General features: G+C 48.3%; 1 protein-coding gene across 2 annotated transcripts; it reads left to right on the top strand.

Annotated features, from left to right (window-relative positions):
* The first annotated feature begins 2,697 nt into the window (after positions 1-2,697).
* Positions 2,698-55,050, top strand: ADD2 (adducin 2). Of its 2 annotated transcripts, XM_045549812.1 has the most exons (16): positions 2,698-2,759; positions 7,202-7,315; positions 13,292-13,508; positions 15,394-15,532; positions 22,283-22,434; positions 22,879-22,959; positions 27,119-27,268; positions 28,554-28,697; positions 31,136-31,234; positions 35,117-35,293; positions 39,084-39,341; positions 40,165-40,284; positions 41,562-41,651; positions 43,604-43,751; positions 45,063-45,191; positions 53,396-55,050. In XM_045549812.1, the coding sequence occupies exons 3-16, from the start codon at positions 13,326-13,328 to the stop codon at positions 53,701-53,703; spliced, it is 2,178 nt and encodes a 725-aa protein (XP_045405768.1). In that variant the 5' UTR covers positions 2,698-2,759; positions 7,202-7,315; positions 13,292-13,325; the 3' UTR covers positions 53,704-55,050. The 2 variants fall into 2 exon arrangements, with proteins under 2 accessions (XP_045405768.1, XP_045405767.1); XM_045549811.1 differs by lacking the exons at positions 2,698-2,759; positions 43,604-43,751; positions 45,063-45,191; positions 53,396-55,050 and adding an exon at positions 3,552-3,571 and having other exon boundaries at positions 41,562-43,339.
* The last annotated feature ends 5,898 nt before the right edge of the window (positions 55,051-60,948 follow it).

Genomic DNA, 60,948 nt, shown 5'->3' with positions numbered 1-60,948 from the left:
GAGGAGTGGAAAGTCAACAACATACCTCTGATTTTTGCCATCTTGTTCCAGACACCCTGTGAAGGCCTGAGCCTCCCTGCTCAGGCTTTTGGGAACACAGAAGTTCCGGAGGCCTGCAGTTCTCCGTGTGAGCCTTTAGACCCTCCCCCCTTACTTAACCTATTCTTTCCAGTTCCCGCCATCCCCTCTTCCTGGGCCCCCGAACTTTCTTCCTCCCCCTCCCCCCAGCATGCCCAAGCCTCATCTGAGTTGTGGATTTTCACAGCTTCCCCAGTCTGGAGAAGAAAGGAATATGTTAGCTCACCCTCTAGTCTTTCTTATTTTCTCTTGTGCCCAATTAGTGGGGGGAAAAAAAAAAAACTCCAAAAAACAAAACCAACAAAACAACTTTGACCTTAATGTGCTAAAAGAGCATGCTTTTCTACTTCTTGTGATCTAGGATATGGTTTATTCTATTAGGCACAGAAGGACACATCAGCTAATGGCTGTTTCCTGGACTTCTTGTCTGGGGGTAGGCATGGGGACAAGAGTAGCCCTGCCACATGATTCAGTGGGTTACACTTCACTTTCCTATTGGAGGACAGATACTCTCAGACCGGGCCAAAACGCAGCATCAACGGTTTTCTGTTTGAACTAGATTAAGGTAAAACTTTTCAAAATGTAACTCCATTGACATTAGATACAGTCTTGCCCGAAGGGTAGACAAGATGACTGCTTAAAAGTGTCTGAGACTGGATTCCAGGATGGCCTGAGGTGGGGAATGGTGAATCAGAGCATGAGTCAGCTCTGTGAGACAGCCTTTGCGATGAGCTTTTATCTGTGTGGTCTCCAGGTTTGACTGACCCTTTGACTGAAGGCACCGAGTCTGTGAAGGCTGAGCTCAGTCCTCCTGCCCGGCCAGCGTTGTCTCTGCAGCACCAGGGCTTCCTGGGCGCCCCCCATTTTCCCCATCAGGAAAGCATGAGGTCCACGTGGACTTGTGATTAGTGGCAGAGGCATCTGATGAGTGCGTTGAAGCCCAGTGCTGGAGCCTCGAGGTTGGGAGCCCCCCGGTTGCCTTTGTGAACCTTCACTGGAGCACTGTGCCCCGGTATTGTAATGCTCTCTCCGTGACCCCCTCATCATGGGCCTTTTAAGAAGGGGGATTGTGGATCACATCCCCTGACTTCCCCAGTGGCAGCCAGGCCCATGGCAGGCATGTAGCGAAAGGACTGCTAAGATCAAGCAGGTCTCAGGGACTGGCAGCCCTCGGAGTACGTGTGCATGACCCACTGCCAGCTGTCACCATTGCAGCCTGCTGTCCTCCTGAGGGGGGCCAGCAGCATCCTCTTTACCTAAAAGCACAGCCACCTGTCAGAGTGAGTACCAGAGGTGCCTGCTCTGTCCCTTGCTCTCTAATCCCCATCTTCTGTGTTGGGAAGTTCTGAGCCATCTCAGCTCTGAGCCCCACATGCCAGAAACAAGAACAGAATTATCCTTTTAGATGCCGGCCTAGTCCTCAGGGCTTCTGCCAGGAACATAGAACCTGGGCTTTGGGCCTTGGCCGTTTGCTGGTGCTCATTCCCCACCTTCCTACCAGGCCCCTGGCATCCACTCGTCTTCATTTGGATGAGGGGAGGAAAGCAAGGTGAACTCAAAAGAGAACAGCTCTGGAACCAGATGGGTTCCAACCCAGGCTCTGCCCTTCACCAGCTCTGTGGCCTAAATCAAGTCACTCAATTTCCTGGAGCCTCAGTTTCCTCACCTGAAAAACCAGAATGCTGGGCCCTTCGCTGTGGGGCTGGGGAGAAGGGCCCAGCACAGCAACAGGCACCTACGGGGCTGCACAGCTTTTGCTGATTGAATGTCTTTCTTCAAGGTCCAACTCAGGACCTTGGTCCTCATCCATGTGGATCCACGGATTCATAAGCATCAAACACAGTCATTTCACATCATCCCAGCATTCATTGTCAGCGCCCTGTACTGTGTTGGCCTTAACAGTTGATTACATACCTGTGCATATGTGCAGATATCTATGTATATTTCATTTGCATTCATGTTTTTCATGAATATGAACATGACTGTGGGCCTCTACAAGCAGGGCCTGGTCTCATTTCTCCCAGGTATCTTCCCTTTCATGTCCAATTCCACTTCTTGCTCACTCCTGGGCACCAGTAGATACTTGACAAGTAACTGTGTTTATCTAGAAGGAGGAAATAGAAGTGATTCCAAGTCTGAGAAAATATGTTGGGCCCATCCATTCCACCACAGCCCAATTCCTGGGTAGCAGGAGAATGGAACAAATTGCCTACTAACTCTTAGGTTTGAGTCCCTTTGTCAGAAGTCTTTTAAAATTCACTGGACTTCGCTAGGAAAGTGTGCATCAGGGATGCCCAGAAATAAGCACTTCTTGGGCCTGCAGCAGTCAGAGTGTTGAAGGATTCTTCCAGCCCAGGGGGCTTCTGGAGATGGACATAGAGATATTTTACCTTCACTCACCTGCCTCCTTCTCCATTTCTTCTTTTAAACTATTTTTGACCTAAATTATCACAGCAGTTAATACCTGATGTAGAACTTTGGAAAATTCAGAAGCGTGTGAAGAGATGATGATAAGCTTCCCCCATGATCCCACCACGCAGAGGCATAAGCTTTCTCTATCTGAACGCACCAGGCAGGGTGTGGTCCAGTCCCTGTTCAACTGCCTCCACTTACTCTGCAAAGTCGCAGCCGCATGGTCATCATGCCTTCTGTCTCACTGTGGGAGTCTCATTCAGTGATCGGTGAGTTTGGGTTCTCACTTCAAGCCTAAGGCTTGGATCAAATGCTGTGCTGTCCTTGCCTGGAGCTGACCTGTGGGGCCCAGGCCTGGGGCTTTCAGGGTCTGGCGCTGCAGAGGGGACCCGTGGCCATGGCCGTGGTGAGCAGCTGGGAAATGGCAGCTCATGCCGTCTTTCCACCTTGGCCTCTGGGTGCTGAGTGATACAAACTGTCTATTCTTGTCTGCGGACCCCCCAGTGAAGTGGCAGGTGACAGCACCTACCTCCTCTCTGGGAGTATGGAGCTTAAGCAGATCTAACGAAAAGTCAGACACCTTGGGGCATCTGTTACTCCCTTTATAGACCTTTCATTCCTTTTACAGCCAGAAGGAATGATCCATAGAAATGCGATTTCATACTCCAGTGGTTACATGTACTTGGTCTTCAGTGGGACAGGGAAGAAAATGCTCCATGACAGGGAGCATGTTTTGTGATTTGCAGGCCCCAGCTGCCTCCTACCTGGGTGAAACCCGAGCAGGGTCTCTGCTGAGGAGGGGTCGGAGGTGTGAGGATGCTAACTAGAGGTGCCAAAAGGGAGCTCCGGGGTCCCCTGAGCAGACTGGAGGGTCCCAGGCGAGGGCAGGGGATGGGGTGCTCGAGAGAGGTGAGAGGCAGAGAAGGAGGCGAGGCTGGACTTTGGCAAGCTGGGGGTGTGCGGTTGCCATGAGCTGCGTGGTGTATAATATTACCTTCCTCTCTGTCTCTCCATCGTCAAGGTTGGATTTGGTAGTGTGCAAGTCAGTTGCTGGGATTCGACTCCAAAATAGACATGAAGGGTAGGAGGAGGGGCCCTGCCATTGGGTTATATACCAAAGCACACTTAGTTAAGAGGAGGCGATTTAGGCGCTAGGACCCCTGTCATGCACTGTTCCACTGACACCCACACGTCACCCTGACATGCGCAGCATCAGGGTCTGTCTCCCCGCAAAGTGCTGTGAGCTCTCCTCGGGCCTCACTCGCCTCTGGGCCACCCGGGCTGGATGGTGCTGCTTTGTTAAGCTGTCCTAAGTCCTCGCAATTCACCACTAGCTGTATTTTAGTTCAACTAACATTTATGCAGCACCTACCTGGCACCGGGGAGGATAGAGAAATGCCGAAGACGTGGGCTTTGCCTGCTAGGAGCTCCCGGCAACAGGTTGATGCTGTCAGGCTGCTGGTGGAATGGAAGAGGTGAGTAAAGTGACGTGAGAGCCCGAGGAGGCGGGTGCGGAGGCAGGCTCCGGAGGAGAGGACACCTGAGGTGAAGAGGAAAGGGTGTTCCTGGCAGAGGCCAGCACTCGTGAGGAATCTGCCTTGTGCCTCTGGTCCTGTGAATCGCCCCTGGAGGGCGGGGCGGGCACTGGGAGGTCCAGGGGACTGTGGGTGTCGGCTAAGAGTCTGGGAGGGTGGCCTACAGGCTGGGCGTCCTCAAGGAGAAGAGGCTGGGCAGACAGAGAAAGGCCCAGCCCCTGGCTGGGGGCTTCTGGGCTTGAATTTTTAACATGGAGCATGCATTTTATTTGACAGAGCAAATTCAGATTTAAACAGTTTTTTTATTGATGCATAATAGAAGTACATAGTTGCGGGGTACATGTGATTATTTAATACTTTCATATAATTTGCAAAGATCCAATTAGTACACTTGGGACATCCATCACCTTAAATATTTGTCTTTTCTTTATGCTAAGAACTATTTGAATTCTTCTCTTCTATATATTTTGAAATTTACAACAGAGTATTGTAAACTATAGTCGCCCTACTAATCTATCAAACACTACGTCTTATTTCTTCTCTCAAACTGTACATTTGTACCCCTTAAGCAACTTCTCTTCATTCTCTTCCCTCCCTTCCTGGAGGTTTAAAATTTTATATTTGGAACATGTGAAAAGAATACCTGTCATTTTTGTAATAGAGTCCAAATTTGACTAAGTTTTGGCTGGAAGAGCAGAAATTAAAAAAAAAAAAAAAAAAAAAGGTTAAGTAAGGAACACTGCCCCTGGTGACAGGGACGGGTTTTTAGCAGGGCAGTGACACGCATGGGCCAGATTTGCATTTTTAGAACAGCGACTCTGGTGACCAAATGGATGTGCAGGGCAAGAAGAGGGAGTCAAGGCTGCCTCTCTGGGCCATGGCGGGTGGGCAGGGGGTGGGAGGGGGGTTGACTGGTTGGTGGGGAGCAGGGAGGAGGGGCTGGCTGGGAGAGGGAGGCTGTGGGGCAGAGTGAGCGGGAGTGACAATCCGTTAGCAGGTTGACTTCAAGGTGGCTGCAGGACACATGGTGGGCAAAGGCCCCTGAGTGTTTTTAATGTCTGAGTTCACAGTCGGGTGGGTGGCCAAGAAGGACTAGAACTCACTGTCCTAACTCTTCCTGCCTCAGAGCCCAGCCTGACTGCACACCGAGAGCAGGGGGCAGGGGGCCCTGAGGGTGCCTCCTGTGCTTTCTGAAGCAACCAGGGGTGTCAGGCACCTGCTCTCACTACGTGGGGCACCATGGCTCTCCCTGCTCCTTGCTTCTCAGCTCTGCCTGAGGGCTGAGGGTGGCTGGAAGCTGGGGCGAGCTAGGCTGTCAAGGCACATGCTGGGAAGCTGAAGGCTGAATGGGGGGTGATGCTGGGCTTGATACCACAGCCTATGCAGGCTCAGAAGGTTCTATAGGGCTGGGGTCACCCCAAGCTCCCCCAGGGCATCAGCCCTGCCCCAGGTGCTGGGGCCCCTCTCGAGTAGCCCTGGCATCAGGCCTCTTCCTCTTCCGTTTCCCTCATTACAGCTTGCTGATCCGGTGCCGCTCCTGCCCTGCTCAGCTGGCCCCTGCAGTCAGACATTTGACAGTTTCATTGCCACAGAATAATGGTTGACAGATAATACACTTGCCTCCAATGCCTCTCAGGGCTATTTTCATTTTAATTAGGGGGTAACACCATAACCCAAGGAATGGAGCTCTAATTGTGGAATTTCACACCAGTGGGGATTGGGATGGGAATTATTTTGTTCAGTGTACACTCATCCGGGGGATAGATGTCTGCTTTCTTGCATAAAGGCCACAGGCCACTTCTAGGGGCAAAGGATTAATTCTACTAATGGACACAAAAATAGCTCAGACTCTGTAAATTAAAATCTTAGCAGGTTATGTCTACGGGGCAGCCTCAGACCTTCATGGCAGGGGCTTCTGGGGAAGGGGAGGAAGTCTGAGGGGAAAAAACTTACGTAGCTCCAGGATTGGTCCTTCGGGAGGGCAGTGGAGGTATGTCGGCAAACCCCACCTGGGGTCAGCCCTGGGAGGGAGGGCACCTGACAGAGGCAGCATCAAGTGGTGGCTGTGATCCTGTTCTTGCTAAAATTAAAACCACTGGAAGGAGGACCTCAGCTGGCACTGGACTACAGAGTGCAGAGCCCAGCTCTTGCAAGCAACTTCCAAGTCCCATCAGGACTGGGCTGGGGACCATCCAGGCCCTGAAGTGCTGAGCCCTGGGCCCCCTGGCTGGGTTGAGGAGGAGGCTGCACCTCAGTGGGTGTGCAGATGTCCTGGACTCCCACAGGCACATTGCACCTGGCCAGATGAATTCTCCTTGCCTCGCATTGGTGGGATGAATCCCCCCGAATGGCTCCACTCTGGACAGCACTGGGTGAGGGATGGAGCTGAGCTGGCCAGTGAGCCTAGAGCCATGGGCAGGTGGCAGGTGGGGGGCTGGGGGTGGTCAGGGATGCTGCCAGCCCCCCACCAGCCCCCAGCAGCTCTGGGTCTGAACGACAGGGTGTCCAAGTGAAAATAGAAAATCAGTTTTTTTGTTGTTGTCAACATTTTGGTAAGTTACCCTTTGAAGACTGTGAACCCCAGGATTTTTGGAGTAGTGACTCGCCCTTGTCGGGAAGGTATTAACAACTTTACATTCCTCCTTCAGTAGTTCTGCATGACCTGTTATCCAGGAATTAGCTGGGGGCCTTTCTCCTTGAACTCTAGCTGAAATTATCTTGAACCAACCAATTAATTCATGGCCTGTGCAAATCTAAAACTCTGCCACTTTCCTGGGGTGTGATATTCTTCAGGCTGCTTCTGCCTCTTGGGCTGCATCCAAAATTCACTCACGTCTGCATCTGTGAGTTTAGCAGCTGTTAGTGAAGTGTTCTGGGGTCTCAGGAAGGGAGACCTTTGCAGCAACTGTGATCCTCTGGGCTGGCACAGGAGTTCCACATTCTGCTCTCTCCACGGTGCAGAGCAGCCTCCTTGCTCCGAGGCCTTGCCAGCCAGCCAGCAAAGGGATTTTCCAATTCCCCTCTTTAAAAGGATCCCAACTGCCCTTTTAAAGATACATAAACATTCATTTCAAGTTCATCTTAAAGAATTGCCCAGCAGTCCTTCAGATAAATTGGGTTAACAGTCATGGTGGCACAGACAAGGCCCTGATGTTTGTCATGTTTGTGTTTTCCAGTTTCCACCTGGATGTGTGAGGCCGTGTAGATGTGGCCGACACCCTGAGAGTGGAGCAGCGGGTGCAGACAGAGCACTGACAGGGAGCCCCGGACAGGGCCGGGCCAGCCTCCTGGTGAGTAGGCAGCAGTTCTTTGTGGAGATGGTGAGAGATGCACACTTTCTAGTTGGATCCATCACATGAGGTTGAGCTTCCAGACGCTCAGGTCATTGCCATGAACTCCCTCTATCCTGCTGACTCAGGAGCTACCTAGAACCTGTAGGACCTTAGTCCACTCCCCTCCCCTACCCAGCAAGGGCAGCAGCCCCTACAGCATCCTGTGGTCACTGTGACTCCCAGCAGAGAGAAGTCACCACCTGACAAGGCAGCCTGCTCCATCTTCCCGCCCCTAAGCAGTTGGAAAATTCTCCCTCATGCCCTCAGCTATAACCTGCCTGTCTGTAACCACCACCTGGTTTCCCGCTTCTGGCCCCTGAGGTTCCAGGGAATCGGCCTAATCCTTCTTGCACGCAGCAGCCCAGCAGATGTCCAGGGTCTGTGATGGAGTGGAGAAGTGCAGGGTCTGGGGCCAGGGACAGACCTGGCTGAATCCTGACTCCACTGTTACCTGGGTGACCTTGGGCGAGTTAGTGAACCTCTCTGTGATTCAGTTTCTTTCTCTGTAAAGCTGGGATGACAATATCTCCCTCATAGAGTGGTCCCGGGAGTGAAAATAAATCATGAATAAAAGTTGCCTGGTGATGTTATGTCACCAATTCTCTGTCATCCACTGGCTATCCTACAATTCAATTCAATTCTGACAGGAACTATCTGAGTTAAAGGGCTCACAAGTTACCTACCACAAGTGAAAGAACAAGGTCACCAAAAAGACTGTCCACACTTCAGACACCAGCCACAGGCCACCGGCCATCCACACTTGTGACTGCCCTGACTATAAGTTTGGGGGTTCCCATGACCTCTCTGCTGGCTCAATAATTCATTAGAATGATTAAAAAAACTTACTGAAAGTGCTGTACTTGTTATCATAGTTTTATTATAAAGGCTCCAACTGAGGAGCATCCACATGGAGGACATGCAAAGCTCAGGGCCTAGGGTGGGGTGCACAGAGCTGTCATGCCCTCTCCTAGCACGTTAGTGTGTTCACCAACCGGGAAGCTCCCCAGGCCTCCATGGCTACAGTTTGTTTTTCTTCCCATCAAGGGGCTTCATTGGAGAAATCATTTGCCACTCGACTGAACTCAATCCCCAGCCCCTGTCCCCTCCTTGGAGGCTGGGGGTAGAGCTGAAACTACAACCTTCTGGCCATGTGCTTGGTCTTTCTGGGGTGTCCAGGCCCTCCCTTGAACCTAAGGGCCCACCAACAGTCCCCTTATTAGCATAAACTCAGGTGTGATTGAAAGAGGCTCATTATGAATAAGAAAAGACATTCCTACTGTCTTTTGGACATTTTAGAAATTCCAAAGGTTTTTGAAGCTTTGTGCCAGGAGCCAGGGACACAAACCAGATATATATATATTTTTTTTTCTATCATGCCTGACCCAGCTAACGCTGGTCTCTGATCTTCAGCATCCTGCTTAGCCTCTTTTTTGTGATCCCCAGATTGACATGTTTCCATCATCTGGTTGAAAAACTAGGTATTCTCAGTCTTTTTCTGGATGTTCTTCTTTTTGTTAATATAGCTCAAGACTGAATTAGTTTTTTGTACTAAGACACGCAAGTACAGATATTTAGTGTGTACATGTTTATAATTGTATCACAAGCCTCTCATTACTTGAATCCCTAATGCTAAGATGATTCCAGTATCTACATGACACATAATAAGAGTAAATAGTTAATAGCACTTGCTACATACTAGGCCCCGTTTTAAGTACGTCACGTACATTAACTTTGCTAATCCTCACAACCAGCTTTCAAGGAAGTTAAATTGTCATAATCCCCAGTTTATATATGGGGAAACTGAGGCACAGAGCAGTTAACTCATGAGCCCAAGGTCACAGAGCTAATAAGTGGCATAGTCAGAGATTTGAGCCCAGATAGTCCTGTTCCAGAGTCTGTGCTTTTCCCCACTAAGACCTGCTGCACAAAACTTTGATCATCTCCACGTTTGGAGAGGAGAAGGAGGGAGCACAAAAGGACACCTCTGATTCATAAAGCCGAAGGGTTTGCCCAGGCCCCTGTTGTCATGGGGATGGAGTCAAGACTTCCATATCCTGTGCCACCCCCACTGGAACACCTCTGGAGCAGCCCTCTGGGGCTGGGCTCCAAAGAGGGAAGGCAGACGCACGGGCATGGTGGTGTGGGCTCCTGTCCCTTAGGCCCAGAGCTTCTCGGTTCCTCCTGCTTCAAGGAGTGGAGAGCTGCTTCACAGCCGCCACGGACCCATTCCTGGGAAATGCCGCCACTCCATGAGAAGGGAAGAGGATCAGCCTTTTCCTGCCTGGATGGAAAGGATTTGCGCTAGGAAGGCTCAGGACCAGGCCTGTGCTGGCCAAAACCATCTCATTCCCAGAGAAGCTGAGAGTTTGGGCGGTGCTGGAGCTTGTGGGGCCCAGAGTGCTAGGGAACACAGGGAGCTCGAGTCCCCATGCTCATAGCCAGTGTACTCACTGGGGGTGGGGGGTGCTTGCTGCTCTTTTAAAAATAACATCAAAGGTTCAGGGCTTTGAAAGTGCCAAACAGAATTAATTTGCCGTGATGAGTCACTAAACAGAGAAGGGGTGGTGTTCAGTGGGGTGATGTCTCTGGAAGAATTGTGGTCTGCAGTGCTGTGTGCCTGGGAGAATCTGGGTGGGGGCCGCATGTCTGCGTGGCTCCGATGCAGTCAGTGTTTGACCTTGCCCTCCCTCCTTGCCTGCAAGGCCCGGGAATGAGGCTGGGTGGGAGCATGATGGAGGTGAAGTATTCTTAACTAACCGCATGTGCCTGGGATTGACTGGAAACCAAGGGCCAATGTCAATTGCTCCTGTGTGTTCTTTGCAGTTGTTTCTTTTTTGGCATCTGGCTCAGGGGAGAGCCCCTAGGGGAAGGCAGGAAGGTCTCTTGCTCCAGGAAACCCAGTTCCTCCATCCTTCTGCCTTTACTGTATGAATTTGTCTATCTCCATCTCAGATAAGTCGAATACTATCAGAGCTGGGAGGGACACCAGAGGTCATTCTGTTCACTCCCTCAGGTAGAGATGGACAAAGTGAGACCCAGAGAGAGGAAATGAGTTGCCCAGTCCCACGTGGCTAGCAAGTGACAGGCGCAAGATTGTAGGTCTCTGACTTCTAGTCCAGAGCTGATTCCACCAGAAACATCCCTGACAAACTCAATCATTCTTTCTCCATTTAGATGAAGGGAATGGGTCTGGATTTAAATGTTACTAAGTACAACCACAACCATTCTAGCAACGTGCCAAATCTGTTTCCAGATCTTTCTTTAGAGAATTTGTGTTTTGGCTGCCACTCCCAGTAGACTCTTCCCTCCACTCCCACCCCCATCATCATCCCCTGCTGCCAGATATCTCATCAACACACCTGGTACGGGCGTGCTGGTTGGGGAGATATGGTAAGGGCTTTCATAGGAAGATACTAATTAGTGGAAGAATTATGGTCAGAGGTCATGGTTTGGCCGCCTTGCAGAAGCTGGTCGTGGTGGCATTTGGAGCACTCCTGCTGATTGTTAAAAACTTTAGACAAATTAAATTTAACAGAGTTTAATTGAGCAAAGCATGATTAGCAAATTGGGCATTCCCCCAGAACCAGAATAGTTTCAGATGATTCTGGGTTGCCACATGGTTGAATAACATCTATGGACAGAAAAAGGAATATGACATACACATAATGGAAGTGAGGTACAGAAACAGCTGGATTGGTTAGGGTTTGGTGTTTGCCCTACATGAACAAAGGTCACCTGTAATTGGCCGAAACTCGCTGCTGTGATTGGCTGAAACTTGGCTATTTTTTACAAGAATCAGTTTACACATCAAGTTGGGTTACAGCTCACTATGTATGTAGAATCCTTTACACGGCACTTAAAATATGTAAGGAGACAGCTTTAGGCTAACATGTCCCAGGCCAAGTGTACAGTGGGAGGAGAGGCCTGGACAGCTATGGGAAGTGGCATGTGGCATAAGTGTGGGACACATGAAGCTTTGTGTCTTATTTGTCAGGCCTGTTAGAAGTGGCCAACACCTGGAATAGACTTCTTCCCTTACGTGTTACAAACTGTTCACATCCAGCCCCTGACATTTCAACCCTGCCTGCTCATTAGAGTCACCCAGGGAGCTTTTGAAAATCCTGATGTCCAGGTCACACCCAGACTAATTTTATTAGAATCTCTGGCATCAGTGGTTTTTAAAGTTCCCCAGGTGATTCTAATGTGCACCCAAGGTTGGAAACCACTGCTGTAGGCCACTGTTCAGGCCATCAGCCTACCCTTGAGAGATTCTGTCCAAGTGTTTTCCCTTGAACTTACTGTTTACCTTTCCCTAAAAGGAAGAATGCAAACAACAACAGCAAGTCATCTGGGTATTCTAGACTGACAGGCAGGACTCCCACTGTCCTCTCCAGGCTTTTCTATCTCATCACCCTCCACCCACCCCACCCAGAGAGACTCTCAAGGTGGAGGGTAGAGTTCTGAAAGAAAATGGAAAAAGAGGTCATAGGCAGCTCAGGGACAACAAGAATATGGTCTCATGGCCATCAGCAAGGCCTTCTTTGTAATGAGCTGCCAGTGGAGTGGAGGTGAAGGCTGGGCAAACAGGATTGCTGGAGCAAGGCTGATGGGAGCCAGCACTGGCCAGCTGAGGGCAAAGAGCAGGTCAGGACCTGGGAGGCAGGAAGGCTCTCCCAAAGAGTAGAAGAGCACTCCACCTTCTTGTGGAATGGGAGCCTGGAGGTAAACAAGGGAGTGGCAGGTTATGAATGAGAACCCAGGTGTCCTGATATCATTTAATGACCTTTTATTTGTATCTGTGTACATAGATTCAAAAACTATTGTTCAAAGTACATGCTTTCTTTTGCTGAGAAGGGAATTAGCAGCAAGGAGAAGGTTAAAGCCCTGTTAGGCTTCCCTGGATGTTGAAGGGGCACAACACAGACTCAAGGGCCTAGCAATGCTGACACATGACGGGGCACTGGTTTGGCCAAACTCCCACAGCTGGGAAATGAAGGCTGGAACTGCAGCCTTATTCTTCAGAAAGACTCCAATATAGCAATACAAGACATTCCTTCGTTTATCATTCATGCATTTTAAAAAGCATGCTTGAGTAGAAAAAATATGCAGCTCTCTTTGGAGAGTTTGACTCTCCAAAGGCTGCCCTGGTCCACGCCCCAGGGATCAGGTCCTAGACGCAGTATATGGGACGCTGGCAGTCTGGCAACATGGCACCCTGCAAGCAGCACTTAGTCTCTGTTTATCAGTATGTTCCTAGTGGTGTTTAGGAGAAAATAATTTTCCATTTCTAAAAGTTGCGTACTTCTTTTTAAATTTGGAATAAGAATCTGATTCGGCATTAAGATGTGATTTACAATAACAGATTCATCAGTAATTCCTTTCGAGGGGCCAAAGCAAAGTCCAAGTTGTAAAGAAAAGCATGGAGCAAAGTGTTTCCCACATTTTAGCAGTTCCTATTCTCTTTAGTAGTTCTTGTTTAGTAGTAGTGTTCTTTTATGAATTTCCCCAAAATTTTTGAGGAGGCTTACTAGACAGTTTACATTTTAGAGGAAGTATTAATTCTCAGTAAGTAGTTTTCCACGATGTAGTAGGCATCACAGAAATGCTCAAAAAGGTCTCCAGGCCATGTTTCCACTGGGGGAACCATCTACTCCGGGCCGAGTGTGACGAGTTAAAGGCTGGCCAGTTAGTTGGAGAAGGGTGCTGCACACCTGAGCAGGTCCCATGTTTTGATTTAGTTCGTCGTTGCACCCTATAGATTGGCACACCGGGCAGCTGCCGGTGTCCTGCCCTCCTCCCGGTGGTGGCTCGGCTTTCACCCTGCAGGGAACAGCCACCTCCCCTTGTGGATCCAACCGAACCCAACCCTCTGCTCTAGGAAGCGTGTACGGGGACGGGGAGCACCAACCTGCCCTCGCACCCCATTCTCTGTAGGGTTCCAGGAGCAGATTGCAAACCCACCAGGAAAATGAGTGACGAGGCGGTCCCCGAGGCTGCCTCCCCGCCGCCCCCGCAGGGGCAGCATTACTTCGACCGCTTCTCTGAGGACGACCCCGAGTACATGCGCCTCCGCAACCGCGCCGCGGACCTGCGGCAGGACTTCAACCTGATGGAGCAGAAGAAGCGCGTCACCATGATCCTGCAGAGCCCGGTGAGCGGTCGGCCCCGCCCGGCCGGGGAGGGCAGGGGCGGCGCTGACTCTTCGGGGCGAACCCGAAAGATGAACAGCTTCTCTTCCCCTTGCTCGGGTCGGTAGCGCTCGAAGCCCGCTTTAAGTGTTGGCGTCTCCCCTTGGTCACGGGTGGAGGGCAGAGCCCGGTGTGTGAGCAGGCGGTTTGGATCGGTGGTGGGAAGGCGGGACTGAGAGACAGGAGCCCCCCTCAGTTTCCTGCCCTTCCTGGGCCTCAGGTTCCAGCCTTTACCTCCCCCTCCCCAAAGCTCTCACGACGAAGAGACAGAGCCTTGTAAGCTGGGCGCCAGCAGGGGGCGCCACGTGGGAGGCTTGGGGCTCCCTTTGCGGAACCACAAAGGGAAAACGACCTGTGCGGGCAGATCAGGCCTTGACGCGCATGGGGTGGGGGTGAGGGGCCTGGAAGCCCCAGGAGGTGGGGAGAGTGGCCAATTAGTTGGAGAAAGGTGCTGCACACCTGAGCAGGTCCCATGTTTTGACTTAGTTCGTCGTCACACCCTATAGGTTGGGTATAAAAGCAGAACTGAATGGAGAAGTGCTCCACCCATATAGGATATGGGACTGGGTGGGGGAGGGAGGGCAAGGCAGGATCACCCGGGATCCCTCCAGACGGGAGGTCATTTGGTCCCTGCCTGGCATGGCCACAGAGCTCGTCCTTGAGGCATGTTGTGCCTTGAGAAGGCCAGAGCATGGGCCTAGAGGACCACTGAAGAAGGAGGGTGCTGCAGCCCTTGGGTGGGGGCAGGGAGAGCAGTGTGGAGGGAGGCAAGGGGTGTCTGGGAGCATAGAGCTTGGGGTTCTCAGGAAGCAGTGCATGATCCTAAGGGTTAGGAAGCCCAGGGACAGAGCTGGCATCTCCAGGTATTTGCCAGGATGGGCTCAGGAGGGTGGGTCCAGCTCTGCCTCAACACCTGCCCCCCCCCCCCCCGGGGAGCCAGGGCCTGTGGGTGGGCTGTGGTGACCCTGGCTGAGAGCACATGGAGTAAGGCCGAGGGGATGGGCCTGAAGTCTTGGCAGCCTTGTGCTGGCGGGCCTGGGGGAATATGGCAGGTGCTAAAAGCATTGGGGTGAGGCGCCCTGGGAAAACCCCCAGCGTGTGACTAGGATGGGCGGCAGGGAAGTAGGAAAGGGCAGAGTTAGACAGCACCACCAGGTTTTGGGGTGTCAGGCAGGGACTGGAGGAGGGCCTGCTTCCTTCTGTCCTTTTATGGGTTGGCCAACACCTAAGCAGCTCCCTGTTTCCTCCTGAGTGTTTCCCACTGCTGTCTAGGGGGCAGGATGCCTTGCTTTTGGCCTGGTGGTCTGAAAAGCCAGGCTCAGAGTTGGACATTAGAAGTGGAAGTGACCTCAGAGGTCATCAAATCCTTCTGCCCGCCCTCCTCCCTTTCATTAAGCACATGAAGAAACTGAGGCCCAGAAGAACCATAGGCATGGCTAATGGAGAGGGAAAGTGGAACACTTCTTCATTCAGTTCTGCTTTAAAAAATGTCCTTAATTACTCAAGTGAAGTCCTGCCCTGTCTGATGGGGCGGGAGGAGCCTTGGCCATCTCATAGACACAGGAAGGACCTGGAATCTGGATTACTGCCCACAGGGCAGGGGAACACAGGATCCATTCCAGCATCTCCTTGTCACCTCCCACACAGCAATCTGGGGAGGCTTCCGAGGCCCCGGGGGAATTGCCAGCATTTCCTGGGGCCAGGGGTCCTGAACCTGGCCCTGGCCCAGCTGACCTGGGACAAGGGGTGGGCACTTGGAAGAGCTCATTATTCAGCAGCTGGCCTGAGGGGCCCCCATCTCCCTCGGGAGAGCCTGTGGGGGGACCAGCAGCTCCGGGCCTGCTTCAGTCTTTCAGGGAGGAGCTGGAAGGCCTCATCCAGGAGCAGATGAAGAAGGGGAACAACTCCTCCAACATCTGGGCCCTGCGGCAGATTGCGGACTTCATGGCCAGCACCTCTCACGCAGTCTTCCCAACATCTTCCATGAGTACGTGGTGTCTGGGGAGCTGCCAGAAGCAGAGGTGGAGGGGTGGGGTGGGGAAGAGAGGAGAGAGTGCTAGAAGCGGCTGGTTGCCAGGCTACAGAGCAGTGGCACAGTTGCATCATTGGGCCTTGGGGAGCCCAGCAGCAGCCAGAGGAGTACCTAGCTCTGCGAATTAAAGATCGCAGAATTATTCCTGATGCCAGGAATGGGAGGAGCGGAGGTGACTTCAGGGGACAGAAGGAGGCCATTGAAGCTATTGTTCCCATGCCCATGAGACAGGCCAACCTGACTCCATAGATGAGGGCTGACAGGAGCCAGGGCTATGCATGAACCACCTTCCTGGGCTGTGAAACTCTGCCCACAACCTTTAAAAAATGAGCATTGAAAATACGCTCGCCTCAACAAGATTAATACAGGATTATGGTTGAAAATTAGGAAAATAATCTTAAAACCCAGAAATTAATATTATCAATATTTTGGGGTACATATATCCTTCTAGCCCTTTTCTCTTAACATATATAGATTATGCAAACAAAAATGTAATCACATTATACATATAATTTAAATAATTTAACATATCTTGACTAACTTTTCACATAAAATATGGTTCTACAATACAATTTTTGGCGGATATGTGCTATTTAATCAATTTTCCATTATGTGACTTTTAGATAGTTTCCAACTTTTTGCTGTTATTAACAACAGTGCAATAAACATCTTTGTAAATGAATCTGACATTATATCCCTGACTATTTCCTTAAGATAAATTACTAGAAGTAGAATTGCTGGATTGAAGTATATTGCGTGTTTTAAAGATTTGAATGCAGAATGGCAAATTATATCCTTTCTCCGTCCTGGAGAAAGAAAGATGCATCCAATTTATGTTCCCTACAGCACTGTAAGAGAGTGCTCATTTCCTCTACCCTGATCCATTGCACATATTACCATTTGTTTCATCCTCCTGATTTGGTAGGCAATAAATACTTTATTTGTGTTTTAATGGGTATTTATCTGATTACTAATAAGGTTAGATACATTATGTATTTTCGTATACGTATTGGGCATGATTTTCTTTTTGTTGTATGTTGCCTATTTACATCCTTTGCCTATTTTCCTATTAGTGTATTCTTATAGATTTTCCAATCTTTATAAACCAAGGCTATTTCTCTATTATCTGTCCAATATGTTGCAATTTTTTCCAGTTTCTTCTCTGCCTTTTAATTTTGTTCATGGTGTTTTTGTCTTGTACAATTCTTTAATTTCCAGATAGTCGAATCCATTGTAATTTTCCTTTGTGTGTCAATCTTTCTCAATTGTTTGTACAAGTTTATTCCTTAAAATAACTTTAGAATTATTTTGCCAACTTCCCCACCTACTTAAATTTTTTTTTACTTTTGGGATTTTGATTGGGATTACATGAAATGAATAAATTGATTTGGTGAAGAATTTATGATGTTATATTAGAATGTTAGCTCCACAGGAGAAATGTATGTTTGGTTCACTGCTATATCCTAGAATAGTGTCCTGGATTTAGAACAGTATCTGGCACATGGTACCTGCTTAAAAATATTTGCATGAGTGTTCTGGGCATGGTGGTTCACACTTGGAATTCTACCGCTGTGGGATGCCGAGGCTGGAGGGTTGCTTGAGGCCAAGAGTTTGAGAACAGCCTGGGCAACATAGCAAGACCCTATCTCTACCAAAAAATGCAAAAAAATTAGCTGGGCATTGTGGCCTGTGCCTGTAGTACTAGCTACTCCAGAGGCTGAGGTAGGAGGATCGCTTGAGCTCAGAAGTTTGAGGTTACATTGAGCTATGATCATACCACTCCACTCCAGCCTGGGTGACAGAGTGAGACCCTGTCTCAAAAAAAAGGAAAAAAATTTGCATGAATGAATTTTAAATCTTTTCAGAAATGAGGTATGTCTTCTATTCATTCAGTTTTGGTTTTGGTTATATCTCTCATTTAAGTTAAATTGTTGGACATATATATTTAAACTAGCCCTTTATTAAACTCTTATTTAAATTCCAATTCCAAACCCTTATTTAAATTCCACTTGGGTTTTATACATAGAAAAGTCACATAATCTGCAAATAATGGTCATTTTGCTTCCTTTATTCCGATATTTATCCTTTGGTTTATTATTCCAGTTTTCTTATTACATCTATTAGAACTTTCAGAACAATGTTTAATAATAGATCAGAGAATAATCATCCTTGTCTCATTTCTGACTTTAATGGAAATTGTTTTACCACAGGAGTTTGAGATCATTATTCTTTATCATGTTGAGGAAATATCTTTTTATTGTAGTTCACTATGGGTTTTTCTCAGAAATGGATGTTGAATTTTAAAAAATGCATTCTGGGCATTTATTGATTTTTCTTTCCTTGAACAATTGACGTGATGAGTTATAGTAATAGATTTCTGAGTATTGAACTCTCTTTTACGTTACTGAAACAAATTATTCCTGGTTTTGATGCAGTCTTTTAAAAATACTCTTCTGGATTTGATTTGCTAGAATTTCATTAAGGATTTTTTGTATTGATATTCACACATGAGATTGGTCAGCAGTTCACTTTTTGGGCAGTCTTCACCTATCATTGGTATTAGGCTGTAATCTCATAAAATGAATCAGGGTAATTCCATACTTTTTTTTGCCCTGTTAGAGTTTAAGGAAGAGAGGAAGTATCTGTTGCTTGAAGATTAATTCTTCACTTACAAAACCATCTAGGTCTGGAACATTTTAGGTATTTTTGGCATTTTTTTTCTCAGTTGCTCCTAGAGTTTTTAAAATTTATTTTGCTGCATTTTGAGTAAATTGTGGTCATGTATTTTGTATAAAATAATCCATTTTCACGGAGCTTTTCAAAATTATTGGCCTGATTACAATATTATTTTGATCATTTAAACTTTCTGCTGTGGATGAGATGACATCTATTCTCATTCCTAGTGCTGGGTATTTCCACTTTCTCTATATTGACTAGTCCAGGTATTTGTTTATTCATAGATCTTGTCACATAAGCCAATTCTTGTATTTACTTATTGGTTCTGCTATTCTTCCTGTTTCCTAATTTATTAATTCTTTTTTATATTCATTAATTATTTTCCATGGCTTTTATTTGGTTTATTTTGTTATTTTTTTCTAGAATAGAATAAATGGATTTATTTTCATATTTAATTCAATAATGAAGACATTTAAGGCTATAATTTTTTTCTCTGAGTATGTGTTTGGCCTTACCCCATGAATTTGACATATAGCACTTATTTTATTGTTCATTTTTAAATAGCTTGCAGTTGCTGTTTTGACTTTATTGTTATTCTTAGAGCTGAGAGTGTGTTTTCTCCTTTCCAAGTGGTTGAATGCTTATTCTTTTAAAGATTTATTAGTAACATTGGATTTTATTGCATTATGTTTAGAAAATATGGATTATTTAATTTCTGTTTTGGAGATTTATTGAGGTATTCTTTGTGGCATAATAATATTGTTTAAAAATGATATATGGGTATAGACTATCTCTAGGGAATATTATTTAATCTATATTTTCATCTTTATTTGATTTTGTGATAAATGAGAGTTGTATTGTCTCCCATTTTATTTGATTTCTGTTCATTTCTCATCATATTTATGGTAGTTTTTGCTTTATATATCTCAATGAAATATTATTCAGAGCATGAGCATTCTTTATAGCTATAGCTTCATTATGGATTGTACCTTTAATCCATATAAAATGACTACAAAATAGCTCCTTTGTCCAAGAGAATATTGCTTTCCCTGACTTCTGCTTTGATAATAATATGATGACCTTTGTTTGTTTGTTTATTATTTTTGAGACAGGATCTTGCTCTGTTGCTTGGGATGGTGTGCAATGGCACAATCATAGCTCATTGCAACCTCAGACTCCTGGGCTCAGGTGATCCCTCGGCCTCAGCCTCCCAAGTAGGTGGGACTATAGGCTTGCACCACCATGCCTGGTTAATTTTTTTAATTTTTATAGAGTTGGAGGTCTCACTGTGTTGCCCAGTCTGGTCTTGGACTCCTGGCCTCAAGTGACCCTCTCACCTCAACCTCCTAAAGTGCTAGGATTACAGGCATGAGCCACCATGCCTGGTTATTTTTTGTTTATATTTGTCTGATGTACTTTTGGTCTTTTATTTTTACCTGTTTTGGGTTACGTTAGTGTTTTTTGTTTTTGTTTTTTATAAACCTCCTATAGCATTGTCTTCTAGCATTCTGTGGCAATAACAGAGAAATCTGAGTCAGCCTATGTTTTGTTCCTTTGTAGGTAACCAATTTTTTTTTCTAAATATTTGTGGATTTTTTTCCCTGTCCTTGTATTTCAGAAATGTTGCCAGGAAGCATCTAAGTGTAGGTATTTGGTTTTTTTAAATGAACTTTTCCTGCCTTTAATGCAATGAGTCCTTACAACTTGCATACACAGGTGTTTGTTTCAGTTCAGAAAATTTTCCTTCTATTATGTCAACACTGATTATATGCTGGCTCTCTGGTCTTTGTCTCCCATATCTGTCATATTCTCTACCCTCATTTTCATGTCTTTGTCTTCATACTCTTCCTTTCGAGCGAGGAATAGGGCTGACTAGCATTCCCATTGCCTCATCAATCAGCATCTGGCAGGAAGACAGATAGATGCCTGAAAATCTACTTAGTACACATCCAAGTTATCTGAGTCAGAGGACGTGGAGAGGGGAAGTTTCAAGTATCATGAGTTCTAGCCCAGATAGATTATTTTCTGTCTAGCTCCATTTGCCTAGGAATTTTGGGCTTTTGGCATTAGTGTGCCCTTCAATCTTAGCTTTCAGGAGGGTTAATGAGTTTTCATCCTTTTCTGTGTTTTCTTAGGTACTTTTGAATCAATGGCTCAGGTAGATCAGATTTATAAATGTGGCATTCAGCCATTCTAATTTTCATGAGGCCAATTAGAATAAGCATTTTTTAACTTCTTGTACCATTATTTTATTTTGCTTATTTTTAAATTGATACATAATAGTTGCACATATTTATGGGGTACATGTGACATTTTGATACACACATACAATGTGTAATCATCAAATCATGATAATTGGGATGTGCGTCACCTCATTTCTTTATGTTGGGCACATTCCAAATCTCTTTTAGCTACTTTGAAATATACCATAGCTATAGTTGCTAACTATAGTTGCCCTACTATACTATTGAACACTAGAACTTATTCCTTCTATCTAACCATATCTTTGTACTGATTAACCAACCTCTCTTTATCCCCCCCCTTAAGACTTAGAGCAGGGGACTGGGAACTGCTGTTGAGCCCTTGTGTTTTCCTCCCACCTCTCAGTCCTGTGGGTGAAGTCATCGCATAGCTGAAGCTCTGTAGGGTGGGGCAAGGGGACTCTCTTTGATAGAGGACAAAGAGGTGCGATGGAGTAATTTCTTGTCTGGGGAGCCCATGGAGAGGAGGAAGGGACCCCGACTGGCTAATTTGAATTAGAAATCCTTGACTTTGGGGTTTTGTTATTGTTCTTGCCTGTTTAACTGGGCCTTTGGACTACCCCTGTCCCTGTTAACCAGGCTTACTGGACACATGCCCTGGAGGTAGGTGTATCACCTCTGGTGGGCACAGGCCCTTTGGGAGCATTTCCCTGACATGGGGTGATTCAAGGTGTGCTCTGCTTGCTGGATGTTGTCCCAACAGTAGCCAGTCCTCTATCACGTTTGTAGATCATCTTATCATTTCAACTAATGGCAAATCTGATACAGGACGTACATCACATTGTGTAGCAGTGAGGTTTACAGAGGTGGTGAAAGCTTACAAAGAACATTCTAACCCATTAAAGGTTTTAATGGGGAGCTAGGAGAGGCAGCATCAGGCGGGTCCCAGCCAGACATCATTTTAAACAAGAATCCTTTCGTATTGATTCTTTTATTGGTTCCTAGACGCTGACTAATCCAACGCCGGGGCTCAGATGCCCTGTTCTGCCTTCCTGAGGCATGTAGGCAGTGGTAATCATGGTTAACCAAATAGACTGACTGTCAACTCCTAGACCCTTTGGGCGCCCTGAGGACAAGACTATCAACCCCTCCAGGCCCATTTCCAAATCCCTTCCACATGTCCACAGAACTATCACGTAAGAACACATCCCTGCATGTCCAGAGAGGAGCAGACGTGGCCTGCACAAGGCCTCCAGGCCTTCAGCCAGCCGCAGCCAGGCTGACTTCTGGGCGTTTATGAGTCATCAGAAGAAGTTAAGGAATTTACCTCTTGGCTGACTTGGTTTTCTATTTGCCCTATTTCCAAATCACAGAAAAATTTTTATTACATGATATAGTTAAAACAACATGATAATGGCAGGTCTAATGATCAGTAACTTCTTCATTAAAACCAGCGGATGAAGTAGACCTGTATTTCCACTCAAGAATAATCTACTCTTGCTTTTATTCAATGTCTGTCTTTAGGGTTTATGGTAAGCATGGCATTCCGAGGTCCCTTCCTTTTGTAGCCTTGAGTCTTGCCATGATTTGTGACCAAAAGCAATGCCAAGCTTACCCAAATGAGCAGAGGACTTTGTTGAGCACAAATATCCATTCTGTGGACTTTGCCCCGCTGGGTAAGGGTGAAAGATGTTTAATTCTCTGCCTGGGGAAGCCCTTTGTGTGGTTGCAGTGCCAGTGAGGATTTAGTGAGGCCCGGGGCAAGGAAGGGGTGGGCAGACGGGAGCCCTACCCTGAGTGCTGCTCTGTCCCCTCCGCATCTCTGCAGACTTCTCCTTGATGACGCCCATCAATGACCTCCACACAGCCGACTCCCTGACCCTAGCCAAGGGAGAGCGGCTCATGCGGTGCAAGATTAGCAGCGTCTACCGACTCCTGGACCTCTATGGCTGGGCCCAGCTGAGCGACACCTATGTCACGGTGAGGAGAGCACCTAGGACTGGGGTGGGGCACTGCATGTGGTCCCACAAAATCCAGAGGAGGACGCCTGACCCTCAGCATGGCTGTGGCACTGCTGGTGGCCTTTGACCAAAATGCAGAGCCCTTCCTAGGTTTCTAACCACAGTGGTCATTGAATAGACAACCTGCCCAGTGCGCACTACTTTAGATGGGCACCAAGAACTCCTGGATCCCATATCTAGGGCTACCCTTGACCATTGTGAGATTCCTTTTGTAGTTCCATTTCCCCAGCTCCAAATAAAGGCCATGTCCTCGTCATCTCTCATGGGTTGGGGGGAGAGAGAAGGGTTCACTGGGGGAAGATTTGGATACAGAAGATTCAGGGGAAGAAAGGATTCAAGCACAGTGTCCTTGGAAATGTCCCCTCTCCCTCCTTGCCCCTGAGAGCATGTATCTTTTTTCCAGTTGAGAGTCAGCAAGGAGCAGGACCACTTCCTGATTAGCCCCAAGGGAGTGTCTTGCAGTGAAGTCACAGCATCCAGCCTGGTGAGTACAGCCCGTGTCTCGCTGCCCACTCCTTATTGAAATGACAGTGCCCCTTCTGCTCCTACGGTGATAGGTCATCTCCAAATTGGCCACTGTTGTCCCATGGAGCTCATAATCTAGTGGAATGGAGAAGACAGTGGAACAAACTGAGTGCCCAGAGCATGATGCCACCAAGAGATGAGATGCGAGGCGCCGCAGTAGGAGGGAAGGGAGTGGAGATGGGCCTGGAGTCTCCCAAAACACTCATGGGGTGACTAAGCCTGGGATTGGACCATCAAGGTTGGGAGTGGGGGGCCTCCTGGATGGGGGATGCATTAGAACAAGAACCAAAGCAACGTGAGATTCGTCTAGTGCTGGTGCCGTTAGAGGTGGCTTCTGAGTCTCTTTTCAGTGCAGCTGAAAAGATGAGCTAGGAAGACACTTCCAGATGTTGACTTAGTTCAGGAAAGATTTCTGGGTAGGAGGAGGAAAACAGTAGAAAGGACTGTTTTCTAGCCCCATCCTTCTCAGATGTGCGGGTGGTGGCTGCTCTGCTGTGCGCCTGTGAGAGGTGGATGTCACCTTGGGAGCCTTGGCCCAGCCTGAGACTTGCTCGTGTGTAGAGTTCAGCTGCTCATTCAAAGTCCAAGTTGGCAAAGTCACAGAATATCTGGGCAGGGCAGGACATTGATGATGGCCAAGGCCACTTTTTAGGCAGAAGGGGACACTGGTGCCTAGAGAGGGTGACTTGCACCCAAAGGCACCCAAAGAGGTGATGGCTAAGTCTGAACTGGGATCAAAGAGGCAAGGACAACACCAACTCTGTCTGGTCAGGGGAGAGAGGTGAGGTAACCAGTGATTAAAACTAAGAGTGGGCTGGGCGCGGTGGCTTCCCTCTGTAATCCCAGCACTTTGGGAGCTGAGGTGGGAGGATTGCTTGAGGCCAGGAGTTTGGGGCCAGCCTGCGAGACATAGCAAGACTTCGTCTCTACAAAAAAAAAAAAAAAAAATAGAAAAATCAGCTGGGCATGGTGGCATGAGCCTGTAGTCCCAGCTACTCAGGAGACTGAGGCAGGAGGATCACTTGAGCCCATTCAAGGCTGCAGTGAGCTATGATTGTACTACTGCACTGAATCCTGGGTGACAGAGTGCAACCCTGTCTCAAAAACAAAAACAAGGCCGGGCGCGGTGGCTCACGCCTGTAATTCTAGCTCTGGGAGGCCGAGGCGGGTGGATCGCTCGAGGTCAGGAGCTCGAGACCAGCCTGAGCAAGAGTGAGACCCCGTCTCTACCAAAAATAGAAAGAAATTATCTGGCCAACTAAAAATATATATACAAAAAAATTAGCCAGGCATGGTGGCGCATGCCTGTAGTCCCAGCTACTCGGGAGGCTGAGGCAGTAGGATCGCTTAAGCCCAGGAGTCTGAGGTTGCTGTGAGCTAGGCTGATGCTACGGCACTCACTCTAGCCCGGGCAACAAAGTGAGACTCTGTCTCAAAAAAAAACAAAAACAAAACTCAGAGTGAAGAGTGCTCCAATAGAGCTAAAGGAAGCTTCAGGAACCTGGAAAAGGGGCACCTGGCCCCACTAGGAGCCATAGGAGGTGGAGGGGTGAGGGAGGAGACTGTTAGTTGAAACCATGGCACAGAGTGGAGCCCTTGTGAGTCATCAGAATGAGCAGACTGAGACCATGGTGGCAGGGAGAGGATTGATGGAGGTGACTGGAGGTGACTCATGTCCTCAGTAGGAGCACACCATGCACCAGGCCCACGTGCATGCAAGGTCCTTGTGCATCTGGGAGGACAGGCAAGTGGCCAAGTCCGGCTCAAGTATTCAGTGCCTGGAGGTGAGTCTGGGAATGGGATAGGGACCAGATGATAAGTGGCATGGAAGGCCTTATTACAGCTTTTGGCTTTCTGCTGCTGGACACAGAGAGCCACTGAAGTGTTGTAAGCATGTGAATGATGTGAGCAGGTTTCTGTCATAGAAATATCACTGTGACACCCGTGTGGAGGCCAACTGGCATACGGACAACCAGTTGGGGCTTTTACAGTAAGCTGGGAAGGAAATGCTGGGCCTGCAAGCTTAGTGGGCCTGGTGATCAGTTGCGTTGGGAACTGGGATTGAGTTTAAGGAGCTGGTGGGATGTTCAGGAGATGTTAATTGGCATTTGGTTATCCTAGGTTCAGAAGAACTGTAGGCCAGAGATACAGGTTGGAGAGTCATGGGCACGAGATGTTTATGGAATGTGTGTAGACCCGGGCTGCTGTGTATGGTTGGGTAGCTTCCACACTGCACAAGGGAGCCCGCCTGATGAGGAAGAGAGGAGAAGGGAGAATTCATCCTGTGCTCCACTCACTCCGTCCTAGCACTGGGCAGCTTGTTTCAGTCTGCACAATAGCAACATCCCCATACCAAGCCCTGTGTCCCTGGGGCTGTCCTCAAGAGGGCACCTGCTTTGTCATTTCTACAAAGGCACCATATGGGATGGTAGTTGTTTTATTACACTGTGGAGGTTATTGAGTGACAACAGATCATTCATCTAATGATGAGACTAAAAAAATACATGAGCTCAGATAGAGATCATTCGAGAGAGCCTGTACAGCCGAGGAAGTGGCGGAGCTGGGCTGCAGGCAAACCAGAGGCCGACACGGAGGCAGGAGAGCTGCTGCCATCTCCAGGGCTCAGGCCACTCTGAGTCACGTTCATTCTGTGAGATTCACTTAGAATGGAATGTTGTAAGAGGAGATTTGTTGAACATCTTACTGATGCTTCTGCTTAAGCAAACAATGTCAGAAGCGCGTCCTTTCCCCGACATCAGATCTGTCTCCTTCCTTTGGTCCCCATCTTCTCTGCCTGGGCTTTCTAGAACTGGGGCGGTGGGCAACTTGAGGAACTGCCCTGTGGGCTACATTGAGAATGGCATGGGTGCTTCGGTGTTCAGGGCCAAAGTTTTAGTGAGTTTCAGCAACGATAATCTAGCTTGTTGACGTCCAGGGAACAACTGTAGTCAGTAAGTCAGGTTAACGACTGGCTGCAGGGAGATGGCACTCAAGGGACCGGGGTGTGTTCAGTAAGAGAGTGTTAGGAGGAGCTGATTTCAGGATTTGGGTTTGTGTTAGGTGATTTGGGAGAGAGTTCTCAATTTGCCTTGAATTGCACACGGTCAGGACAGGGGAAATTCTCTGATGGCATATTCTACCAATTTTTATCCAGGAGGCGGGGAAGGGGAGGGAGGAAGGCTAAAGCTGTCACTGGTAAGAAGCAGCAGTCTCTCTTGTTAGCCACGAGAGTGGGTGTTGGTCATTTCTGTGCTTGCGCAGTGTTGTTTTTGTCTGTGCTTAGACATGATTAAGGAGTGGTCATTTGTCTTGTTGTATCACAGTCACAAAGTGACCTTCTCTGATGTTGGTATTCTGTAAAATTGCTTATGTGAAGTAGGGAACATGATGGCCAGCCACCAACCCTCTCTCAAGTGTGCTCACACACACGTGCACATGCATGTGTGTGATTTTTTTAGCCATTATACCTATGAGCCCCATGGAGTCAAAAACAGATTATAAAACCAGTAACTACTTTCCACTTGTCCTTTAAGATCTAGTTTTTGAGTAATTGGAAAATGGGTGTTCATTATACTATCTCTTTATGTATGATTTTTTAAATCTCAAAAAAAAGGGAGGCTTAGCTTAGAGGTTACATCCTCTGGGAAGGCCTTTCTGATTCTCATATTCTGTTGGGATTAAAGATTCCTTCTCTCTGTTTCTAGAGAATTCTGTGCATGACTCTCTTCGGGCACTTTGCCACTCAGAGTGTGTTGTGTGCACCAGGATCACTTGAGAACATGTTAGAAATGCAGACTCCCAGGCCCCAGGCTTAGCCTATGTGTCAGAATCTGCATTTTGACAGGATTTCCAGGTGGCTCATGTGCACAGTAAAGTGGGAGAAACTCTGCTCTAGCATTTTTCCTGCTGAATTATAGTCCTCCATGCCCCCCATGAGACTGTGCCCTCACTGAGGGCAGGAACCAGGTCGTTTTCCCCCAACACCAAGCCCAGCCGTTGCTCATGGTGTCTGGGATGAGCGGACACAGGTGGACGGCACATGCCGGGCCCACAGCCAGGAGAGGAGTGGGGGGCCTCGGCCACCCTGTTGCTGCAAGCCCCTCTTCTTCCCTGCCCAGATCAAGGTGAATATCCTAGGAGAGGTGGTAGAGAAGGGCAGCAGCTGCTTCCCGGTGGACACCACGGGCTTCTGCCTGCACTCGGCCATCTACGCAGCCAGACCCGACGTGCGCTGCATCATCCACCTGCACACGCCGGCCACCGCAGCGGTGAGTACGCTTCTTTCCAGCTGCCTGAGGAAGGACACAAGCCACTGGAGGTAGTAACAATCTCCTCATTTAAAACAGTTCTGGAAAGATTCCGGAACTCAGGCCAAGGTAAGGAGAGAGAGCTTCCAATGTGGAAACCCTCAGCCTCTCCAGATTTCTAACTACTGAAGTCTCAGTGTAAGGTAAAGACATGGAATGTCCATTCCACCATATCCCTGACCCTGCTACACACAAACTGGGACGACTGACCCGGGGGGCAGCTCAGGTCAGTGCTGCTGGACCAGGGGGTGGTGCCTGCCCCCACGCAGACCAGGCTCTGGTGAAGAGATACCTTGCCAGAGGATAACAAGATGGCGGGAACCTGGGCTGTGCCCACTTTTCAGCCCAGGGTAGGCTGAGAGCTGGGGACAGAGCCAGCAACATGGGGAGAGAGTAGAAGCAATAACCTCAAGGAGCAGGTTGTCCCCCAAGGAGCTGGTCATTTCTCCATGTGTGCCTAAGACCTTGTCACTTGGAAAGACAGCAGACAGTTCTAGACATTCCCCCAACCCTCGCCCCATCCTACTGACCCCCAGGCCACACACCTACAGGGACAGATAGGACTTGTCACCGGCATGTTGCTTTCTTAGCAAAGCACACTGGCTCTGGGCATTCAGACCTTCCAGAATCTGGACTAAGATGCAATGATATTTGTGCTGAGTGTGCATCTCTGCAGAGCCCAGGGCTGAGTCGGGGCGGGATGAATGAGGGAGGGCAAGGGCTCCTCCAAACTTCTCCATGTTCCTTGCTTTTAAGAAGAGGTGTGGGTAGGAGTTACACCCTGTGTTTTAACCCTGGTCCCTGCACTTGTATTGTCCCAGAGCCATAAAATGGGACTTCTCAGTGGGTCTCCCCATCAAGACTCATGGCCATTTCTGCACTGAAACCAAGGCTGAGGGTCTCCAGCCTTTCCCCAGGGACGTGGACTCTGCTTCACCCCAGCCTAGTGCAAACTCCCTGCCTTTTCCCTGGGGACTGTAGCCAGGGGCAGCAATAGCTGTCAAGTACGTTCTTCCCGGTAATCCTAAAAGGTGACATATTGACATGGCTGCTGTGAAACTGCTAGAAGGACATTAGAGCAAGCAGCGTGAAAGCAGACCCGAGCTAAGGCCTTTTTCGCGTGCTTGTTCCCCACCCCCACTGGCCCCCGGCATAGAGCTGGACCGTGCTGCTCTGAGGAAAGGGCAGGTGTGCCGTGCATGGCTGGGGGAGCTGTGGGTGCTAACTGTGCTGTTGTCTCGCTAAGGTGTCAGCCATGAAGTGGGGCCTCCTGCCCGTCTCCCACAATGCCCTGCTAGTGGGGGACATGGCCTATTACGACTTCAATGGGGAAATGGAGCAGGAAGCTGATCGGATCAACCTGCAGAAGTGCCTTGGACCCACCTGCAAGGTTAGCCCAGCTCTTCTGGGAAGGTGCCCTGGAGTGGCATTGTCAAAGCCAACGTCACAGAAGTGATATATGTTCATTGCAGAATGTTTAGAGGTTGCAGATAAAAAAAAGAAAAAAAAAAAAAAGAAGAAAAGAAAAGAAAAATTTATCACATTACCCTGAAATTTTGATTTTGGTGAATACCCCAAATATATTCACATATATTTACAAAAGTAGAATCATAAAATAAGTTCTCCTTTTTTCCCCTTAGTAATATACAGTAAACACCTTTGTATGTTATTGTTAAATGTTTTCCCTATCACCATTCTAAATCATTAAATTCTATTTCATTGTGTGAATGGCTGTGCCACTGTTTACCTGAACGTTCATTCCTCTATGGTTGGACGTTAGAAGGGCTTTATTTTTTTTCCCTGAATTTTCTCTTAATATAAATAACACTGTGATGAAAATCCCTTCAGATAAATCTTTGTGCTTGAGATGATTTTAGAATAAATTCCTAGGGATGCACATTTTCGAGCTCTCACTTCATATTGCCAAATTCCCCCACAAAGTTTGTTTACTCCCCACCCCACATCTAGCACATGAGAATGCTACTTCCCTGCAGTCTCCCCAAACTTGAGTGTTACCGCTTTTATTTGTTTTGCTGACTTGCTAGAGAAAAACGGAATCTCATTATCGCTTGGCTTGGATCTAAAGCCCTATTTTACAACAGCACATTATTGGGGGTGGTCGGGTCAGCAGGGAAGAGCTTCGGAACCAAGCCTGGGCTGATGGGTGCTTGCTGCCGTCCTGGCAAGTAATGCACTGCCTGGGTCTTTTCCCATCTGAGTCCCCGTCTTCCCACCTCTAATATGGGCAAGAAATCCTGCCACCCTCTCCTGACATCCTGCAAAGTGTCATTTGCAGTGCTGGGAGAGGGATGAGACATTCACATTTATGAAGTGCTACAGGAATTTGAGAGATGGGGTATTTGTTATTTGCGTTATTTTTTGTGGGCCACAGTCATCATCTCTTTCCATTTCTCTGGCTCTTGAGAGAGAAAAACACCAGCTGTTTTACGCAAGAGAGAATGTGATGTGTATGTAGAATAACCAGGCCCCAAGTCTGCCAGGACAGATCTGACACATGGATCTGTGTCCCAGCTCCCAGGCAAGTGTCATCGGGTTTCAGAGAGTTCTTGAGGGTAAAACCAACCAAGAAAAGTTTCTGGCAGGGAAGATGCACTTGGACCTTGGGGACTTGTGCTCTTGGTACAAATTCATTTTTGGTTCTCCTCCCTGCCCACTGCCCTGCCGACTCAGAAACATTGTACCCATAGTGAGAAGCGCAGGGTTAGTTCAGGTGCTGCCCCTAAGGAGCTGGGAGACTTCCAGTCTCTTTAGGCTTCTGTTTCCTCATCTGCAAAACCAGTGAGTTAGATTAGAAGGTCCCTGTCACCTCTTTCACTGTGAGGTCTTAGAGCTGGCAGGGCCTCACTGAGTTTATGGAGCAGAAACCTGAGGCCCAGAGAGGGGATGTGACTCACCTGTTTCTGCAGAGCCACCTCCTTGGGTTTTGACTCCCAAGTCGACTACGTCAAAGGGACAAGAGATTGCTTCTGAGGTGGGACCATTGTACTGGGCATCAGATAATTTCATTCACTCTTTTAAAAATATAGGGTCTTGCTATGTCTCTCTGGCTGGACTAGGACTCCCAAGCTCAAGAAATCCACCTGCCTCAGCCTCCCAAGTAGCTGGGACTACGGGCTCATGCCACCATGTCCGGCAATACTTTCATTCACCTTAACATACACACCAGTTTTTCAAACTTCTAAGTTTCCAAGGCCTAAAGACCCAGGAATTGCCCAAAGAATTTGACCAAGCTGTTTAGTCTCAGTTTTAAAATGCCTTTTCAAATTCTTAGGGTTAAAACCACAAGTGGGGGCTGGGCGTGGTGGCTCATGTCTGTAATCCTAGCACTCTGGGAGGCCGACGCAGGTGGATCCTTTGAGCTCAGGAGTTTGAGACCAGTGTGAGCAAGAATGAGACCCAGTCTCTACTAAAAATAGAAAGAAATTAGCTGGACAACTAAAAATATATATAGAAAAAATTATCTGGGCATGGTGGCGCATCCCTGTAGTCCCAGCTACTTGGGAGGCTGAGGCAGAAGGATCGCTTGAGCCCAGGAGTTTGAGGTTGCTGTGAGCTAGGCTGATGCCATGGCACTCTAGCCCGGACAACAGAGTGAGACTCTGTCTCAAAACAACAACAACAACAACAAAAAAAAAAAAAACCACAAGTGGGGTAGCATTGGGTATTTGATTAGAGAAAATGAATAGGGAGTTGAGGGAGGGGTCCCAGGACTGGGTGTGGAAATTGATCTAAATAAAATGAAAAACCTCTCTTTCAACTAAAGTTTAGAAGGCCTAATGTTTTAATTGGCTATTTGCTTCTCTGTAGATCCTGGTGCTAAGAAACCACGGAGTGGTTGCTCTAGGTGACACCGTTGAGGAGGCGTTTTATAAGGTCTTCCACCTGCAGGCTGCATGTGAGATACAGGTGAGCAAGTTCCGCTGGGAAGTAGGCCCAGGAGTGGGCTCCGACAGGGGCCTGTGTGCAAAGGCAGTGACCCCACTGACTGGGATTCAGGGAGACCTTGGAGCCTAGACTTCTAAAGGCCTTGCCCAATTTCTCTGCCTTGGCACCGTTTTAACCTTCTAAAGTTTCACACTTAAAATTAGTTCTGTGGCTTTTAAAAACTTATCATCACTGTCTAGCATCCAATAGTCACTCTTGGGGATCAGCGCCCAGGATGGGGAGCTGCCTGGGCTCATCAGCTGGATGGTGGGAGAAACTGTGATTGGGCACATAAAAGTTCTTACCGTGCACATGCGTCATCTGGGATGTACCTGCTACACAGACGTTTTCTTTGTTTTGGGGTGCGCAAAGGCCAGGAACATGGTCAGGGCCAGAAGGAAGTGGGGAGCAGGCCAATGGGGCACTGACAGGGCAGCCTGGGCAGCCAGGGCAACCCCAGGGTGAGGTCCAGGGAGCCCGCCACGGAGTCCCCTGACTGGTGAGGGATGGGGAGACGGGAACTGTCAGTGATCACAGAACCCCTAGAGGAGTTGGTGGAGAAGCAGTAGGAAAACAGACAAATGTGTAGTTTTATAAACAAGGTGGTGATGGCCAAGCCAGGCACACACCGTTCACTGTGGCAGGCTAGCTGGGGTGAGCAGGGCCATGTGCACCCCGAAAAGGCTTGTTAACCAGGCTGCTGGGCCCCATCACCTCGCTCTGGGCTCTCGATCCTTGATCCCTCAACTGTAGATGTGGGGACTCATAGGTCACTGTGGGGACAGGACAATGACCAGACAAGGAGAGGTGTTGTGATGGTACCTTTAGGACTCAGGGAAGGGGACGCTGGTTGCTCCTGGGTGAGTCAGCTCTTTCCGGGCCCTTTGGTGTCGGGTCTGCCCTCTCCTGGCCGGCCTGGGCACAGCAGCGCCCGGAGGAAGAACTGCCCTTCTCTTGGAGTTACTCTGGGAAGAATGACATCGTCCCAGAAGCATCACTAGTGGAGGCTCCACAGTGGTACCCTTCAGTAGTTCTGTTTCGTCTGTCAAAAGAAAGCCGGAGTACCCTCCAATAGTTTTTAAAGGAACATGTTGAGAGGACAGTTGTGAGGATAATGATGAAGAAGTGACAGAGGAAGTGGTCAGAACAGGGTGACATGCGGAAGGTGGATCCAGGACCCAGGGTCCATCTCTGAAGTGGTGGCCTCTCTGTCCCGCCAAGGATGCTGGCCTTGAGCTCCTACCACTGACTAGTGCAAGAACGTGGCGGAGCCTCTGGCATAAAGGGAAGCCACTGTCCCTTCCCCGCACCTGAACTCTTAAGATCTCCCCATCTTCCTTCTGGAGAAGAGGCTTCCATGAGAAAATAGCTCATGTAGAAACCTCATCTCTCTGCAAAGACAGCCCAGCCCTGCAAATGGATGGCGAGAGATGCCCATGGGTCCCCCCACAAAGGGAAGTGCGTTTCTCCCAGGATCCAGACCCCTAGAATGGTCACTGTGCGATTTAACCAAAGGCAGAATGGCCATCTGCAGTCAAAGGGCAGAGCTCCTGGCCACTGTCCCTGACAGCCCCCAGCTGCGGTCACTTTCTTCTCAGGACTGGTGTGATGAGACCCTGTTATAGTACCTCAGGCAATCCAGACAGATAACCCCAGAAAAGCTCCAGTAACATTTTTTTTCAGCTGGTGGAGCAGAGAGGCTTCTAGAGGGAGGAATGGAGCTAGAAGATGTGGAAGAAAAACAGGAAAGATTAGACCAGAGGCGTGGGTGGATCAAGACGTGAAAGAGCCCAGGTAGCAGCAGGCTGAGGTGCTGTCTGGACTGCAGCCCTGGTCAGATGGTTTTGGGTGGAGCTGCCAGCGCGGAAGCTCTGTTTCCACCATGGGCCTAGTTTTCTCTCTCAGTGACCTTGGCAAACAAGCAAACATGACTGTAGTCATGTTGGTGCTCAAGGCAGAGAGCCTATTCGGTTCTCCTGGGGATGGTGTTCTCTTTGCTCCCCATCAATTTGGGGTTCCGGGAAACTGGGTCATCCCCAGCGGAGAGAGGCAGGTCCCTGCTCTCCTGACAGGCAGATGGGAAGGAGCTCAGGCAGTTCTTCTCCATCTGCTGCCCATCACCATGGAAACCAGGGGAGGAAGAGGGAGGTAGGAGGAGGCAGCTCTCACAAGGTTGTGGGCAGTTCTCTTGCTCTCGCCTTCTCCATTAATGACCGGTCCTGGGGGATGTTGCTTCTCAGAATCCATTTATCAGAAATGTTCGTAAGGCACTCCCTGTGTACCAGATGCTATTCTAAGTGCTTTACAACTGTTACCTTAATGCGCCTCATGAAGTAGGTACTGCTATTTTCAGGAAACTGAGGCACAGAGATGGCAAGTAGCTGCCCAAAGTCACACAGTTAAGTGGCAGAGCAGGATTCAAACCCAGCAGCCTGGCACCCAGGTCTGTGCCCTAAAACACTACCATGTGCTGCCTGCAACTGGACACGTGCCTGGGATGAGAAGGGCATGGAAAATGTCCTGCTTCCTCCTCTTCACGGGTCGATGAGGGTCACCGGGGAAGGCTGCCCGGCTGGCCTCTGAGAAGTACACAGGGGCGTTTGTCAACGCTGATGAATTTAACACACTCCAGGGTCCGTCCCCACCCTCCTGGGCTCACAGACCTGTATTTGTCAGCAGGCTAAATTAGATCATTTCATTTTCAGTAAAAAATAACTGTCACAAACACTGAAAGTTTATATAATTGGAGCAGTTCCCCCATAGGAAGCAGGATTACCTGGGATATGAAATGTTGCTTGGAGTGCTAATGTAATGATGTGCCGTGCACACACCTGGCCCACTACCTAGGCTTCTCCAAAGCCACCTTCTTGCTCTGTAGCCAGGCTTATCCGGGAAACCAGACCCTGACCAATTACACCTGAGTGGTAGATACGTGGGGGTAAATAGAACGTACTGAGGGATGAGCATGGAATTGGAAAAGGGAATTTGTTAGATTAATGAATGTTTTTTAGAATCGTTCTAAAATCACCTGCTGTATACACACACTTCCTAATACTCAAAGCCTTTAGCCACCTGCATCATCCCCTCCCCATGAAGCCCTGACAAGGAGACAAATGCTCTAAGTCTATGGGGAGAAGCCATCTAACCCCTGCACATCTGGCCCCCTATGTGCATGGTCAACATTTGATCTATCTCCTTTTCTGCGGTTCCTTGACTGACTAACCCCGTCATGGAGGACGCATTCTTCCTTGAGACCTGTTAATCCATTCCGTCAGGTTATGCTCAGTTTTCATTGGCTTAGAAGTTGGTCTATTTCTTTCAGGTGACTTTTAAAAAAATAGATAGGAGATATTTCAAACATACAGAAAAATGCAGAGAATAACATAATGGACATCCATACCCACCACTCAGATGGAACAAATATTCACAGCCTTTTTGCTTCAGATTTTTTTCTCTTGAAGAAATAAAATATTACAAACAAGAATTGAAGTTCCCTTTGGAGCCCTTTCCAGTCTCATCCTGTCTCCCTCCCCAGAAATAATCAAAATTCTAAGTTGGTCTGTATCCCAGGTAACATCCTGGTCCTATTGTTTTATTCCTAAGGTTTAACACTTGCTATTTCCTTCTTCTCTATAGCCCCTGAGAACCAACATCAGGAAAGACACTACTAATACCTTTTTCCTTGGAAATGGGTGCATGACCAACAGCTTTGGGTGGCTTTTCCCCAGTTTCCCAGACATTGCTGATGTCTAAGTTCTCCTCTGTGAGCACCCACCCCGCCCCGCCCCATTATATACAGGAGTGAAGGTAAGTGCAGGGTCCCCGTGTGCACGTGGGCTGAGAGCTCTCTGCTCTCTGCTGCAGGTGTCGGCTCTGTCCAGTGCTGGGGGAGTGGAGAACCTCATCCTCCTGGAGCAGGAGAAGCACCGGCCCCACGAGGTGGGCTCTGTGCAGTGGGCTGGGAGCACCTTCGGGCCCATGCAGAAGAGCCGGCTGGGGGAGCACGAGTTTGAGGCCCTCATGAGGATGCTGGACAATCTGGTGAGTTCCCTGCCATTGCCTTCTGGAGCCGGGCAGTACGAGGCATTGGGTGGGCACAAAAAACTGCCAGCATCACAGTTAAGGTGTTAAAGCCTTGCTGATTGGCAATTCGATTTAGAATTTGTGGTCATTCTAATAGTAGCTGAGTTTTCTTAAAAATGGCCGTTGCTACCCCCACTATGTGCTGTGGCTGTCATCATAACTGCAGAGGTTGTCTATGAGAAGCAGTAATCCAGTAAAAATCAGAACACAGCTCCTCTTACACTGGGGCTTAGTTGACACCTCTCATGTAGTTAGTTCTGCCTTTCTTTCTACTCTTATGACTTTAATGCAGAAAGCACATAATACTAATTTCCTTATTCCTAAGCAGCTGCTTTATAACAATATCCTATTGTAACAAATGAATGAAGGAGTCAATCATGTCAAGAATTAAACTGGTATGTGTATAGGAGTGGGCTGGTTCTTTAAAGGATACAGAAAGTTTTAAGACATTCTTCCTTCCTGTAGGGGCTAACAATTTAGTTAACAATGTAGAATATAAACAGGCAATAATTGAAGAACAAGAGGAAAGCATATGCGATGAGGAGCTAATTGCAGCAAGAGACTGTAACTTCTTAGATGCTCAGAAAAGCTGAAGATGAAACCTGTCTTCACAACATTTCTGTCTGATTCATTTTCCCCACCCTCACTGCTACTGCCTTGGATTGTCTTTATCATGTCAAAGTCATTGCAATAATTAATACTTTTCTCCCTGCCTTAAGTTCCTTCAAATGATCTCTACCTTTTTACCAGGCTGATCATGAGGGTCACTTTGTAATGACGAAAAGTACAATCCACAATAAAAATACAACTTCCATTAACATTTGTGTGCTGAGTAATCTGTACTTAAATAAAGTATAGATGACTGGATGATTTCATACAGGGATTCTTCTGGACCTTTAAGAAACAGACAATTCTTGGCCGGGCGCGGTGGCTCACGCCTGTAATCCTAGCTCTGGGAGGCCGAGGCGGGTGGATTGCTCGAGCTCAGGAGCTCGAGATCAGCCTGAGCAAGAGTGAGACCCCGTCTCTACTAAAAATAGAAAGAAATTATCTGGACAACTAAAAATATAGAAAAAATTAGCCAGGCATAGTGGCACATGCCTGTAGTCCCAGCTACTCGGGAGGCTGAGGCAGTAGGATCGCTTAAGCCCAGGAGTTTGAGGTTGCTGTGAGCTAGGCTGACACCACGGCACTCACTTTAACCCGGGCAACAGAGTGAGACTCTGTCTCAAAAAAAAAAAAAAAAGAAACAGACAATTCTTATGCTATTTAAACTTTCAGAGAAGAGTGAAAGAAGGATACTAAACTGTAACAATTATAACATATTCAGACCAATCTTAATTTGAATGTTGATAAAAATGCTGCATAAAAACTAGCAAATAGTATTGAGCATAGCATTAGTATAATAATGCACAATGACCAAGTGAGGGCTCATTCCTAGAATTCAAAGATGGTTTAATATTATAAACCTTTTAAATATATTTCATGATATTGAAGAGTCAAAAGATAAAAACCCTTTGATCATTTTAATATCAAAAAACATTTGATAAAAATTTAACAACAATTTATAAAAATAAAAGCTGTTAACTGGGATAAGAGGACACTTATTTAACATGATTAAAATGATTTTTCTCAAAACAAGAGCCAGTATCATGGTGAAACACTAGAAGTATTTCCATTAAGCTTTGAAATAAAAAGATGATACTTATTCTTAGCACTATTACTTAATATTGTTCTGGAATAATATTGGGACTCAATCCAAGGCAGTGAGGCATAAGAATAAGAGGTATAAATATTGTAAAGGAAACAAGATTACAATTCTTTACAGATAATATGGTCATGTACCTATGAAGTCCCAAAAAATCAACTGAAAAAATATTAGAAATAATGAGGATATTTTAAGGTGGTCAATTATGAAAATATACAAAATCAGTCATTTTTATATCTTTAACATTAACTGCTTTGAGAATATGATAACGGGAGAAAATAATCCTATTTGCAAATGCAGCAAAATCCTAAAACATTAAGCAGAACCCATTTAAACAAAACCATAAAAGTTTACCAATAGATAAGAAAGAAAATCTGAAATCAGTGTAGAGCTGTAATTTATTCTTGGTTAAAAAGCTTCAATAGGGTAAAAAGGTCACTTCTTCAAAATGACTCAGTAAACTCAATGTAATTGTTTCAAAAATGGGGGAAGGCACCAAGGACTTCAAATGTCCTTCCATGTGAAATTCAGAATGGCTAGGAAAATGCTATCAAGAGAAAAGTAATTAGGGATACTAGTTCCACCCCTGATGAAGTGTGATAAAGCTTTAGTGACTAAAATGCTAGCAGGATGGACGAGCAAATCAATGCAACAGCTTAGAGAATCAAAATGTATGAGAATCTTAAAATATATGAGAATTTAACACAGGCACATTATTATATAAATCAGTGAGGAAAAGAAAGACTATCTAGTCATTAGGGAAAGAAAATGAAGGCAGATTGCTATTCATTCCTTTCAATAAGAAATATTCCTGATTTATCAAAACTTAAACATAAACAGTAAACTCATAGAGGTATTAAAAACATATTCATATTTTTGATGTTCTTGTGTTGGGAAAGACCTTGTCAAACATGTCAGAATAGTCTGAAATCATGATGACAAACATTGACAGATATGATTACATTAAAAATTCAAAGCTTGTATTTCTATAAACCAACCCCTCCCCATAAACAAAGCTAAAAGACAAATTATGGGGGAAAATATTTGCAACATCTATGACAGTCAAAAGATTAATATTCTTAATGTAAAGCGATATTATAAATCAATGTGAAAAAGAGAAACAATAGAAAAATGGGCTGAGAACATAATTTACAAAGGAAGAGATTCAAATGGCCATAATAGGTAACTGGAAATGTCCCATTTTACTAGTGATCAAACACACACGCACACATATGTATGAATAGAGATGTGACCGGAAAGATTTTTAGTGGTTGTCTCTGGGGGTGAGATTTTGCATAAAATTCACTTTTTTCCTAATTTTTTTATATTGCTTAGTTTTTCTGCATGGGTCTGTATTTTCTTTATAATCAGAAAAATATATTAATGCCATTTTAATTTAAAAATAAAAGAAGAAAAAGGGAGAGCGGAGTGTTGCTCTGATAACTGCCGAGGGGCCTCAATATGTGTTCTAGGAGCGGCAGTCAGCGTTGGCTTTGAGGGACATGCTATGGCTTAGGAGACAGGCATGTCCAGAGTCAGATTTTGGGCTTCCAAGAGGGAAATAGTTAAGCTTCAGGGCTGAGGAAAGGAGGAGTGTCTGTTAGTATCAGCTGGGAAGCTTCTAAAAATCCTGTAGGCCAGGCCACACCGTTGTCCAGTTAAATCGGCAGCTCTGAAGCAGGGCCCAGGCATCCGTATTTTGTAAAGGTCCCAGGTGATTCGAGTGCCCATCGAGGCTGAGGACCCCTGGACAGGACACCTGGGCCTCTATTTGGGAAAAGAGCTCTCTCTGGTCCAGAAGGTTCTAGGGATTTTCTCAGCCCTGATCAGACGGCTTGGGGTGGAGGAAGAGAGGGTTGGGGGACCAGGAGGAGGGAACAATTCTGAAATATACTGGAAGAGCGGCAAGGCCAGGTTGTGCTATGGAGATTTGGGTTTAAACTGAGTCCGTTAGGGGAAGGGAGCAGTGCGCGTGTGCACGCGTGTGCAGGTACAGAACTTTTCCCCCACCCTAAGTGGTTCTATTTTTGTCCTTTTTAGGGCTACAGAACAGGCTACACATACCGCCACCCCTTTGTTCAAGAGAAAACCAAACACAAAAGTGAGGTGGAGATTCCAGCCACGGTCACAGCCTTTGTGTTCGAGGAGGATGGTGCCCCGGTCCCCGCGCTGCGACAGCATGCCCAGAAGCAGCAGAAGGAGAAGACCCGCTGGCTCAACACGCCCAACACCTACCTGCGGGTCAATGTGGCTGACGAGGTCCAGAGGAGCATGGGCAGCCCCCGGCCCAAGACCACGGTAAGGGGAAAGCCAGCACAGGCCTGTCTGGAGAGAGGGGTAGGCTGCATTTATGGAGTTAAGCAGCTTTAAAAGGAGATCAGACCAATTTCTGCTGTGCCTGGGTTGGTACCATTTCCTCTTAGGGCTTTCTCCTGGGCATCTGGGAGGCTGCTCAGGCCACTGAGCCCCTGACCACCTCTTTCTGGCACCTCTGTGCTGATGTTTTGGATCTGAGGAGCAGCTTTCTCCAGAGGGCAGCTGGACCAGGTCGCTCCAGCAGCATGCAACCCAGGAGCAGTTGGGTTCTGCTTCTTGCACCCACATCCAGAGGGGACTTCTGGGAAATTCTAGGGCTGGGCACCCACCATCTGGACTGCAGATCCAGATGCAAACCCAGGAGGGGGCTGGACAGTCACTTCTATTAAGTTATCTTTCTCCCTTTTGCCTGCACACATAGACTCTCAATTTGATTTTTCATTAACATAAAAGTAACCCACAGCCAAATAGAATAGCTCTTCATTAAAAAATATGAAGCCCTCCAAACTCAAATTGGGTTACCTAATACTGAAGCCACAGACGTTGCCTGTCTGTCAAAGCTTGTTCCCAAGGCTCTGCCACCAGTGTACTTTATGGCCATCCCTTGGCCTGAAGGCCTTCTTTGGCAGCTGGGTCATCTGCTGCCGGAGACAGGCATTGAGGAGTCCCAAGAAGAGAGAGCATCCATGTATAGGCTTGCTGACCTTCCGTGCAGGCCGGTGGGCCCAGCTCTCGTGGGGGGACCCCTGGGGAGAACCGCTGGGCCTGCTCCTTCACCTCACCACCCGGCCTTGTGTTTGTGCAGTGGATGAAGGCTGACGAGGTGGAGAAGTCCAGCAGTGGCATGCCCATACGGATCGAAAACCCAAACCAATTCGTGCCTCTCTATACTGACCCCCAAGAAGTGCTGGAGATGAGGAACAAGGTAAGTTGGGGACTGCTTAGCTCACTCTTTGCTCCCAGGGGGAGGGATCTCAAGTCCTGCAGACATGAGCTGAGTCCCCCACATGTGCCTGATGCATCAATATCCCAGATGCCCCAGAGGAGCAGAGACTACCATGGACTGACCTTGTGCCAGGCACTGCGCTAAGTGTGCCACTTAGGTAGTCCTAGGGAACTCCTTCACATGGAGGGCACTTTCCACATTAGATATGTCTGAAAGACCTGCTCACAAATTGACTTTTTATGAATTTTATGCCATTTTTCTTTTGGCATATTTTGAAGATTTTAAGATCCTTTCTATTTCTGGACCTTTGCCTGACAGTTCACTTATTTATATTTCTAATGTTACTTTAAAAACTGCAGTGTAGCAGGCCACCTCCAATAAGACAGATGGCTCACGGGACAGGGTTTCAGTGTGTGGCCTGGGACCCCTGCAGCACTTGCTTAAAGTTCAGATTCCTGGGTCCTCCTCCCCACCAGACATCCGGATTCAATAGTTGTGGAGAGGCCCCAGGAATCTGTATTTGAAACAAATACAGATTCTTAGGAATCTTAAAATTTGAATTCAAGCCTTTTGCAACAATTTGGATGGAACTGGGGACCGTTATCCTAGGTGAAGTATCTAAAGAATGGAAAAACAAACACCACGTGTACTCGTTATTAAATTGGAACTAACCGATGAGCACACATGTGCACAGAGGCAAGTAAAACTCGGTGGAAATCAAGCAGGGGGGAGCAGGGGAAGAGTGAAAACCCACCTACCGGGTTCAGTGAACACTATCTGGGTGATGGGCCCTGGCTTCAGCATAACAACATCGATACATGTAACCAAAAACATTTGTATCCCTGTAATATTTTGAGACAATAAAAAAAAGAAAACTCAGAAAAAAATGCTGCTCTTCTCACCACGATTTTCTATTCTGAAGAAGTTATCAATATAAAAATATGTCATTTATAGTACCAAATTTTTTTGAGAACCTCCCTCAAGGATCTATTGTGCCTCCTTTCACTCTCGCCTCTACAGCACCTTCTCAGAGCTCACAGAGATCTGGTGCTTTCCATGAGCTACTAATCACTCTGGAGCAAATGTGGAGACCATCTCCTGGAGTGGACAGATTGTGCTAGCATAGGAGACGGGCTCCCACACCATCAGGGGGCCTTCCTGCCGCAGGCCACGCCGGACACCAGTATGCCCCCTGCCAAACTCCACGCTCCGACACTGAACAGCCAGCTCACTCTCCCTCTCCCCTCTCCACACAGATTCGAGAACAAAACCGACAAGACGTGAAGTCCGCGGGGCCTCAGTCCCAGCTCCTGGCGGGCGTCATCGCTGAGAAGAGCCGAAGCCCGGTACAGCAGAGGCCGCCCCTGAATGGCGGGGAAACATGTTTGCCTTCTGGGTCTTCCGTGCCTGGGGCTGGGCAGCAGGACCCCTGAGTCCTCATGCCCACCCTCCCCTGTGGTCTCGGGTGCCGGTGCTCTTGCTGCAAAATGGAGGGCCACCTCGCAGGGGTGCCGTGAGGCCTGGGAGGATGATGTCCCATGGCCCCCTCTGGGCACCAGGAGGGGAGCAGCAGCCCTGCCTGCCCACAGAAGTGCTGCTGGCTTCCATTCCTTCCAGCATGGAGCTCTGCTTTGTCCTGTTAGCACCCCGCATGGTGGGGACTCAAGGGCAGGGGGCCGGTGGCTCTCAGGTGCCCCAGGTCTGCCAGCCCTGAGTGTTTCTGACCTCTGTGCAGGGATATGGCATCATCCAGCCAGAACTCTGGGAGGATGCTTGGGTACCCACAGAGAGGGGGCGTGTAGACAGGACAGGGCTCCTACAGGATGGCAAGGGACAATTAGTTGCCCACACAAACTCACATAGAATTAGAAAGTATAAAGTCGTTGTTTTCGTGCTTGAGATAGAACAGTGTTTTGTCTAGTGCTTCACAAAAGGGGTGAAGTTCAGGGTTCTGGCATGTGTTTGAAAGCATTGCTGCTTGCTGCAAGGTAACAATGGGCATGGCATTTGCCTTAGCAGTAAGAAGTGGGGAAATACAGGAAATGTTCCTCCCTACAGAGCAAATTGAGATGCTGTAAAAACATCAGCTCAGGCTGCAGCCCACAGTGCGCGTGCCCGTTGGCAGGAGAAGTGTGGAAGTTGTGTCATCGCACCCACCTCCACCACACCCACACCCAGCAAGACGAGGAACGCCGAATGTGCTCAGGGTCCAGGACAGAAATAGCCCATGATTGGGGTGGGGGATGGGGGTGAGAGTTCAATACAATGAACAAAATTGTTTAAAAAAAGAAAAGCAACTGTGCCATTTATGCCAAGTGCTCTTCTCAGAGTCCCTCTTCTGGGGTTCTCGGATGCTCCTCTGACTCCAGAGTCCTTACGCTGGGCCTGCTGCTGCCTCCCTTCTGGAAGGAGCCTGTGGCCCGTCATCGGAGGACCCTGCGGCCCAGGGAAGGGAGGACTGGCAGGCTGCGCTCTCCTTTGCTCCTCCGCAGCTTCAGAGCACTGCATCCCCCACGGCCAGCATGAGGATGCTGAATTAGGAAAAGGGGCTGTGGAGTCGGAATTTTAGTCCCTGTCTTGGGCTAGAGGGGTCAGAGGATTCCTGAAGCTTACCCAAGGTCTGGCTGGCCAGCTTCCCAGAGCCAGGGGCTCCACAAAGGTGGTGAAACACAGTAATTTTGCCAATGTCCCTTCAGGGACCTGCAGTACAGGCAGGTTGAAGATCCAAGACTCAGAAACTTGGCCCCTTTTAATTTATGACTGTGCAAAACAGGACTAACAGTTTGGATGGAGAACGCTGAAGCCGCTGTGTTTTGCATATGACTTAAAGCTGTGTGGCTTGCACTGCTGTTGGGGGGCGGGGGGCGGGGCAGTGGTGGGGACTGGCTGGCATGAAGCTTGCTTGAGCCAATGCTATGCTTGCTGGGCTCTGGCTGGCTGAGAACCTGGGCCACCAACTGTATTTGCATAGTGATGGCTTGGAAGTGTCCATAGAAGGGATTGCAATAAAGGTGTGTCATCCTTCTGCTTGGGAGCATCCTTTGATTTTATTTCAGGGGCAAAGTGTGGACCCCCTGTATTCATCCCGGCAGTTGCAAAATCTGGGTCTGGGGGTGAGATAGCAATGGGGAGGAATGAACAACCCCTGCCCCAAGGCCCTGAGCTGTTTCCAAGGAGCTGCATGCCACGCTCTCCCTAGCAAGACCACTGGCAGCCACGTGAGTCTGAAAGGAAGCTGGGGCCTGCGCCCCAACCGCGGCGTGCAGAGAGCGACACACACTCTGTGGTTAACTTTCAGTCTACAGAGAGCCAGCTGATGTCCAAGGGTGACGCAGATACCAAAGATGATTCAGAGGAGATGGTGCCCAACCCCTTCAGCCAACTCACTGACCAGGAGCTGGAGGAGTACAAGAAGGAGGTGGAGAGGAAGAAACTAGAACTCGATGGTAAATGACCCCGAGGCACCATTGCTTCAAAATCCCCCGGGGTGGAGGGGAGAGCTCAGGACCACCCAGAGAGGACCTTCTTGCCCCATCGCCAAATACAGTAATATTCTTATTACCACAATTCTGTTAATCATAATAATGCCCGTCATTGCTCTGTGCCCAATAGTTGCATGGTGCCTTCAGGACCTCACTAAACCGCCCAGCTGGGTGTAAAGGAGTTAAGACTCCTTAGTGCTTAGCACAGTGTCTGTAAATACAGCTCAGGTCAGTGAGCACTAGATAAATGTGAGCTATAATAATTTTAATAGTCTTAATTATTATTTTCCATCAGGTCTGGTATAATTAGGTCTGGCAATCAAAACTATCCACCAGCTGACACCTTTATGTTTTTCTTTTTCCCACTCCTTATTTCAGAATCTTTAGTCAAACCCACCTCTCCATGTTGACTCCCAAATACTGATACTCACGATAGCTTGTATGCCCCTGTTCACACTTTTGTCCCTTCCTGGCATGATTCCCTTTTTGGCTTTCCGGATCCAAAGTGACCGACACTTCAGGTTCCATGTCAAACCCCCCTCCAGCTAGGAAAGCCTCCTGTGACCGTCTGCAGCCCACCCAAGGGAGCTATCTCTTCTGTTTGCTTCAAGAGCTCTTAGGGTCTGAGACACATAATTCAGCTTGTGGTTGTGTCCACCTGTCCAGGCTGTCATTCCCTCAGGGCAGAGTCTTCTTCCACCGTGCCCTGCCCAGGACTGGCTTCTTCCTGGGCACCAAGACAGCACTAGAAAAAGGCTTGCTGGTTTGCTTGGAGTTCTAATGTGCCAATGGAAAAGGTAGATAGAGAAATATGATGCTTATTTCTAGGGATTGTTTGGACAGAAAACATAAATTAGATAAATAGTAAATGAGCTACATGCAAACAAGTCACGGCTGTTTTTAAGGGGAGTCAGTGGTTCTTTGTGGGTCCACCTCTCGCCTGTTGTGCTCACAGCATAAAGCACCTGGTTGGTCCTCTTCAGGGACAGGGCAGGGATGGGAGCCAGGCTCTGGTCTGGCTGTCCACATCGGGGGTGACATATTCCACTGGTAGATGTGCATTGATGAAGGGAACAACATGACTCTGACTTCTCCCACTGGCACCCCGAGGAAGTAGCAGTAGAAAAAGGCTAGGAAGCAGCTAACTTCAGCCAGAAGGTTCCTTATCAGCCAGGAGAAATGATGATCAAGTAGAAAAAAGCAATTTTTAAATGCTCTCTCTGCCCATCTCTCCTCTATTTGACCTCCATTCTAAGTGGTTTCCTGTATTTTCAGGAGAGAAAGAAACGGCCACAGAGGAGCCTAGCTCACCTGTAAAGTCTGCCCCCGCTTCTCCCGCGCAGAGCCCAGCCAAGGAGGCAGAGGCGAAGAGCCCCGTGGTGTCTCCTTCCAAGTCTTCAGAGGGTGAGTGGAGCCCAGCGGGCTGGGAGGGGGCAGGTGCAGCCACAAGGTGCCCGCGTGGAGGGCAGGGCAGGTGCGCACACTGCGGGGACCCTGCCTTCAACAGGTGTTGCCCCCAATCCAAAAAGCTTTCCCCTTTACTACTTCTAGGAATATGAAAGAGGGTTACTGAATTTCAGCTTGTTTCATTCACAAGCTGTGACAATATATTTTACAACTTAAGCCCGGTATAAGCAAGGATGAATGAGTTAATGACCGACTCACAGCCTCCTCACCCCTAACTCAGATGTGGGGGGCTCATGGGCCTTTCCAGATGCATCAGCTGGGTTCTCAGATTTCAGTGTGCATAGCGACCACCTGGGCATCTTGTTAAAATAAAGATTCTGACCCATTGAGTCTGGGATGGGGCGTGAGACTCCAAATTTCTCAGGTGAGACTAATGAGGTCATTCTCACCCTTAACTGCACACTGGAAAGACCTGGGGAGGTTTAACAATCCCGATGCCGGGATCCCACGCCCAGCATTTCTGAGTTAAACGGGCTTGGGCGAGAGTTGAGGAGTACAGCCTGGAGTTCTAAGATCTCTGCGGGGGACTCTAAAGTACAGTCCAGGTCAAGAACAGCTTCCATGGAGAGGTACCAGTTTGAAGAACTGGGTTTTCAGCCCAACCAAACTGCTAATTAATAATAACTACTAATTTTAGCAAATCAGGTAACCTCTCTGTGCCTCAGTTTCCTTGTCTGTCAAACGGGGCTACTAATGTTTTCTCTTTTTAGAATTCTTATATGTATAAGGGAAGTGTGGGTGAAAGCATACTTTGAAAAAGTAAAAGCATGACTTAAATGTCTAATTATGGTTATGATTAATAGTATATATATGTGGATAATATTACTATTATAATCCCTAGCCACCTAAATCATGAAAGTGTCTTTAGTGAGCTCCTGGAATCACTCCAGGGCATGAACACTGCTCCCCTGGGTCCCCCCAGAGATCCCCACCAGAGAGGGCTGTGCTGCCATTCAGAGGGCAGCAACTTGGTGGCTTGTTGGAATCTTCTCCCTCTGGGGTAGAATGGCCACATATATGGGTTTCCATAGAATCCCCCAACCTCAGAGCTTCCTCCGTAAGCAAATTGCTACCTTGAGTGCTGGCCCTGCGCTGCCAAAGGAAACCCATCTGCTTGCGGCCAGGGCCCCAAGTGGATGAGCCCCGACTGTTTGTGTTCATTGTGTCTCATCGTGGTGTTGTCAACCTGTCTCCACAATGTCTTCCTTTCTCTCCCCATTTGTGCCTTCATCAAAGGAGTTTCCTCCGATTCTGAATACTTGTCTCTGTAGTAAGTATAGAGAGGCTGCTTACTAACTCACTCCGACACTTGCAATGGGGGAGGGAGGATTCTTTCAAAAGAAATATATTTCTCCGTGATTTTTTCCTTTGCAACTCACAATCCCGCCTTTAGGAGGTTTCCTGGCTATAAAATTCATGACCAATTCCACATGTGCTGTATGTGGACTAGGCTTCTCTGTGGGAGACATGGATGTAACACACATAGGGCACACACATACACAAACACACAGGGCACACATGCCCAGAAGCAACAAACCCCCAAACTGAGTGGACAGTGGGACCACTCTCAGGCACTCCCTGAGGGCATAGTGCTCATGGCCCTCAAGAGTTCACCCTCATCCTGTTCCTAATGCACGGGCACCTCTAAGGAGCCCACAACCTCTTCCAGGGCTGTGGGCCAGAGCCTGGTTGTCCTTGGGGACCAACCATCCTATAGGGGTGCATGGAAGGCCTGGCCTGCTGGGGTCCTCAGCATCCATCAGGACTTGTGTTCCAACTGCAGGAGGGAACCCAGGGCTGGAGAGGAGGCTCATGGCAGGAGTGGGACAAGGGGTGGCAATTTCATATCAGCTCCCAGGTGGGACAGAAGGCAGGAGGGGTGTGAGATGGATGGGATAGCTCTTTACCCACGCCTAATATCATACCCACTGTAGCAGGATTCCTCATTCTCCCCCTACAAGGGCACATTGTGGTTGAGTTGTTAGAAAAGTGAAGGCCTTCCTGAAAATAACTTCCTGCAGCACAAACAGAGCTGGGGAGCATGGCCGTACTGGAGCAGACCCTGTGTGATGAGAGCACAAGTTGTAGTTGTGTGGGGTGACCGGTGTGACTCTGTGGCCAGGCTGCTTAATGGCTTGCCCAGCTCCTTAGGGCAGACGGGGCTGACCGCCCAGGCAGCATTTGGACTTTCGTATTTAGCTCACCCACCAGATCACCAGATCAGGGACAGCATTTCCAACCATGTGTCTCTATGCCCTCAAATCCTCTTGTGCTGAGTCAGCTCAATGTCACTTCTCATCTGTCTCCCTGACTCCTACCCTGGCCACCTGTGCCAGCTCCTTTGACTAACTCCTACTGACCTCTGGCCCTGCGGACTCCATCCGCCATGGAACCCTCAGGGGAACTGGCTACACCTGCAAAGAAATAGCCCTGTGTTTGATATCAGACAGTCTGCTCAGCCACTAACTAATCTAGCCATCTCAAATAAGTCACTTAAAAACACTGCAGAATAGAGGAATAAGACAAATCCTTGCCCTTCTTAACTCACAGCATTGTTGTCAGGATAAAATGAACTACTGAATATAAAAGTAATGTGCTTACATTAATTAGTTCTTATTATGTACCAGGTTCTCCAAATTGTAAGAGCTATATACACCACTTGACATCTTAAGCCACTAAGTTTTAGGGTTGTTTGTTATGCAGCAATAGATAATTATTAAATCATGATGTATAATAAGAACTTAGTTTTATGGAAATTAGTTCTCCTGTGGATTGACTAGTTGTCTGGGCTTAGCTGCATGGTTCTTCTTCTCTGTGTGTTGTCAGCAGGGGCTGCAGTCAGCTGGGAGCTTGACTAAGCTGGAACTTCCAAGATGATACACTCATATGTCTGGTGCCTTGGCAGGGGCAGCTAGAAGACTAGGCTCAGCTGGGACACTCGGATGGCTGGGTCTCCCTCTCTCTCTCCACGTGGTCCAGAGCTCCTCCAGGTGTTTCCATCAGGGTAGTTGGACTTTATACCTGGTGGTCTAGGGCTCCCAAAACTGTAAAAACAGAAGTTTCTGTGCCTTCTTAAGTCTTTGGCCTGAGGCTGGCTCTGTAGCACTTCCTTTGCATTCTTTTCGTTATGGCGAGCTATGGGGCCAGCCCAGATTCAGAGTGGGTGGGGAGTACGTGAATACCTGGGGGCATGGCTCATTGGGGCCATGTTTGCATACCAGCTATACCACATATGAAAAGTATATTTGGGTGCTCAGGGGAACATTTATGTTCCAACCATGGTTAAGTGGATGGGAGTTACAGAGTATCTGCTGCATCTATTGACGAGAAGCTCTACTTTCTTTCCTATCATTGGTGCTATCTCGTCCTTGGGGGGGGCAAAGGTGGGAGGAGATATATTATTCTAAACCAGTGTTTCCCAATGTGTGCCCAATGGGCCTTTTGTATCAGAATTACATGGGGATTTGTTAAAAATATGTATCTGTTGGCCCACCCTCTGTTTCAAAGTTTATTGTGGGGATTCAACCAGGAAGCTGCATTTTTGCAAGCTTCTTGGGTGATTTTTTTCAGACACTGATGTTTGAGACTTTAAACCCAGACAGAAACTGTTGCAGACCTCTCTGCATGGCCAGCATATGATCAGCCTTGAGGCAGTTCTGCTTGCTGGTCTGCTGCTCTGTTCCTGAGGACCCTGTGGACTTTTTCTGACTGTTGCTACATGAGCACCCAGCCCTTGTGTCAGCGTGGATCACAGATTCTTCCAAAGTCTTTAGTGAATCTTTCTATGGCTTCTCTGTGCAATGGTGTAGAGCTGCCTTTTCAACAGGGAAGTGAAAGCAGTGACCAGTTCTCCATGCATTTGGTATATAGGTCATGATCAATCTGGTTGACTTTGTGTTCAGAAGTGAGTTGGCAAATCTTGTGTGAGGTCTGCCCATTGATGTCTCCTTTGCTGCAAAGAAAGGGCCTCTCTAAGCTGTGGGGCTGTGGCTAGAGGTCATGGATTTGACCCTGAGATGTTAGCAGACCAGGTTCATCAGGCCAGGGGAGGAAAGACGGCCTTGCTCCTTCAGTAAGGCAAGGTCCCTCCCTGTTCCTTCCTCACGTCCTCACCCCGCTGCGCTGACACAGAAGAGCCCAGCTGCTGAGTTGAAGCAAGGCATCCTCCGTTGAACCTTCATCTGGCCTTACTTGGCAAAATTCAGCAGCAGTAAACATGGCTTGAGCATGTTGTCACTGAAATGGGTAGTGATTGTCAAAGAAGTAAAGGGCAGAGTTTCTGTTCTGAATAGTCTATTTGGATGATGAATGGATTCTTAAAAGAAAAAACATACATGACACATGTAAGTGTAAAATGAATATATGAGCAGTAGCTTTAGAGGAAGGTAAGATCATCATCCAATGTCAGGGGAGGCTGCACAAATAAAGTGTGGCTTGAACCAGACTTTGGGGAGATACATACTTGGACTGGCAGACAAGAGTGGAGTGGGCTGTCCAGGGATAGTAGCCAGGAAGCTGGGAGAGTGGGCGTTTCTGGAAGAGATAATTTCTGTGTTAGGGTTCTCCAGAGAACCAATAGGATATATGCAGATAGATAAAAGGAGATTTATTAGGGGAATTGCCTCACATGATTGTGGAGGCTGAGAAGTTCCATGCTATATTGTCTGCAAGCTGGAGAACGGGGACATCAGTGGTGTAATTCAGTCCAAGTCTAAGTGCCTGAGAACTAGGAGCTCTAGTATCTGAAGGCAGGAGAAGATGGATGTTCCCTCTCAAGAAGAGAGAAAGAATTCACCCTTCCTCCACCTTTTTGTTCTATTTGAACAGGCCCTCGATGCACTGGATGGTGCCCGACCACTTTGGTGAGGGTGGCTCTTCTTTACTCAGTCTACTGATTCACATGCTAACTCCTCCCCACATCCCTCATGGACACACAGAAATGTTTTACCAGCTATCTGGGCATCGATTAACCCCATCAAGTTGACACATAAAATTAACCATCCTCAGGGACATTGATGACCAAGAGACAACCAGTGGTTGGAGGCTGTGGAATAGTGAGAAGTCAAGTTGGAGAAGCAGAGTGTCCACACAAGCTCTGCACCTCCCTGGGAAGCCCTGCTTCCTCCTCTGGCCTCTGGAAGCCTTTCAGCCCTTTGTCCCCCAACCCACAGTGGTCTGGGTGTGGACCCTGCTCCTGGGTAAGGTCCTGCTCCTCTCCCTCCCAGCTTACTGATCACATGCTTGGACAGAGCCCCTCATTTGCCAGCCTCTGTCCCACTCCACTCTCCGCCACACTATCCCTTATTCCCAGAGCACCATGTGCCCCTCTCAGGAGACAAAGCCAGTGGTTCCTAGAGGCTGCTGGAAGGCAAACTTCCATCTGCCCCTAGTTCCTGGGGCTCCTCCCAGCCCAGCCTCAACCTAACTATTAATAGAGGAGGGGTCTAGGTTCCCAGAGCTAGTCCTTGACACTGTTCAGGGCCCCAATACATGTTCACTTCTGAAGCCTCCCCCATTGCCCCTTTTCTTGGCCAATAGAACCTTCCAGCAGTCTCTGTCCCTGTAGTTGAGGGAGTTGTGACCTCAATTTGGAATGTGGCTCCTCCAAGGCCCACTTTCCACTTGTCGTGACCCCCCCCAGACTGTTCACAATGTGGGAGCTCTCTGAGGTCATGGTGGATGCACTGGGTGTGGCCTTCATTTTCTACATGGTAAGAAGAACCTTGAGTGTCATTCTCCTAAACCAAGGCACACACCAGGGGCTGAGGCTGTAGATGAGGTTGACAGCAAGGCAGGTGTGGGCAAAGGGACACGGATAAGGGACATGGGAGAAGGGCGCCATTAGAGTGAGGATACTCGTCACCACCAGGCAGGAGATGCCACCCAGACAGAAAGAGGAACCCCTCTTCTCTACAGTTGTGTTTGTGGATCATCTTGGAGAACACTGAGGGGCACGCTTGAGTATATGTCATCCCAGTGAAGGGCCTGCAGTGAGAGTCTGGGTGGAAGTTGCAGGACCCTGGGGGCACAAGAGCCCAGGAAGGTGGGAGAGGACCAGGGCAGCAGGCAGAGGAGACAGAGCCCAGCTCCCTGGGATGGTGCTTGTTTACATGGACAGATCCAGTTCAGCGCAGAAGGCTCAGGCTGGGATAGACGAGAAAGATGAGGTGATGGCATTGCGTGGTTGGAATCAGTCCATTCACACATTCATTCATTTGCTCATGCCTTCAACCTTTCATGGATTCCACAAACATTTTCTGAGTACTTTCTATGAGCTGGTTACACAGATAATTAGACACAGTCTAATTTATTTCAGTTTAGAGAGGGGAGGGGATAGTCATAAGAAAATAAGTCCTAGTTTTGCAGTTGCTGGGATGGAAGTTTACATAGTGGAGGCAGAAAGGAAGGACTGATAAATTCTACCTGGCAGTGGGAATGAGAACCAAGAAGAACTTTAAGGAAGAGGTAACATTCAAGCAGATTTATTGTGTGGGGTAAAGGCTGGGGACACAGAGAGGAGACAGAAGGACCTTCCAGACAGAGGGAGACAGGCTGGGATGCTGGGGGTGTGTATGTGCGGGGACTAGAAGGCTGACGGGGCAAATAGCTGGTGGAGTGGGAAGAGGACAGTGGACAGAGACGGTTGTGTCCAGACTGGTTTATGGCATTCAAGAGTACTGCCAGGTGACAGCCCCAGGAGGACGTCGTAAGCGAGGGACCTGGAGTAAGGGCTGTAGGAGTCGAAGACATTGGAAAACTTGGTAGCTGGACAATGACAGGACAGGGACCAGGCAGTGGGAAGAGTGGGAGCCAGTGGCCAAAGTCTTGGGTCCTGAGGGGGACCTGGTGCTCAGGGTGATCAGGAGAGGACTCTGACTTGCCCAGCCAGTGGGGAAAGTTGCAAAAGACCTCGTCATAGGGAGACCTTGCCCATTCTAACTGTCCCCGAGTAACTCCCCCTGTCATGCTCTGTGGAACTATAGGTTTCCCCACACTTTACCTATAAAGCCCTAGGCTTTTCCTAAAGCTTAGTTCTTCACCCACTCTTTGCAGAACACTGCTTATGCCTCCCCCATGACCCACATTCCCATATAGGGGAGAGTGCTGGGGTTCCTTCTTGTGATGTGGCAACACACACACCTGCCACACTCATCTGCACACTGCACACACGCTCACACGCTCACGGTCACCTGCATCTACTCTCACACCACTCATGTTCACATTCCCTTGCACACCACACATACACACACTCACACACACTCACACACAGCCCCCTCACTCACACACAAGCCCCCCCACATTCACACTTCTTTCAGTTCGTGTGGTGAAAAGGACGCCGGCCTGTGAGTCAGTACACTGAGGTCTGCCCACCGTTTTCCTGTTGAGCTCAGTCTTCCCAGCTGCAAAATGGGAGGAGTGAGCCAGATGACCTTTATGTTGCGTGCTACTTCTACAGTTTCCCCTCCCTCCCAGCCAGGCATTTCGAAGCTTGTGTGGCGAGAGCGGGGAGGGGAGCAAGGTGGCAGAAGGGCTTAGTTTCCGGGGCCTGAGCAGCTCTGGCCTTGAACGTGGCGGCACTCCCAACAGGCTCCCCGAGTGAATGAGGACCTGGGGGCCCCGGCGGCCACTAGAATGGGCTGACACTTGTGTCTTGGAAACGCGGTCCGTGTCACTCAGGGAATTCCATTCTCCCTCTGCCTTCGCCTCTGCCTGCTGGGAAGATAATGTCCATCTTTCCCAAAGTTCCTCACTGGTGTAGAAAATGAAATGGGTATGAAAACATGGAATTTCCGTATTTTTATTGGCGAAGCTGAACCAGCTACAGCAATCCTTAGATGTCTCCACTGAGGCGTACGTGACACGCTCCCCCCCTCCAACAGCCTCTCTCCTCCCCTGTGTCTGTTCCCTCCTTCCTGCCTAGAAAAGCTCTGAGCTGGTCCCCGGCCAGGCCCCCTGCCATGTTCAGACATCGGTATCTGTTTAAATTTGTAGACAAGAGGCCAGAGACCCCGCCCTGCCCGGGCACCTTCCCAGGACTGGCCTTATTTTACAGAATTGCCTAGAAATGGTTGTGTTAGCCTCAGGTGGAAGCACTCACCTGAATGAAACCTTACTGGTCGTGTCTTTTGATCTTTTTCTAGAAGGTGCTAAGAAGACAGAAACAAGCAAAGCCACCACAGAGTCCGAGACGACCCAGCCGGAGGGCGTGGTGGTCAACGGGAAGGAGGAGGAGCAGACCGCGGAGGAAATCCTCAGCAAAGGCTTGAGCCAGATGACCACCAACGCTGACACCGACGTCGATGCCTCTAAGGACAAAACCGAGTCGGTCACCAGCGGCCCCATGTCCCCAGAGGGCTCACCTTCCAAGTCTCCTTCAAAGAAGAAAAAGAAATTCCGAACCCCCTCCTTCCTGAAAAAGAGCAAAAAGAAGGAAAAAGTGGAGTCCTGATGCGTGACACCCTTGGGCTCCCTTCTGCCTCCTCTCTCTACCCCCTGTCCCTTCCTTCTCCCGTCTCTGTCCCTGGAAGCACAGGGCCAAGGAGGGATAGACTAGGACCCTGGATCACTCAGAGGGGGGACTTAAGAGATAGCCCAGCCAACCCCTCACTTTACAATTGCCCCAGAGACATCAGGTGACTTGCCCAAGGTCACACGGCTAGTTAGCGGCAGAGCCTGCGCTGGAATTCAGGTCTCCTGACCTCCAGTCCAGTGCTCCCTCCACCACACAACACTGCCTAGTCGTGGGCCGCCTGGTTAGGATGCCGCCCGCCAATCTGAGCCCGGGGCGAGAAGGCCAGAAATGGGCCGTGAGCTCTCACAGGCTCAGGCTGCATCAGACAGGTCGAGGCCTCCCCTGAGTAAGGTCCATTTCTTCCCGGGAATCCAGTCTCCCTCGGATGGAGCTATCTCCACATTTAGAAATCTCTTCTCTTTTCCATTTCAGGTCCTTGCCCTGTTGCTCAAAGTAACCAGACAAATTAACCCACCCCCTCCAGCAGAAATTAATCTTTGTTCCCAAGGGCTGATGGCTTAGCTTGTACTTCCCCAAACGCTGACCCTGAGCTTTCTTCATGGAACCTCCCGAATGATGGGTGGAAGGGCTGTAAGAGGTGGCAGACATAGGGCAAGCCTAGGAAGCCTGGGGCCGGGGATGGTTTAATCAAGATAAGAAGCCAGGAATTTGACCCATTGGAATCATGCATCTCAGGCGCTTCAAAATGAAAACCAAATTTAGCATAGGAAAAAGTTGTCTCACGCTCAGGGCAGAAATTTGAGGAAATTTTAATCCTCTGTTGGCCTTGGGTTGTACCAGGAGGATCAAATAGCACAGGAAATGCTATGACTTTCTAGCTTTGCATGATACATGGAGCAATGCGCTGTACCTGCCTCAGTCCTGTCCAGCAGTCAGGTGTCCCCTGACCCTCCCTCAAACCCAGAAGCACTTGCTCACAGACTGAAACTGGCATCTTACCCTTGGCACCTTGATCTTGGTTCCTTCGGGGTTCCAACTCTGAGTTACTCTGGGTCCAGCAGGGGAGAATCAGACATGAGCCCTTCAGGATTAATCCTCTTGGACCAACTCTCAGAGAAATGCTTGGGTGTCCCCAGCCCTTGTCACTATCTGTCTGTCCTGGGGTGTGGTAATAGCCACAGCTACTGTTTTAAATGCCAACACTATCTTTTCATATTCATCCATGGGGCATTGATTAATGAGCATTGTTGGCTCCTAAAAATTAGACAATCCATTCTCTTTAAAGCACAGTGTCCTCAAAGGATATTTTTCCTCTTGTCCTGATTATTGTAAAAATATTTTTGAAAGTCCTAAATCATAGTTTTCCATTTTTGAGCACTTACCATCTATAGACACTGTGCAGGCTTCACATACACCATATCCTTTCATCATCACAATAATCCTGTGAGGTGTGTGCGATCTTTCCCATTTTATGGGTGAGCAAACTGAACCCCCAAAAGGACAATTGACTTGCCTCATATGATTTGGGTAGAAAGATCTGGAGCCTGGATTTGAACCCAGGTTGATCTGAATCCAGAGTCTTTGCTCTTAACAGCTATGGTGAATGGACAACTTTAATCCTCAACGATGGTAGTTTTAGTCCAGGGCTCATTTCTACGACTGGTCTCCATTGCATAGTGGTCTTGAAATAAAGGTGGGAAACGACCTGTGTTCCCCCTCATTGGTGCACGTGCCGTTCCTGGATAGCACGGATGTAGCAGTGCCAGTGTGCGCCTCTGACAAACGAGAGGCAAGAGCAGAAAATATCATCCACGGTTGCTATTGCTTGAGAAGGAAGGAAACTGACATAGGACCAAGGTAAACCCAGGACTGTGTCTCTCTAGTGCAGATTCCTAACTGCGCCCCCAGGCCTCCTCTCTCTGTTCTGCTTCCTGATTGCGTTAACCCGATGGTCAGGGTCACCAATGCCTCAGAAAAATCTGTCATGTGTGAAATGCCTTTAAAAGCCAATCATTTGATGCCTTCTTTAAAAAAAATAGATTTCACGTTTATTCATCCTTTCACAGTATTTGTTAAGCATCCACTAAGCATCAGGCATGATGCTGGCATTAAAAGAAAGCAATTGTTGTGACTAGAGTAATAAGTGGCAACGATGTTGGGAGAAGGGTGGACATGACCTCTGGTGCAGCCTTTTGTGTGTGAGTAGTTGTAGCTCGGAGATGATGTTGATTGACTCTGCCTTCATCAATGTCTCTTTATTGCCTTTGCAACAGCAAGGCCTCTCTTGGGTGAGCATGCTGGGGTCCTACTGGAGCATCATCCTTGCAATTTATGCCACGGGTGCACCTCCTGCTTATCAGTGGTTCATTCCTCATGTGTTCAAAAAACACACTTTGAGCTGGCATCAAGGCCAGGCACGAGGGTAGGCATAGTTCCTGCTCTCAAGAAGTTCATGAGCATAGGAGGTGTGCAGACAAATTGCAAAACAGGCAAGAGTACCGATGTGACATAAGGAAGCAATGATGAACTATTTTGGGGGCCAGAGAAATCTTCCTGAAAGGAGCAATGGCTGTTAGCTTTTTAAAACAAAGAGGAATGTTCCAGGACAACAAAAGGGTTGGCAGGGCATTCCATGATGAGGGAAGAACATGTGCAAAGGCGTGAAGGCATGAAATGCCATGGTGGGCTCCACAGGAAAACACAGCGTTGCCAGAGCACAAGGTATAAGGCAGAGGGATGGGTTCACTGCACAGGTAGATAGGGCTGGATCCTAAGAAACCCGTAGAAGGTGTAGAGGAGCTGGACTTAGCATGGAAAGGCTTTGGAGCCACTGAGGGCTTTAAATCAGGGTAGTGTCATGATTACACTTGCTTTTTAGGAAAATCCCATTGGTGGCTGAGTGGAGAATGGGCTGGAGGGGCGTGGGGTGGTGGTGTGGGAGCTATGATGAGGCCTTTCTGAAATATCAGTACTACACATGTTGGATGGGCTGCCTCACTCTACATTTTCCTCTAGGGCAAATAGTGAATTTCCAGCACAAAATTCATTTCCATGAAATTCTTTGGATAAAGCATCTTAAGAGAGTTTTTGACAAAGAGAAGGAAATATTCAAAGAGCTAATGTTTCTGATTCTGTTTTGTCTTGGTTTAGAATTGCTGTGAGAGCTGTTGAGTCATTCTGCCAGTGTCTTCTTCCCCTGTACACGTGGAGTGTGGCACACTTAGCTCCCGGCTTGAGGCTGTGCACTGATGCTGGAGAAATAGACGTGTGGTCCAAACAAAACCACAGGTTTTCAGGATGAGAGGAAAGGGCATGTTCTTTGGCTCTGGATAAAAGTTGGCTGAAAGTGTTGACCCGTATCTGACTGGAGTAAAATATATCCGAGAGCTCAGAATTGGTAGGCAAGAGGTTCATTTCTAGTTGAGCCACTGTGCTTGGATATTCCCCAGAAAAGAGATAAAATTTGAGTGAATCTGCTGCACTGTGGCTAGCTGAGCTGGGTGTGGAGACTTTTCTGAGCTTATTTCCATCAGCAGGTGGGCAGGAGGGGAGGGAAGGAGGAGGACTAGATGGTTACAGAGAGACAGACTTGGCTCCAAAGACTCTCTGCCCTGGTGGCCGCACCCAGTGGTGGTGTGGGAGAACCATCCGTACCACATGACCTTTCCCCAGACTGCACAAAGTGCTGCCAAGAGACACGCCCCAGCCCAGGTCTGGGTTTCATAAGAGCCTCCTGGCCTATAGGTGACCCAAGTAACTGTCCTGCCTTGGCCAGTCAACCCATCACCTGTCTTGGAACTAAAGTGAGGTTCTTCCTCTGTGAACAGATAGGTTCTTCTCAAAGGACTTGGGGGGCTTTGGATGATGAGGAGCAGTAGGTTCCTGCAGTGAGAGCCCCAGCATAAAGCACTGCTCCATGCCACTGATTCACGTGGACTGAGCCTTGAATCCCGTTACCCGTGGATAACACGGCCGCTCACTCCTGGTGACGTGACACGACCGTCATTCAGATGTTGTTTGGCACTGCCGTAACAGGGGGCCACCACTCTTGTCAACATGGGGAGAAAAGCTATTATTCCACTTCTTTGGTTGCTGTGGATTTGAAAGAACTATTCGTCCAGCAGCATGATTCACTTCTGAAAGTCTAAGAATAAATTTCTATAATGGTATGTGTAGGGATCCATAGACACACAGCCTGCCATAGGCCTGTATGCCATGTTTTTTCCTGAGCGTGAATTTCATGTTCTAGCTCCAGGCCAAGAGTAATCAATTCTTGACTGTTGAATGAATGAGAGAACTTTAGCCCTTTACTCATTTTACACGTCTTGAGTTGGTCAGCACAGTTGCAGTGGACTTTGAGGGTAGAGGAAATGGGTCTTCTTACATCTTCTCATAACTGAAGCCCAACTGAACTTTCTAGGACCATGACAACATTCAGATAGTCTGAGAAGAAATGAGGGAGAGGATGAAATCTATGCCTTCCACTCCCACAGAAAGGATCAGGTACCCACAATTCAAAACCCAAGGGTGCATCATATCATTTGTTCCACGTCTCCTCTGAAAGGGATAATTTAATGCAAGAAATAAGAGGCCTGAAGTGACTTTAGGCTCATGAAATATCTTCATTGGTTATCATCCACACACATGTCCACTTGCACCGCCGTATGAAAAAGCACACTTGGTAGTGCAGTGATTTCCCAAAGCCTGACTAACCAACCTATCTATCTGGATGTGGCACACGTTTTGTCAGAAATGAGAGACCACACATAGAGCTCGGTCACCAAGGCACACCCAGCACTTTTGCTTCTCGCAGGGAGAAGCCACAGTCAGCAGGAAGCCATGTGGGGGTTTCAGGTGGGGTGTCCTTTAGTGGAGACATTTTTCATCATTTTTGCATAGACAGGTCCCTTGACAATGTAGGAACAGTTAGGAAGAATCTCCAGTTGGGACTGTTCTTTCTTAAAAATACAGAAATAATGGTTTGCATGGGTTCATACTTAGGTGGATTAGTTTGGCCAGATTGATACTTGATGCCACTTGCCTTCAAGATTTTTCCCAAAGCTGGGTCATTGCTATGAGAAATTGGGGCCTGAAGATGGAGTAGACGTGATTACTGCTGATGCAGGAGAGGGCATCAGGAATGGCTGGAGTCCGAGCGCCAGTGCGAGAAAGTACTGGTATCTTCCCTAGGAGTCGGGTCCTCAGCCTCTTTCCTCACTCTTGGTTTCCCAAGCGTCAGGATGAGGCCAGCTGCGATGTGGCAAATCCCTTATCTCTGGGGAATGTAAAGAGCTTACTTGTAAGAGTTCGGGGGTGGGGTGGGAGAATAACTGTAGAAAGACCCTAAACTCCTCCCCCAGCAAATCATCTTGTATAATATTTAAAAGCCCAAAGTCCAGATCTTGTGTTTTAAAATGAATCAGAAGAAGGACGATAGTTGGACCTGGGACAGAGGGGTCACACTTGAAAAACATCAAAGCCCCTTATAAAATGGGAATATATTTCAGGGAACCCCACCCCCACATTTCAACTCCACTATATGCCTGTTGGTCCTGTTTTGTGGGTGAGGACAGCCCCACCTTTAAATTCCTGCAATCTGTGTTACAAGCACCCTGTCCCGGGAAGGGGAGGATGGGGGAGGACACGCGGTCCAGAGCCCAGCTCGCCTGGCTGGGGTGCGGGGTGGCAGGAACCCAGTCTAGATAGAGAGTGCAGTGTTCGCTAGAGCTACGGATGGTTTCAGTGAAGTGTCTGTGTCTGACGATCGTCCTGCGAGAGTACTACTTACTGTCTTCCCTTGTACATACACTGTCTGTGTTTGGCTTTTCCTAGTATTGTGAGGTTTCAAATAGGGGTTCCATGTAAATACTCTTTCTGCTACTGAAATGCCGCCCCCTGGATTATGCATCACCCCCACAAATGGTTTTGCCTTTCTCTACGCTAACACTTTTTGAGCCACTGAACGTGTAGATCGATGGTTAGTTCCTTGGGCTTTTATTTTGCAATTTTATATATATACACATATATGATATATATATTTATGGGTTGGTTTTGTATAGTTTTCTGTTTGAATCTCTGAGCACCAAAGCTGCCCTCTGATTTTCACGAGAACTTTCCAAAGCCACTTCCTGAGCCCTTTTGCTGCTTTGGTGTCTGACTGTGTTGCCGGGGTGGTATCTCTGCCTGTGGATTTCTGTATGTATGTGCTGTTATCTCACCTGCAGATATGACCCTAGTAAATCTAACGTGCTTGGCTTCCCGCTGTGTCTGACCCGTCTCTGTCGGTTCCTCAGATCTCCTGGCTCCCAGGGGAGCAGAAGTCAGAACAGGGGGGGCCCATTTATGGAAACACTGACCACACAAGAAACTTTTACTCTTGAGACCATTTCTCCCATGTGGAAAGCTGAATATGTGTATAACTGAGTTCTGACTTAGGAAGGGAGAAATAAAAGACCATAAGCCTCTGAGAAGAAAAAGGCCATGTGGATTTGAAAACAGTTCTGTGGAGGAAGATGGATTTGTGTGGGTTGGGACTGGGGAGGAAGGTTGTGAAAACAAACAGGAGGAGACAGCCCTGTAGGGAAGCAGCAGCGGCAGCTGTGTGGCTGGAATGGAAAGGGGTGTCAGCCCAGAACCAGGGGGATGGAGAGATTGCAGAAGTCACCCCAAAGGGTGAAAGGGGGATGGAGAAAGTAGGTGGGAGAAAGGAAGAGAGACAGGGAAGAGTCCACGTGGCCCTCCCAGTCTGTGTGCTCAGTACTCGCTGAGCATCCACACACGAGGTGCTAAGTGTCTCATACACCCCTTCATGGAATGCCCATAAATCCCAGAGGCTGGTGCCATTATTACCATCCACTTTACAGATCAGGAAGCAGGCTCTGAATAAGGAGACTGCTCACTGCCGAGGGCTCTGAGCACAGAAGCAGTCTTGGGCATCACTCCCAGGCCAGCTGCTTTGGGCAGATCTGTTTCCCACATGCTGCCTACGTCCAAGAGCAGAGCCCACCTTCCTGCTCTCGCACCCGGGTATCCCGAAGCTCCCACAGGCTCCTACAAGCCTAGCAACAAAGAACTCAGGCCGTCACTTGCCCCAAAGCCATCAGTTTCTCTTCTGCCGAAGTCACCAAGGAAACCAGCTGTGAGGAACACGGCTTCTCTGTACTCTCACAGCCATGTGCACGGATCAGGTCAAAGACAGTAGTCACTGTGCTGACACCACTG

The sequence above is a fragment of the Lemur catta genome, chromosome 4 (genome assembly GCF_020740605.2).
Source record: "Lemur catta isolate mLemCat1 chromosome 4, mLemCat1.pri, whole genome shotgun sequence".
NCBI classification, from domain to species: Eukaryota; Metazoa; Chordata; class Mammalia; order Primates; family Lemuridae; genus Lemur; species Lemur catta.
This window is presented reverse-complemented; position numbering and strand designations above follow the sequence as displayed.

What these genes read in the sequence shown, in the direction of transcription:
- ADD2 (XM_045549812.1), top strand. Translation starts at nt 13,326, where the DNA reads ATGAGTGACGAGGCGGTCCCCGAGGCTGCCTCCCCGCCGCCCCCGCAG. An exon ending in CCATGATCCTGCAGAGCCCG is followed by an intron (nt 13,509 to 15,393) that starts GTGAGCGGTCGG and finishes GGCCTGCTTCAG; the next exon opens with TCTTTCAGGGAGGAGCTGGA. An exon ending in TGCTGGAGATGAGGAACAAG is followed by an intron (nt 40,285 to 41,561) that starts GTAAGTTGGGGA and finishes CTCTCCACACAG; the next exon opens with ATTCGAGAACAAAACCGACA.